Here is a 72,089-nt window from a genome sequence, read left to right as displayed (position 1 = left end):
AAGCACTGTTACTGTGCCCTCAGCCCTGGCTTCTTGCTGTCTCGCCTGGTTGCAGCTCACCTGCTATGTGCCCTGAGCAGGTTGCGAGACCCCCTGCTCAGCCTTGTTCCTCGGAGGTGTGCCTGCTTATGGGTGTATGCATCACACGTGGCCGGCGGAGCCTGCGGAAGTGTGCGCCCGGCACCCTGGTGAGCGGAGGTCCCCACGGCGAGGCCTAACTCGGCCGGACTACAGGTGAAGCCCTGAGTGTATCCCCACTGACCTCAGCCAGGCGGCTGCCACTGTGCCCAGGAGGTAAGCAGCGCACGTGTTGCGAAGTGGCTCTGCGACTGCGCCAAGATGGCGTTGATTCCCGCCATTGAGCCGTTTGTGGTCGGTGGAGCTTCCTCCTCCCTTGCCCCACGATGGAGAGACTGAACCGATCGCCTCCAGATCTACTTCGAAGGGGCGGGCATAGCCCGAGAGCGGCGCAGGGCCTTACTCCTCCACCTTGGAGGCAAAGACATCCATCGCATCTACAAAACGTTGGTGGAGGCTACACCTAAGACCTACGTCACGCTTCTCAATGCCCTGAATGCGCACTTCGAGCCGATGGCGAACAGGGACTATGAACGGTTCATATTTCGCCAGGCCAAGCAGGATGCGGAAGAGTCGCTTGATGCATTCCATGGGCGCCTGAAAGAACTGGCCAGCACGTGCGGATTTCGAGACGAACAGGAGGAGATCCGAGGTCAGATTATACAAGGATGCTACTCGTCCAAACTCAGAGTCAACATTCTTCAGGAGGACGGCAAATCCCTTGCAGACATCCTCACTCTGGGCCGGTCCAAAGAATTGTCGCAAGCCAGGGCGTCGCACATGGAGGCGGCGCTCCACCGCCCTGTCAAGACGGAGCAGGTCAACGCGGTGGACGTGACGAACGTGGTAAGGCCCAAATCCCGCCAAAACGCAGGGAGAAAGCCGCGAGACAGGAGAAAGGGATGCGGGTACTGTGGAGGCACGGCCCATCGCCTGCAAGATTACCCGGCAAGGGGGAAAAGATGCAGTGCATGCGGGTGGATGAATCACTTCGCGGCAGTCTGCCGGTCCACAAAGTCACGAAAGGAGGCAGCCCAGACGGTGGCGGAAGAGCGAGACGGCGAGGACATGGATGATGACGCAGAGGAATACCCGGTCCATTATGTGTTCACGGTAGACCAACCACGACGGAAGAGGCGACGACTTCCAAGGTGCAAAGTCAAGATCCACAACCAGGACGTGAGAGCCACCATAGACACGGGGGTGTCGATCGAGCTCATGGCGGCCAATGTGTATGAGCAACTGAATCCCAGCCCCCCACTAAGCGAAGCAAGAATCAGAGTATTCGCGTATGGGCAGAAAACGCCAATCCCGCTCTTGGGGTGTTTCAAGACGGAGATGAGCCACAAAGACATCAGGATCCCCACCACGGTGTACCTGACCCCTGAGGGAAACGGGATGCTGATCAGTGGGCAGTCAGCGGAAGAGCTGAGGCTGATATCGTTCGCCCTGGTGGTGCAAGAGGAAGAATTGGAGGCCATTTTGGAGGAGTTCGAAGACGTCTTTAAGGGCATCGGATGCCTCAAAGGTAAATAAGTATCCCTTCACATCGACCAGTCGGTCCAACCGGTGGCGCTGAGGCACAGGCGCATTGCATTCCATTTGCGCAAGAAGGTGGAGGACGAGCTAGAGGCGCTGGAGAAGCAAGGGATCATCGAGAAGGTCAGTGGACCCACCCCATGGGTGTCCCCGATCGTAGTGGCAAGAAAACCGAAGCAGCCGGGGCAGGTCCGCATCTGTGTGGACATGCGACTCCCCAACGCCGCGGTGAAGAGGGAGCGTCATCTAACCTCCACCATTGACGACATCCTGGGAGAACTGAACGGTGCCAGATGGTTTTCGAAGATGGATCTTCGGTCCGGATTTCACCAACTGCCGCTGCACCCGGACTCTCGCTACATCACCACCTTCTCAACGCACGTCGGCCTCAGGCAGTACCGACGCCTCAATTTCGGAATCTCAAGCGCCGCGGAGGTGTTCCAAAACGCTATCCGAGAGGTCCTCAGCGGGCTACCCGGGGTCCTGAACGTAAGCGACGATCTCCTGGTGTGCGCCTCGTCGATAGAAGATCACCATCGGAGACTGCGAGGGGTCCTCCAGAGGATCAAAGAATCCGGACTGACCCTACACAGGGAGAAGTGCCAATTCCTAAAGAAGAAGATCAGTTTCTTTGGGTACACATTCTCCGACCAAGGAGTCGCCCCGGACCCGGACAAAGTCAAAGATGTACAGGATGCTCAAGCACCTTCCAACATCTCAGAAATAAGGAGTTTTCTGGGGATGGTGAACTTCTGTGGGCGGTTCGTCAAAGACTTGTCGAACCTCACGAAGCCCCTCAGGGAACTGACAAAATCTACCACCCTGTGGCAATGGGGACCAGAACAGGCACAAGCCTTTAAGGACACCAAGGCGGCATTGTCAGGGGACACCACCCTGTCATACTTTAATCCGGCCCGGTTCACCAATGTCGCAGTGAACGCCAGCCCATATAGTCTTGGGGCGGTGCTTGCGCAGCTGCAGGAGAATGGTGAATGGGCCCCGATAGCCTATGCGAGCCGCTCTTTGACGGACACAGAACAGAGGTACTCGCAGATAGAGCGAGAAGCGATTGCAATCCATTGGGCCTGTCGACATTTTCACGTCTATGTGTACGGTAATCCGTTCACCGTGTCCACGGACCACAAACCCCTCATTCCCCTGTTTCAGGGATCAGCATCAAAGCCCCCGCCGCGGATCGAAAAGTGGATCCTTCAGCTACAGGAGTACGACTACCGAGTGGAGTACAAGCCAGGCTCCTCGAATCCCGCAGACTATCTCTCGAGACATCCCAGAGTAGCCACGAAAGCGGAAGAAGAGGACGCGGAAGATATGGAAGAATATGTCCGGATGGTATCAGAGAGATCCCGGCCATTGCCCATGAGCCTCGAAACAATCGTAGCAGCCACCCAGAGGGACGAATGTCTGCAACTGGCCCTGACGGCTGTCCAGTAAAATGACTGGCGCCCCATCCAGTCCTCCATGGCCAGACGAACGCTGCAAGCCAAGGCCATCCTGGAGTCGCTAATGCGGGTCAAGGATGAACTCTCGGTTGACACCAGCGGGTGTCTTCTTCGGGGCCCGCGACTGGTGATCCCATCCCGTCTGGCCCAGCAAGCGGTGGACCTGGCGCACCGGGGCCATCAAGGCATGGTGAAAACAAAGAGTCGGCTGAGAGCCAAGGTATGGTTCCCGGGGATGGACCCTATGGTGGAGCGAACGGTCCGAACGTGCTCCTGGTGCCAGGCGTCGGGTCAGCCGGATCAGCCCCACCCCGTCATCGCCGAGGAAAACCCACAACGACCATGGGAGAGAGTGAGCGCAGACTTCGGGCACCTCCCAGATGGACGCTATGCCCTGGTGATCATCGACGACTACACAAAGTACCCGGAGGTCGAGGTGGTGGGAAGCCAGACCGCCGCGGAGGTCATCACAAAGTTCGAGAAGACTATCGCCACGCACGGAATATTCGAAGTGGTCAAGACGGACAACGGCCCACCCTTCCAAGGGTAAGAATTTGCGGACTACCTTAAAGAGTGGGGGATCAACCACCGGAAAGTGACCCCGCGCTGGCCTCAGGCCAACGGGGAAGCAGAGAGATTCATGAGGACCCTCAACAAAGTGGTAGGCATTGCGCACGCCGATGGGTCGCCACTCGAGAGGGCTATCTACAGCTTCCTGAAAGAATATCGACAGACGCCTCATCTCACGACAGAGGCAGCCCCTGGACCGGCGAGCATGGGCCGAGTAGTGCGAGACACCATTCCGAATCACCCAAGCTGGATCCCGCCTCAGATTGACGCTGGAAAAGTCCTAGCCAACAGGACCCACTCCAATGAACAGGCCAGTGCCGACCGGGGAGCCCGGACGTCAACCATCCAAGTAAGGGACAGAGTCTATCTCAAGGACAGGTATCCCGGGAGCAAATTTCGGCTCCCCTTTGAACACAAACCCTGGACAGTAGTCCGCCGAACTGGAACTCTGATCACCGCGAGGAGAGGGACCAAGGAGGTCACCAGGAACATATCGTTCTTCAAAAGAGTGCACCCCGGGACCCCAGACCCGCGTCTGTCGGAACGCCAGGGCGACGGGCCAAGTCAGCCGCCAGCGGAGGAAGGCCCGGAAGGGGATCAGGGGTCCACCCCCACCGAATATGAGAATCAACCCAACCAGAGTGCAACGTCGCCACCAGGAACGCCAGGCGGGAGGTCGCCCAGCCCTCAGGTGAGGTCCCCAGGGAGCGCAGCCTCGCAAGGAGTGGTCCCGACAACACCATCAGTGCGGGGACAGCAGTCCGGATACAGCCTGAGAAGAAATCCGGCGCCATCCTCCCAGCTGGCTGATTTCCTAGTGTGACGGACCTGGGACTGGAATTCCAGTGACTGGTAACAGACCTACAGGGTCAAATGTTTATTGTTTGTTTTGATAAAGGTTAGAAGGAATGTAGTGTCCTCCGACGTGGGGTAGCGGTATAGTCTACCCGCGTCGGAGGTGAGGCGCGAGCGCTGACGCATGACGTCAGGCGCTCTCTATAAATAAAGGGGCGTGGCCCGCAAACGGCAGTCGGGACCACGCTGGAACTACACTGTGTGTCCGTGTCTGCTTAATGAGCGCTGCAGCGCGTTAGCCACGAGGTATCAGGCCTAGAGGCCATCACACTGCCCGACTCCTCGCGGTGGCCCACATTCACCTCTAAAAACGAGGTTCTTCTCATGCTGTGTTGTGCCCAGGGTTTCCTTTAAAGAAAGCTCACTGCTCACTGCGGGAGCTCCGCTGTCACTGTAATGTCCTTTAGCTGACGCTCTATTTTAAGCCATTACCACCAGGCGCGCAACACCCATCGTACAGCTAGCTTTCAGCATTGGGGACCTTACTGCAAGTGCTTCCGGGGGAGGAGGCGGGAGAGTGCTTTGGCAGCAGAACATGCGGGTTGCATCCAGCATTGGGGACCTTACTGCAAGTGCTTCCGGGGGAGGAGGCAGGAGAGTGCTTTGGCAGCAGAACATGCGGGTTGCATCTGCTGCCAACTTCTGATGAAGTTCTGGGTTTTCAGAACCAACCCAGCGGTGCCAGGGGACACACCCGAAGACTTCGAGTTCTTCCTGTCTCCTACAGAAACACAGAGGTGCCGATCACGATCCGGTAAAAAATTCCCCCGTGCGACTCGTATCGGGTCTTTTTACCGTACGAATCGTACAAGTGCCGTACGAACTGGCAATCACGATTCGCATGGTAAAAAGTCCATACGAACCGCACTGGGAATCATTCCCCACACGTCCTCGGGTCGGAAAATGTGTCCGACACGTCCTCGGACGATTTACCGTACAAACGTGAAAATCCAAGTCCGACCGAGGAATCACGATCCATCCCGTGCGTCCGAGGTTACAACCGTATGGAAAAAACACCGTCCGCACCGAACTCCTACAGCAACCATGGAGACATGTGCCCGCATACGCGCCCAACACTCCCCCCAGCCCCCGTACGTCCGACACGTACCCCCCGTATATGTATACCCCCACCCGTCTAGGTACACCCCATTACGTTCCAGTCGAACCCCCACCCCAGTACGTGTCATAGCCCCGTCTACCTACACCCCAGTACGTCCCAGTCGTACCCCCACCCCAGTACGTGTCGTACCACCGTCAATGTACACCCCCCACCCCTGTACGTGTCGTACCCTCCGTGTACCTACACCCCAGTACGTTCCAGTCGTACCCCCACCCCAGTATGTGTCGTACCACCGTCAATGTACACCCCCCCACCCCAGTACGTGTCGTACCACCGTCAATGTACACCCCCCACCCCTGGACGTGTCGTACCGCCCGTGTACCTACACCCCAGTACGTTCCAGTCGTACCCCCACCCCTGTAAGTGTCGTACCACCGTCAATGTACACCCCCCCACCCCAGTACGTGTCGTACCACCGTCAATGTACACCCCCCACCCCTGGACGTGTCGTACCACCGTCCATGTACACCCCAGTACGTTCCAGTCGTACCCCCACCCCAGTACGTGTCGTACCACCGTCAATGTACACCCCCCCACCCCAGTACGTGTCGTACCACCGTCAATGTACACCCCCCACCCCTGGACGTGTCGTACCCCCCGTGTACCTACACCCCAGTACGTTCCAGTCGTACCCCCACCCCTGTACGTGTCGTACCACCGTCAATGTACACCCCCCCACCCCAGTACGTGTCGTACCACCGTCAATGTACACCCCCCACCCCTGGACGTGTCGTACCACCGTCCATGTACACCCCCCACCCCTGGACGTGTCGTACCCCCCGTGTACCTACACCCCAGTACGTTCCAGTCGTACCCCCACCCCTGTACGTGTCGTACCACCGTCAATGTACACCCCCCCACCCCAGTACGTGTCGTACCACCGTCAATGTACACCCCCCACCCCTGGACGTGTCGTACCACCGTCCATGTACACCCCAGTACGTTCCAGTCGTACCCCCACCCCAGTACGTGTCGTACCACCGTCAATGTACACCCCCCCACCCCAGTACGTGTCTTACCACCGTCAATGTACACCCCCCACCCCTGGACGTGTCGTACCCCCCTGTACCTACACCCCAGTACGTTCCAGTCGTACCCCCACCCCAGGACGTGTCGTACCACCGTCAATGTACACCCCCCCACCCCAGTACGTGTCGTACCACCGTCTATGTACACCCCCCCACCCCTGGACGTGTCGTACCCCCCTGTACCTACACCCCAGTACGTTCCAGTCGTACCCCCACCCCAGGACGTGCCGTACCACCGTCAATGTACACCCCCCCACCCCAGTACGTGTCGTACCACCGTCAATGTACACCCCCCCACCCCAGTACGTGTCGTACCCCCCGTGTACCTACACCCCAGTACGTTCCAGTCGTACCCCCACCCCAGGACGTGTCGTACCACCGTCAATGTACACCCCCCCACCCCAGTACGTGTCGTACCACCGTCAATGTACACCCCCCACCCCTGTACGTGTCGTACCCCCCGTGTACCTACACCCCAGTACGTTCCAGTCGTACCCCCACCCCAGTACGTTCCAGTCGTACCCCCACCCCAGTACGTTCCTGGCGCACCCCCAACACAACCTCCTAAGTACGGAGCGCACCCCATGCCCCAACATCACAACCGCATGTACGAGTCTTACAAAGCCACACACAAGGACAAAATCGTACAACCAAATGGCCCATGTACACACCGTACACACGCTCAAAACGCACGTACACAACCAGGACAAAATAAAACAACACAAGAATACACCATTCGAAAGGCACACAGCCACTAAACATGGCCAACAACCACTAAAATAACACAATCACTGACCTGCAACTGCCAAAAACAAACAGAGGCCCAATACACCACCACTCCTTATAACACACCCACCCAAAATTCAAAAACTGCCACACCCACCCATGGACCAATAAAAAGGGCCCACACACACAAACCATGAGCCTTTGCAACAGACTCACTGCTGCCAGACACCACAGAACCAGACTACAAGCTACACCACACCTTACACTTGCACACCTTCACACGACCACCCTCACAAACTCCCTCTCATCACATTCACACACACACACAACCATCCACACCCCCCCCCCCAACATCCACACCCCCCCCCACACCCACACCATCCCCACCCACACCCCTCACCATGCCCACTACCAAGAATCCAAAGTTCAGTCACCGAGAGTTGGAGGTCCTTGTTGATCAAATCCTCAGAGTCGAGCCACAGATCTTTGGAACATTGGTCAGAAGCACCAGCCAGGCAGCCAAAACAGCCATGTGGCAGACCATCGTCGATGCTGTGAATGCTGTTGCGGACACCAGGAGGACCAAGCAGGATTGCCAGAACAGGTGGTACGATCTGCGGAGGAGGGTCAGAGCCAAGAGGCAGGAGGAACACGACCAGGCCAACGCCACCGGAGGAGGGCCCTCCCGCAGAGCCGTACAGTACCATCCCTGGGAGGAGAGGGTGATGGCCATACTGCCGGTGGAGGCAGTTGAAGGAGTAGAAGGACTCCGAGACCCGGGTGAGTACACAAACAACGCACCTCACATGGGGGGAACTGCAACCACAACCAAAATTAATAACAGGCACGCAACCACCACAAGCCATCGCATTACTCAACCACACTCCATGAGCAGGCACATGCCACTGCTGCCACCATGCCCCATGCACCCAGCTGGACAATGTCAAGTCACAGGCCACAGAAGACAACAACACATGACACGGTAACCCGGATGGCGGGAGGCTGGGCACCAAGAATCACATAGTGCGACTCCAAAGCAGACAACAATGCCCTCTGCCCATATGGCCTAGGTCACAGCCAGACAAACACTGTGTCCCAACACAGGAATGACTTGCCAGCAAATGGCGGACGCCTTGCATCAACACATGGGGGTGAAGGCACTGTTTTGCACATGACAGCAGCTAATGAACAGCCAACAGTGTGAAAGAGTGGCAGCACACACCACCACAGCAGCAGCGCACAGACACACAGCAGACAAAATGGGTGCCTGGAGATCAGAAACAAACTCACATCAACAGGCCAAGGGCCACTCAAAGATCTGCTAACAGTGTGTGCCCAGGAAGCTGGGCCAAGGTGACAGAGGGTGACACACGGAGGGAGGGAGAGGGGGACACAGAGGGAGGGAGAGGGGGACAGAGAGGGAGGGAGAGGGGGACTGAGAGGGAGGGAGACGGTCAGAGGGAGGAGGCTGACACACGGAGGGAGGGAGAGGGGGACACAGAGGGTGGGAGAGGGGGTCAGGGAGGGAGGGAGAGGGGGACTGAGAGGGAGGGAGACGGACAGAGGGAGGAGGCTGACACACGGAGGGAGGGAGAGGGGGACACAGAGGGTGGGAGAGGGGGACAGGGAGGGAGGGAGAGGGGGACTGAGAGGGAGGGAGACACAGGAAGATGGACACAGGGAGGAGGCTGACACACAGAGGGAGGGAGAGGGGGACAGAGAGGGAGGGAGACACAGGGAGAGCAAATCAGTCCTTTGGTGTGTGTGAATGTCTGCTCGTCAGCAGGTGGACTGCGTGCATGTAGACAAGGGTGGCCAGTGCCAGAACCCCCCCTCTTCATCATGGCAAAACGCAGGGCCATGTTACAACCTGTACACGAGCACAAGGACAGCCACCTGCATCATATAAGTGTGTGGATCCACTCCATGTGCACATGTACAGTGCTACAAGGAAGGCGCAAATGCATAGCTCGGCACACATGCACACTCCACTGCTGACTGCAGTCACACTTGACGCAGCAAGTAAGACTGTGCCACACATAGTGAAAGGGGCCAAATTGGTGCCCAAGGGACACACACATGCACAAGTGCACTGTGAGTGGAATGCAAGACAGATCCTAATTCCAAGAGGAAATGTGCCAACTTTGTAACGGATGAAACATGGATGTTGCATGGATCCAAATTAACATTGTCTCTCTCACACACAGGTCAACGTCGTGCTGCACCCCCCAACACTGGGGGGGAACACTCACAGGACCCGGATCTGCAGGAGACCGATCCCACCGGCAGCGACCACTCTCACCACTCTGCGGACGACCCCGACCGACCTGGCCCCTCTGGTGTCCAACCACCTGCAGCACCTGCGTCAGGTACAACCGTGCCAACCACCACCCCCACTCCTGCCACATCCCAGGAGACACCCAGGATCCCTGCCCCAACACCACAATGCAGCCAGGCTCGCCAGGAGGGACACGGTGTCCCGGGCACCCAGGAGGAGGCAGGCGACAACGCCAATGCCACCCCTCAGGGGTCCCGGAGACCCCATGTGCCCACAAGTGCAGGCCAGACGCAAGTGGGCAGGGGTGGCGGGAGTGGAGGACGGCGGAGGCGCGAGCCTGACCAGTTGGCTGGGGATCCGGTATTTTCCCATGTCCGTAACATCCTGGACTCATACCGGCAGGACACCACGGGCATGGCCCAGGTTGTGTCCGTCCTCGAGGGGATCAAGGTCCAGCAGGCCCAGCAACATGCGGAGCTAATAGCCTGTCTACAGCTACACCAACGGAGGATGGAGGACAGACAGGCTCAGCAAGTGACGGCGTCCCAGGGGATTCACGCTGAACTCCGTCGGATGGCCGACACCATGGCCGACCCTCCCTGTGCCAGAAGGCGGAGAACATCACCACCCACAGGGAGGGATCATGAGGAGGAGGAGGAAACATCCGACGGAGCATCCCAGACGTCGTCACGGCCTGCTGCTGAGGTTCCCCGCAGGAAGCCGGGTCGTCCACGGAAAGGACCGTGAGGGTGGCTGCTACATCACCATCTCCCAGGACACCTGGCCTGGCACCTGGCCCACTGGAGCAACAGCATCACAGCATCAAGAGACATTCTCTGCCACATGGCCCTGCTGGTCACTGGCTGACCAATGTTGACAAAGACTGTGGCATGGACTCTGAGGATTTCCAATGGCAAGGACACCAACTCCCCTACTGAACTTTGGATTCCCTAATCCCGGAAAGGCCCTCACTTTGCCCCCCCCCCCCCACAATAATAAATCACACTATTAAGAGTAGATGCCTGCTGGTAGCATTATTACCTAACATGTGTCTTGTACAGTCTAGACATGCCTGAGTCATCTGTTCACTTCAACCATCCACACCCTGGGGCCTGAGTCTGGCACAGGACACATGGGTCACAGTTTTCTAGGCAAGACAGACATGGAGCACCATACACACCCGTGATGGTCAGAACCAGCTGAGGGGGTGGCCGAACAACCGTGCTGACAGACACATTGAGTACAGCAACAGTCATGCGCAGAGGTCAGGGATCCTGGCCCGTGTCCTGGGGGGCACCCAGGTACGTGTAGACAGGTGGCAGAACCATGTCCTGCAAGCTTGAGTCCGGTGGATGCAGAGAATGGGGTCATGGACAACGTTGGATGCATGGGGATGGCACATGTCACAATACCCACACAGTCATGGACATCATGCACATTACACAGTCTCAGCACACACACACAGCTTGCATCTTGCCACTCGACACATTGACACATAGCCACAATCAGGGAATACCATGCCAGACATGCAGGATGCACCGTGGCAACACACCAGCATTGACTGAGAAGAGGCACCTTGGAGGCATAGGGACACCTTTAATAGTCATGTGTTTGGGATTGCAGAGGCAACTTGAAGTACACATGAACACATCATGTGGAGTAACATGTGGCTCCAACACTGGCACCCCCCTTCTGCAGCACAAATGCGTGATAGCCATGGAACTGGCACACAAGTGTCGGATAACAGCTAAATACCCACAGCTGCTCACGGAGAGACTGCCATACACCATACATCCGCTGATGTGGGAATCCCACGCCATGTCAAGACAATGTTAACCGTATGTGTCCGAGGGCAGTGTCACACACATTGATGCCTTCATCACAATTCACTATCCCATCACTGATGACTGACAACCAGGCAGCCCATCTATTCAGGTGTACCCAGCTGCATGTCGTGTCCCATGGGGATGCCACATGTCTGCAGAGGAACCAAACCCCGACCGGGGCAGTGTGAACACATCGTGAACAACTGCCACACCCAATACACCCCAGATGCATCCCTTACCCCATGGAGACTTCCAAACGTGTCCGTGCCTATAACGCTGAGTCAGCCCACGATGCCATGTCCATGAGGAATAGCAGTGCCACAACAATGCAACCAGAAGACGGCATGCGCAGGTACCTGGGGAAGAGAGACACACAAGAAGTCAGCCACAAAAAGCACAGCCACTTGCATGTGCATTGACTCGACACATGTGTGGATGACAACATGCTAGGTCACAATTATGAGTGTGGAAATACTACCATCACTGCCACCATCACTCCAGTGACACACCCACACACACCTCTGACTCACGTGCCATACATGCAGGTGGAGACACGCATCACAACACATGCCACACGGGGACCAAGGCGTGCACACTCAGACACTGGTACTCACCACTAAGCAAAGAAGTCGCGTATGAGCCGAGTCCGGATGTCCTCTTGCGGCTCCACATCCTCCACATCACTAGCCCCATTGCCAAGCCCTTCGTCCTCCACGGGTGGATGGTCCTCGTCATGTTGATTCAGGATGAGTGGCACAGCTCTTTCAACTGCCATGTTGTGCAGCATGCAGCAGACCATGAAGATCTTGCAGACCTTCGCCGGGGCATATGGGAGTGCGCCGCCGGTCTTGTGGAGGCACCTGAATCGGCTCTTCAGCATGCCAAACGTCCTCTCTATCACTCGCCTTGTCCGGCCATGGGCGGTGTTGTAGCGGAGCTGGGCCGGCGTGATGGGGTTGCGGAGAGGTGTCAGCAGCCAAGGCATGTTGGGATAGCCAGCGTCCCCTAAATGGAAAGCACATGGATATCGTTAGAACTGGCGAAGCGGTAGTGCTGCTCGGCCAAACAGAATACAGGACAGACAGACTGTACCCACCAACAACACATGCCCGTTCGTTGCGCAGCTGCATCATCATATCAGGCATCCCGCTACGCCTCATGATGTAGGCATCGTGTGCTGATCCTGGAAAACGAGCACAGACATGTGAAATCACCATGTTGGACAGACACACCACAAGGGCATTGATGGAGTGGTAGTGCTTCCGATTGCGGTACGCCACCTCCCGTGCGTGTGGTGGTACCAAACCTACATGTGTCCCATCTATGGACCCAATGACATGGGGCATCCCTCCCAGGGCATAGAAACCACGCTTGACCTCAGTCATCTGTTCAGGGGTTGGGAACTTGATGAAGTCATCCAGGTGAATCAACATGGCCTCCAAGAAATCATGCAGCACACCGCTAAACATGCTCTGGGACATGCCACCAACATGAGCTATGGTATATTGGAAGGTACCCGTGGCAAGGAAATGTAGGGCAGCCATTACCTTCAGCTGGGGTGTCAGTGCCGTAGGATACCTGTGCTGCGGTTGCAGGTGTGGTGCCAGTCTCGCCGTCAGCTCCAGAATCAACGGTTGGGTGAAGCGGTAGAGCCGGATCGTGTCATTCTCCTGCATGGTGGCCAAGTCTGGAATTCTTCGGGCAACAGGAGGCGCTCTGCAGTAATTTGGAAGTGACAAGGAAGAGTGAGTGCACTACGAGAACAACTCATGTCTACTGAGCACATGTAAATCTGGCAATACACACATGCCACATAGGGAGTCAGGCATGTGCTACATGCCCAGGACACGTATGGATGCAAGGTGACACTCCTTCCAAGACCCAGCTACACACGGTGATTGAGAACCTCCCCATGCCACGCCATGAAAATAGCTGTGTCCCAGTGCAAGTGCACTGCCCGACGCAAGACAGGAGTGACATACACCCACACATTAGCAGAAGTGTGATGCCGATTGCAGAGACTGGCAGCGGAACACTTGAGCCACAGGTCACATGACATTACACTAGTCCAGCCCACACACCTTGCCATGAAGGTGCACATGTCATGACTCCCCACACATTCCTTGTGAGTTTGCTGACATGGCCTTGTCACGCTACTCCGTGTCCCTTGCATACATGTGCACCTCACATCCGATAACACATGTGGCATGGTGTTGGGAACAGTGTGCAATGACAATCTACACACAGCCACATGTTGGTTGCTGCAACGGCTGCAGCTTTTGAGGGTGCTACAACATCAACCCGATGTAAATCCCGGACACATATATGGCATAGTCACATTGTGCACTGTGGGTAGTGATGAGTCATGTGTCATGACCCCTGTACCGGGCATAATGGGACACTTCCGTGTGTTGGTGTCCGTGCCATGCCAGTGACGCTCACCCCAAGTGCGCAGTCCCACATGCACACATGTCAAAGGAGTCAAGGGCATGCCTGGCACACATTGCACCCTCACACAGTACACATGTACACATCTCATCATACATCTGGTGCCTTCTCCACTCAGGAGGCATGTTCCACATCACAGCCTGTGTCACCTGTGCCCCACACATGTGGTAATGCACAGACGATGCCTTGATGTCCATTCCTGGACAAGTATGTCCATCCATGGACAAGTATGTCCGCCCTATTCCTACATGTGTGTCGCCTATCACCACAGTGATGTGTAAAATCCGCCGTACTGCTGCTGAGAGGGCCTGTGCATGTTCCCAAATCACTGTGGGAGTGCTGCCGTATGTGTACCCATCGTGATGGCGAGCGTAGATGCGAGTGTACGGTCCGTACCACTACGAGTACGCATACGCGTGCAGACCCATAGTGATAGAGAGCGTAGATGCGAGTGTTCGGTCCGTACCACTACGGGTACGCATACGCGTGCAGACCCATAGTGATAGAGAGCGTAGATGCGAGTGTACGGCCCTATCACTATGGGTCTGCACGCGTATACGTACCCGTAGTGGTACGGACCGTACACTCGCATCTACGCTCTCTATCACTATGGGTCTGCACGCGTATGCGTACCCGTAGTGGTACGGACCGTACACTCGCATCTACGCTCACTATCACTACGAGTACGCATACGCGTGCCGACCCATAGTGATAGTGAGCGTAGATGCGAGTGTACGGTCCGTACCACTACGGGTACGCATACGCGTGCAGACCCATAGTGATAGAGAGCGTAGATGCGAGTGTTCGGTCCGTACCACTACGGGTACGCATACGCGTGCAGACCCATAGTGATAGAGAGCGTAGATGCGAGTGTACGGTCCATACCACTACGGGTACGCATACGCGTGCAGACCCATAGTGATAGAGAGCGTAGATGCGAGTGTACGGTCCGTACCACTACGGGTACGCATACGCGTGCAGACCAAAAGTGATGGAGAGCGTAGGCATGCATGTACGGGCCGTTGCCATGCATTTGGGGTTCCCTAGGGCCCCCACACGCACCGTACCTGTGTGTGATGCTCCAAATTACATAGGGGACAAGAATTAAGGCCTACATGCATGCTGGTTGTCATGGAGACCAAGTTCAAAATTCGAAATTGTTCTGGAAGGTGCACAGCAGAAGTCAGTTGGGATTTGTCTACTTTGTTGCAATGTGTTTGTGGGGCTGACATCATGCAGGAGAATGAAACCGATCGAGAACCCACAGACTGCTAGGTTTGAAGGGATTGGTGGAAACATAGGATGCAAATGTGAGTGACCAATCTCTCTGTACTCCTGTGCATGAGACTGGGCAGAAGGGCACATATAAGGCAGCCAGGTCCCATGAGGGAGCACTTGCCTGCACATCTTTGCATTCGTCGACCCAGCTGCTGCTACTGATTCCCTGGAACCATGTCAAGGGCTGTGGAGAGGACACAGCCATTCACCCTGGAGGAGAACATGGCTCTGCTGGATGTGATCCTCCCACAGTACTCCATGCTGTATGGGCGACCAGGTTATCAGGTGAGTGCATAGGCCACTGCCACAGACTGTCCCTATGTGGTGACTGTGACTTCTGCCATTGCGTCCAGGTGTAACACACATGCCATGTACTGTCGGGGGGGTCCCAGGGGGGGGGTGCCTGATGTCTCCCAGCAGTGCCCTGAGACAGGAGGGGTGGGTGCAGAGTCCTCCCAGCAGTGCCCTGACACAGGAGGGGTGGGTGCAGAGTCCTCCCAGCAGTGCCCTGAGACAGGAGGGGTGGGTGCAGAGTCCTCCCAGCAGTGCCCTGAGACAGGAGTGGTGGGTGCGGAGTCCTCCCAGCAGTGCCCTGAGACAGGAGGGGTGGGTGCAGAGTCCTCCCAGCAGTGCCCTGACACAGGAGGGGTGGGTGCAGAGTCCTCCCAGCAGTGCCCTGAGACAGGAGGGGTGGGTGTGGAGTCCTCCCAGCAGTGCCCTGACACAGGAGGGGTGGGTGCGGAGTCCTCCCAACAGTGCCCTGAGACAGGAGGGGTGGGTGTGATGCACAGTGTGAGCCTTGATCATTGATTGTGACATTGCCATCATTCCACCTGTGTACCCACTGTGGCACGTAGTGCTTTTTCCCTCGCCAGGGGATGATGTCCCTATGACAAAGGTGCAATGCGTTGGCTGCATGACATGCCTTGTTGTTACCAGCTAATTTGTACCCATATGTCTCTCTGTGACATGTGGCTGGTGTATTGATGTGGTGTCACTTGTTCCTCCTCACAGGTAGGCGCCACTGCCAAGGAGCAGATCTGGCTGACCGCCGTCAGTGCCGTGAGGGGTGTGGATGGTCGGAGGCGGCGCCTGGCCCAGGTGAGGAAACGCTGGCAGGATATCCGGTGCTGGACGCGGAGGATTGCACGGCTCCTGCTGGGGGACTCACCTGAGAGCCACAAGAACCGCGGCCGCCGCCGTCTGAGCCACCTCCACAGGCGTGTGCTGCCGGTGGTCTTTCCAGACCTTGAGAGGCGCTTACAGGCGATACAGCAGCCGGAAGGGGGTAGGTACATGTGTGTTTGTTGTGTGTCACCGGCATTTGTAAGGGCACAGTAGCATGAATCCACTGGCAGGGTTTAAAGGTGCTGTGCAGATCCTGTTTGCCCCAGTATAGCGCTGTGCCCCTGCCACCCTTCCCCTCCTTGCAATGTGTTCCCTGGTCTGTGTGTAGTCACTCCTTCACAGGGTAATGTAGGCTGGCGCTTTGTCCACGGGAACAATGTCTGTAGCATCATGTGTGGGGGTGGTGTGTAACAGGTTGTGGGACCTTGCCTGTGCACTGTCAAGTTCACTGCATGTGGGTTCCATGTCAGTTGGCACTGATGCTGACTCCAGACATGGGAGTTGGTCTCTCATGTGTCATGCCTTACAGCGCGCATGTCCTATGTAGTGGCCTGTGACATGATGTGCATGAGTGTGCGATACACATAGTGCAGGGATGGTGACGTGTGTTGCAGTCATTACCATTCAGTAGCATGTAGTTGCGTGCCCACTACTGTCCCCTGGGGCACCTTTGCCTCAGTGGTGTATGTGTCATCATAAACGTGGCCACTGTCAGTGTCTACAGCGTAAGTTGTGCTCTGTGCCATTGTCCCCTGTCACCATGTATATAGACGTGCTAATTTGTACAGGTGTCCACTGTGCAGCCTGACCTGATTGTCCTTCTTCATACTCACAGTTGCCAGTGCCTGTGTGTCTTGTTATACTCATCTGAGGATGGGCACTGGTACCTCATTATTTGTACAGGCGCACCTTGGCTGTTTGGCGTCCAATCTTGCTTTTTGCCTGCCCCTGTGTGTATCACCCAGACCATGAGATGTTGGTGCCACCTGTGTCTCCACAATTTGCCTCGTGTAGGGTCTTGTTGGGGCGGGCAATGCCTATGTGTTAAATCCTGATTACCACTTGCTGGGTCTGGGCAGTGTGTGATGTGCCTGGACACACACGCAATGTGCAGTGACCGAGTCATGTTGTGCATGTTTTCAGCATTACCTATGCAGCATGTGTCTCAAGTTCATGGATATGGTCCCTGGTCATCCCTATTTTCGCCAACGCTGTGTGGTGCAGATGCAGTGCTGGATTGTCCCCAGGGCCTGGGTGCTATGTCAGACTCCTTTTCCTGTGTTTAGCTATTGTCTCATGCTCTCCATGGTATTTCAGTGGCATGGTGGATCAACCAACTGTGTGTTTCATGCCCTACATCGGTACCCTGTTCAGTAGATGTTAGGGATCTTCCTTTTCAGGCCATGCAATGTTACCTATGTAGATTGGACTCATGTGACAGATGTGTACAGGTGTCTGAATAATTTCTGTCTCTCCACCCTGCCCACAGCATCGTCGGGGGACACAGAGGGAGACATGGACACAGACCAGGCGGAGGGACCGAGCACCAGTGCCAGCCGTGACATCGGGTCTGGCACATCGAGTGGGACAGAGGCGGAGGAGAGTGTGGCCGAGGACCTGTCGACTGGCACATCAGACTACGAAGCTGACAGGTCCGGGGACGATGTCTCCGAGTGGGCGGAGGCTGCACCAGCAGCTGACAGCGGAACAACACCTCGCACCGCCCCCTCAGTTTCCACCAGCCGCCTCCCACTTGCTCGTGTCCCTTCCCAGCGTGCCCGGTCACAGCATGTCTCCTTCCTGCCAGGCACCGCACCCCCTGCCCCTGTCTCCACTGCTGCCGCCAATGCTGAGTCTGTGGACATCCAGCGGCAACTGCAGGTTGGTCAGGCTGCGATCCTTAATGTCCTCCATGCCCACGGCAAAACCCTCACCAACATCGAGGCTTTCTTGGAGGGCATTCATTCATCGCAGGCTGACCAACGCAACTTGCTGAGGTCCATCGACTCCACACTGACTGCAGCAGTGGGTCTCCTGCAGCGCGACCTCCCCCCACCTACCCCTGCCCCATCCACACTTCCCACTCCCATGCCTGTCACACGTACACCCAGACGTCGGCATGCACCCACATCAACGGACACGGGCACCACACCAGCAGGGAAGGTCCACCGCACTCCTCCTGACACGCACACACAGGGTGAGGTAGGCACACCCACTGGGTCGGGGGGCAAACGTGTGACACGCAGCCATAGTGGGAGTCCGCATTCCACCCAGTCCACTCCCTCCAAATCCCCTCCCCTCAGCTCTCCTGGCCACATCTCCCCCAAGGACTCCTTCATGGCCGCTCTGTCCCTGAGCCCCACAGTTACACCACCACGCAAGCGGTCAAGGAGGTCCCCGGTCAGGGTGGTTGAGTCTCCCCCCCTGTCTCCACCCTCCCCCGGTGGCGCTGCGACCCATCCCTCTGACCCCCCCCCCTCCTTGGGGCCTGAGGTCCCTTCGGGTGCAGGGGACTCCCTGGAGGACCTTGCAAAGGTGTGTAGTGCCATCCTGGCCTCCGCCTTTGGCACTGACCCACCCCCTGTGGTGGAGTCCTCCATCCCTGCACCCACAACGCCGCCCCTTTGCCCTGATGTCCCTGCGGTGCCTGTTGCTCCCCCCCCCCTGATGCCCTCACCAGTGTGGAAGACGATGCCATTTGACTGTGCAGGCAAGGTAGGGGACACGCATCCCACTGTGTCCCCCATCCAGCTGAGAATCATTGACTGCCCTATGGGCTTTGTGAAGATTGAACTGCCTGCGATCCACGGACATTGTGCTCCTGCTGAATAAAGCTTAATTTTGTTTTCATTATCACACTACTGCTATGCTGGTATTGGTGTTGGTGGGGCTGCTACATGGTTTTGGGTGGTGTGTAAGGGTTTGGGTGTGTGGGATATGTAGTAGTGTACTGCTCATTGGTGGGACCCTGTGATCTGTGTGCCATCACAAGGTGTTGGCTAACTTTCTTTGTTCATGTAGGCAGTTACTGCATGGTGCACTTGTCCAAGGGTGTATTCCTTCCTCTGTGTACCCAGCTTTCTTCCCTGCAGGGTGTTCCCAATGTTTAGCGCAGAGCTGTGTCTACATGAGCTGTGTGTGTGACGGAGCCCTTCTACTTTGGCCATGCATGCAGGGCCATGTCTCCACCTGCGACAATCGTGGCATCCTTGGTGATCACTGTACTTGTGTGTGGAGTCTGTTGACATGAGTTCATGGGGACATGTTCCCTTGTAGCCAGTATGCATGTGGATAATTCTGGCCTCACACACATGTGTCACACCCCTCCAGTCTCAGGGCACTGCTGGGAGTGATAGGCCCCCACCCCTCCTGTCTCAGGGCACTGCTGGGAGGACTCTGCACCCACCCCTCCTGTGTCAGGGCACTGCTGGGAGTGATAGGCACCCACCCCTCCTGTGTCTGGGCACTGCTGGGAGGACTCTGCACCCACCCCTCCTGTCTCAGGGCACTGCTGGGAGGACTCTGCACCCACCCCTCCTGTGTCTGGGCACTGCTGGGAGTGATAGGCACCCACCCCTCCTGTGTCAGGGCACTGCTGGGAGGACTCTGCACCCACCCCTCCTGTGTCAGGGCACTGCTGGGAGGACTCCACACCCACCCCTCCTGTGTCTGGGCACTGCTGGGAGGACTCTGCACCCACCCCTCCTGTCTCAGGGCACTGCTGGGAGGACTCTGCACCCACCCCTCCTGTGTCTGGGCACTGCTGGGGGGACTCCACACCCACCCCTCCTGTCTCAGGGCACTGCTGGGAGTGATAGGCACCCACCCCTCCTGTGTCAGGGCACTGCTGGGAGGACTCTGCACCCACCCCTCCTGTGTCAGGGCACTGCTGGGAGGACTCCACACCCACCCCTCCTGTGTCTGGGCACTGCTGGGAGGACTCTGCACCCACCCCTCCTGTCTCAGGGCACTGCTGGGAGGACTCTGCACCCACCCCTCCTGTGTCTGGGCACTGCTGGGAGGACTCTGCACCCACCCCTCCTGTCTCAGGGCACTGCTGGGAGGACTCTGCACCCACCCCTCCTGTGTCTGGGCACTGCTGGGGGGACTCCACACCCACCCCTCCTGTCTCAGGGCACTGCTGGGAGTGATAGGCACCCACCCCTCCTGTGTCTGGGCACTGCTGGGAGGACTCTGCACCCACCCCTCCTGTCTCAGGGCACTGCTGGGTGGACTCTGCACACACACCTCCGATTTCTGGATATGTGCGCTTGGCACATACACGGTGGGGGTACGCACAATGCATTCGAGGTGAGGGTACGAGTCTACTGACACTGGTGTGGTGGGGGTACGCTCCGTACGTCCGCGGGTGTGGGTACGGGTCGTACTTACACTGTTGGGCAGGGGGGTACGCTCCTTGCATTCGCGGGTGGGGGTACGGGTCGTACTTACACTGTTGGGCTGGGGGTACGCTCCGTACGTCCGCGGGTGGGGGTACGGGTCGTTCTTACACTGTTGGCATGGGGGGTACGCTCCGTACGTCCGCGGGTGTGGGTACGGGTCGTACTTACACTGTTGGGCAGGGGGGTACGCTCCTTGCATTCGCGGGTGGGGGTACGGGTCGTACTTACACTGTTGGGCTGGGGGTACGCTCCGTACGTCCGCGGGTGGGGGTACGGGTCGTTCTTACACTGTTGGCATGGGGGGTACACTCCGTACGTCCGCGGGTGTGGGTACGGGTCGTACTTACACTGTTGGGCAGGGGGGTACGCTCCTTGCATTCGCGGGTGGGGGTACGGGTCGTACTTACACTGTTGGGCTGGGGGTACGCTCCGTACGTCCGCGGGTGGGGGTACGGGTCGTTCTTACACTGTTGGCATGGGGGGTACGCTCCGTACGTCCGCGGGTGGGGGTACGGGTCGTACTTGCACTGTTGGGGTGGGGGGTACGCTCCTTGCATTCGTGGGTGGGGGTTCGAGTCGTACTTACACTGTTGGCATGGGGGGTACGCTCCATGCATACGCGGGTGGGGGTACGGGTCGTACTTACACTGTTGGCATGGGGGGTACGCTCCGTACGTCCGCGGGTGGGGGTACGGGTCGTACTTACACTGTTGGGGTGGGGGGTACGCTCCTTGCATTCGTGGGTGGGGGTTCGAGTCGTACTTACACTGTTGGCATGGGGGGTACGCTCCATGCATACGCGGGTGGGGGTACGGGTCGTACTTACACTGTTGGCATGGGGGGTACGCTCCTTGCATTCGTGGGTGGGGGTACGGGTCGTACTTACACTGTTGGCATGGGGGGTACGCTCCATGCATACGCGGGTGGGGGTACGGGTCGTACTTACACTGTTGGCATGGGGGGTACGCTCCGTACGTCCGCGGGTGGGGGTACGGGTCGTACTTGCACTGTTGGGCACGGGGGTCCGCTCCTTGCATTTGCGGGTGGGGGTACGGGTCGTACTTGCACTGTTGGCATGGGGGGTACGCTCTGTACGTCCGCGGGTGGGGGTACGGGTCGTTCTTACACTGTTGGCATGGGGGGTACGCTCCTTGCATACGCGGGTGGGGGTACAGGTCGTACTTGCACTGTTGGGCTGGGGGTTACACTCCTTGCATTTGCGGGTGGGGGTTCGAGTCGTACTTACACTGTTGGCATGGGGGGTACGCTCCATGCATACGCGGGTGGGGGTACGGGTCGTACTTACACTGTTGGCATGGGGGGTACGCTGCATGCATACGCGGGTGGGGGTACGGGTCGTACTTACACTGTTGGGGTGGGGGGTACGCTCCTTGCATACGTGGTGGGGGTAGGGTCCATACATATCCGTCCCCACGCTATGTGATGTTTGTGCGGCCCGTACCCAGGCCTTTGCCACGTGGGTGCGATCCGTCCCGCCATTGTTGGGGTGACGTGTGTGGGCGTGGTCCGACTCGTACCCACGCTCTTCAGGCGTGGGTACGGGACGTACCTGTCTGGTTGTGTTGCCGGTTCGCGTGGTGACGGACTTCCGTTGTGGCGGTCGCTGGCTTATCAGGACACGCCCCCACCCCCTCGTGGTGACCAGGGCATGGGAGTCAGGTATGTCCAGGCCATGTGTGGTGTGTGACTCATGTGGTTGTTTTGTGGCCTGCCCTGGTCGTGCCACCCCCACCCCACCCCACTTTCCCCCCTCCCTTAGTTATTCTGACCTTCTGCGGCGTCTGCGTCGTAACCTGTAGAGGAGGTGTACTGCTATGAGGGCAGGGATGACTCGTAGGTTCGGGTCCATGTCTGTCCGTCGCGTACTGGTCCTCCTTGTTCGCGGCGTCGTCTGTCCGTCGCGTACTGGTGGTCCTTGTTCGCGTCGTCCTGATTTCCCGGCAGTTTTTGGCTGCCGCAAAATATTCACCGTGCGGGGTGACGTCGGTGCGAATCGTGATTCCTGGGTCGTGAATGGCTGGCTGCGTGCGTCCCGACGTCAGGTCGGCGCTTTCCCGGATCGCATTGGTAGGTGTTTTTTGTTCGGTTGGGCTTTTTTACGAATCGTACGGTAATGGTGTACCCGTGCGAATCGTAATTCATTGTTTGTAAAATTTGACGACCGGGTACGCGTCGGGCGGAGATTATGCTCCGTCCGACGGTTCGTACCCAGTTTTTGCCGGATCGTGATCGGCACCAGAGTCTTCTAGGTGAAGTCAAAGATCGTATTTATTGGCTGCAGACCAATCACAGGTATCCGAGAAGTACAGCACGGTGTATGTTCTCAGGAGACTGCTCCCAACCAAAAAAACAGTCTTTTCTTAAATACAGAATATTACGCTCGGGGCAACACCGCCCCTATTTTACAAGTGGTCGTTCACATATTTTCGCTTCAAAGAAAGAGCAAAGTCATGATGATAATCCCACATTTCAGCTCGGTCAGCCCATAATTATTTACCCAGCGAAGCTCAGAACCCTCATCAGATATCAGCAGACCCCGATAAACACGGGCACCTCCTCCTCGTAAAACAAGCCATAAAGTAGGAAACAGAGTCAGATGTGAAAGAGATTAGTCAGGGTTCGTGTGGGATGCACGACTTTATAATGTGTCGGGCCCTGATGCTAATCCCATTTGGCCGCAGTAAAAGGAACCGGCCGGGCAGGACTGACCTCGGGCAGCGGAGTCAGTTTGCACAGGTCACAAAGAAGTCACGGAAAGATTGCGTGTCCTTTAGGCCTAGGCATGGCCTTAATGCGCAGCCTATATGAGGGCAACCACAAAATGGTTACCGTTTTAAAATGGAACCCGAGGGTTTAATATGTAGTATTGCATACACGGTGAGTTCATCGGGATAACGTGCCAAAAACACTCATACGTACCGCATTAGTCACTTGCGGTCCGCTGATACCAAAATCAGCATGGTAGGACCGTGCTACCAACATGGTTCCGAAATTTACAGTACCACAGACCCTCCTTTTGCCCTTACATAGGCAATAACTATACTCATACTAATCTGAGTCCTGGTCCATATTCATAAAGTCATGAAGATGTTGCTGTAGCATCATCCTATTGCTTAGCTCGTCCCTTGATATAGGGTTCCTTACACATGATGTAACACAGAGGCTACACATTACAGGAGCACACTGTATACATAGACAGAACAGGAAAAGAATGGCTAAGATCGTCCCAGTGACTATTAGAATTTTCCATCCCCAAGCTGATATCAGTCCCCAGAAACAGCCCATCATCGACCAGTCTCCTTTATCCACACAAATGGATTCGGAAATTTTTGCAGTTTGGAAATGGCCTGATAGACTGTCGGAGCGTTATCTGGTATGAAAATACAGCAGCTTGATTGGATAACCTTACATACCCCACCACGGTCTGCAAGTATTACATCTAGAACCATACGGTTCTGCAACGTCATGAGGCGATCTGCTTGGAGCTCAGCTGTCAAGTTACCAAGGGCACCAGCCGTTACATTAACAGTGGATTCAACTACACGAGTCAGTTGTCTCAGGTTCCTACTATTGACCATCGGTCCCCAAAACGGCAGGAAACCCAGGAAGAAATCTCCCGCTTCCTGACCGGCAGTATCCTCCTTACTAACAACGCCTCTCACAACTCTGGTCTTGTGATAATCAGAGGCGGCAGTAAATCTCGGCGGTAGCAAATTTGCAACATAGCACGTGCCCGAGAAATCAGGGGGCAACCATGTATATGCTTGGTCATTACAAACAAAGTATGTACCCTTGGCAGCCAAAAACGCAGGGGAAAACTGTGATGTAAAAATGTACGTTTCAGCACAGTCACTCTTCCCTAATTGAGCTCTTGGATTCTGACCATTACCTTGTAAACAGAACCGACCTATGTGGGGTACGACCCAAATCGGAGATGAACTTTTACGCTGTTTCTCGCCCAGACTAATGCTATACCCCGTCGCGTTCCAACCCACATAAGCTCGCAACTCATCCTTGGGAATAGATGAATATGCATCGATATCTCTACTCATATCAGCAACTCCTCTCATCAAGGCTTTATTGTTCGTGCTAGGTCTATTGGAACGCGGTGGTCGTGGGGAATAGGTCTCAAGTGCAAAAAGAAACATAGTCTGGAATGCCCATGATGACCCATTATAGCTAAACGGCAGCACTAGATACGGGATACCCTTATCGATGGTATGCGGCATCAAACCACACACCCAGCAATTTGTTGTGTTCATAACTAGTTGGTGCTGGTGCAGGAGTTGAATAAACGAATTGTTTACGAACTCAGAACGTCTAGCTTGTTCGTGTTCAGGCAGAGGGTGGAAAGAGTGTGAGGGAACAGTAGGAGGAGGTATGCATAGTGGGTGCAAACGGCACTTGAAAAGACAATAATACATAACCTACAGAAAACATCATCATGCTAAATAGTACAAACAGACATAATATTACAAAACGTTTGCTATTCATTACTTTACATATTCTGCTCTTAAAATTTATTTCCTCAGCGGGTCTCTCCATCTCGAAAAACTCCATCCTCTAATCGTGCTGTTCGCGGCGGATGAGTGTCTTCTGCTAAGGAGTACACCTGTCAGTCCAGGGAACGCCCTAGACCAACCAGACCGTTGACCTAACATCACCGGCTTGTACCCCAAAGTCTTGGCACCGCGACCCTGCAGCTGAACCCGGATGGCGGTTCGAAAAAGCAAAAATAAGAAAGTTTCTCAGATGGAAGAGAGAGCTGCACTTCTCAAAAAATATCAAAAAAGAATTTTTATTTGTCCATAGTTCTCGGCCTCAAATTGTAACGGCTTCTTGTAGGTACTGTTTGGTCTTGAAACAAGAGTTCAGGCTCTGTAGTGTTCAATCGAATTGACGGTGGCACAGCTTCTTGCAAGATGTCATCGCTTTCCTTCTCAGAAAGCGTTCCTTTTACTCGTGCATCGCTAAACGGCAGAAAACGAGGCACAGTCTCGGTCTCTGAGTCAGCGATCCCTTTCTGGACCCACTGGTCGTAAGGCAAAGGCAAAGGGACCCTCTTGTAGTGAACGCCGTGTATCCAGTTCTTTTTCCCTTTTACTCAAACAGCCGATCTCGTTGAAAGAAGGACAAGATGGGGGCCGGTCCAACGGGGCTCATCATTCTTTGTCCTCTTGAAGTTTTTGACCAGCACCCATGATCCAGGATTGATAGGATGTCCTGGAGCTTCAGAGACCTGAGGCAGAGTATCATGCACCTGTTGGTGTAAAACACGCAATTTAGCCGTCAATTCATACAAATAATCAAGCAGTACTGGATGTTCGATCTCACTGAATTTTGTAGGCCTTGGCACTCCCCATATATTGGCCGGGTGGCCAAACACGATTTCATAGGGACTAAGTCCCACTCGTGAATGCACAGTCATTCTTGTTGATAGGAGTGCTAAGGGCAGAGCATCAGGCCATTTAAGACCGGAACTTGCTTGAATCTTAGCCAACTTGAGTTTCAAAGTGCCATTGTAACATTCTACTAGTCCAGCTGATTGGGGGTGATTTGCAGCATGGAATTTCTGCTTAATACCTAGTCCCTCACATACATTCTTCATCACTCAACCCACAAATTCACTCCCATTATCACTCCATACCATTCTCGGCATTCCAAACCTAGGGAAAAATTCCTTGACAAGGGCTTTAGCTGTGGATAAGGCAGTATTGTCTTTTAGGGGGTAGGCTTCTATCCACCTTGAAAAAGCGCGGACAACAACAAGTACATATTTCAAATTGTTGCACCTTTCCATGTGGATGAAATCTAGCTGCAAAACCTCAAACGGAGACGTTGGAGGTGCAAAATGACCAGCTGGAGTTGGGGTTCCCCTCCCAGGATTGTATTTCAAACATACCATGCAATTATTGACCACATTCTCTGCACACTTGGGAATTCCAGCATTCTGCCATACTGGAGCTAACAACTTACAAATCCCTTTCACACTGATATGCGCCATTCCATGTGCCATCGTGACCACTGGAAGCACATATGCATCAGGTAACAACCATCGCCGGTGTTCTGACAAATCAATCCAACAACCATTTTCATCCAATTTACCCTTACTTTCTTTCCACATACTCGATTCTTTCTCTGTGGCTTCAGCTTGAAGGGACTTCACACTCTCTATCGTGTCTTCACACATTCCAACATCACCAACCCATCTTGCAGGGCCTGCAACATACATTCGAGTTGTAACATCTTTTGCTGTTTCTTTCGCAACTTCGTCAGCAAATGCATTACCACGACCAACATCATCGGTAACTTTCTTGTGTGCACTGCATTTCACAATCGCAACTTGTAATGGCAAGGTCAACGACTCAAGGAGATCATTCACCAACTGACCATTCTGAATCTTAGTTCCATGCGAAGTCAGGAACCCACGTTCTTTCCACAAGCACCCAAAACTATGGGCCACGCCAAAGGCATACTGACTGTCAGTATATATGTTCACTTTCATTCCTTTCGACAACACGCATGCTCTTGTAAGGGCAATTCATTCTGCTGCTTGAGCCGAATTATGTGGTATACGTGCAGTTTCAACAATCGTGTGCAAAGTCGTGATAGCATATGCAGCAGTCGTTTCACCATTCGGAAGCTTGAAGCACGAGCCATCCACCCATAAGGTACCATCACACTCAACCAAGGCAGTATCTTTAAGATCCACTCTCCCTTTTGTTTCTTCTTCTGTTCTGAACAGACAATCATGTTGTTCAATCTCATCTGTGTCTGCTGAAATCGGCAATAAAGTAGCTGGATTCAACGTGTTGCACCTCTTTATGTGCACATGACTCGCTAATAGTGTTAACTCATAGCCTGACAATCGAGCATTAGTTAAGTGCTGTGTCTTGGTCCTGTTTAATAACGTGTCCACTGCGTGTGGAACCATCACAATCAACGTGTTGTTCATTACTAACCCAGCAGACTGTCGAATAGAAACAGCTGCTGCCGCTGTGCCTCTCAAACAACTTGGCAACGCCTTGGCTACCGGATCCAAAATTGACGAAAAATACGCGCACGGATGCTGTTTGTCTCCAAAAGACTGTGTCAGCACTGACAATGCACAACCTTCTTTCTCGTGAACATACAACGTAAAGAGCTTACTGTAGTCGGGGGTACCCAACACAGGAGCTGAACATCATGCATTACGCAATTCCGAAAAACTTTTCTGACACTCTTCAGACCACGGGATGGGATTCGGGGTATCTTTACATGTTAATGCTATCAAAGGTTTTGCCAGCATAGAAAAACTCGGGATCCACTGCCTACAGTATGAAGTAATACCCAAGAAAGCACGCACTTCTCTCTGTGTTCTTGGCACGCTCAATTGTGCAATGGCCTGAATTCTTTCTGGGGTCAGTTTCCTTCCCTCTTTCGATAAGAGATGGCCTAAGTAGGTCACTTCTTGTCGACAATATTGCAGTTTTGAGAGAGACACCTTGTGATGAAAAGTAGACAAATGACGCAACAACGACAATGTAGCTTCTTTACAAATCTCCTCATTATCCGCGGCGATTAGTAAATCGTCAACATACTGAATAAGGGTCGCACCACTAGGTAGAACAATTGTATCAAGCTGCGCTTTTAAAGCCTGACTGTATATTGATGGACTTTCACAGTAGCCCTGTGGAGCGCGTTTAAAACGGAAGCTTCGACCTCCTAGACTAAAACCAAAAATATCCCTGCTCTCCTCTGCAATCGGGATGCTAAAGAAAGCATTCTTTAAATCGATCACTGAGAACCAAGCAGCGGAAGCTGGAATCATAGTTAACAAGGCAGTTATATCAGGGACAAACGGAAACTGTGGCACAACTATCTTATTGACCTCTCTAAGATCGATCACAAATCTGTAAACAGGTGGCTGAGAAGGGTCAGTACGTTTTAAAACAGGCAGAACCGGACTATTGCATACGTTGCCTCTTGTCTCTTCAATTACATCCTTTTCAATCAAGTCATAGATGATCGCTAACAACGCATTCTCACCTTCATTAGAGATCTTGTACTGGGGAATGCATGGCAATTTAACATTGGCTTTCAAAGTGACCACATATGGTGGTATTTCCAAAAGGCCCACATCATTAAGACCAGAAGCCCAAAGGACATCCGGAAGAGACGACAATTCAGCTGGCAGTTTGTTCTTTGACAAATACATTGGAGAAATCACTTCCCTACCCAGTGTAAGTTGTACTCCCGAGGGGGAACAATATAATGTTGCATGTAATCTCTTTAACAAATCCAATCCTAACAGGTTTTCACCACATCCTGTCGTTAGGATAAGGGGTGCTTTCAGCTCACAAGGTCCAACAGAAAGGGGCATAGGACTAGAGATCGGGTTCCTAACCGGGGCGCCAGAAAAACCTACTGAAACATTCATTTCGCCAGACAAAGGCGCGCCAGGGAGTTTTGAGTGCATAATAGAACTCTTTGCAGCACCAGTATCCAATAGAAAAGGCTCTGATACACCCGCTGTAGTCACCTTGACATACGGTCCACTCTGGTCCACTGGCACTGAAACAACTCCCTCTCTCTGTCTATGGCTGTCCTAGTAATCATTACCTTCCGCATTTTCATCTTCCGCATAATAGTCATCGTTATAGTACTGAGCTGTCCTACCAGTTGCATTGGCTTGCTGATCAAAACTATTCATCGTATTTTGAGGCGGAAGAGGACGCGCGTTCTGGGGAACATTCCCACGCCCTCTACCTCTAGGAGCTTGCTGACCACCTCTACCTCTCGTGCCATAAGCATTATTCGTATGCTGCAACAATATAGGACAACTATACTTAAAATGACCTTCTTCTTTACAATACGAACATTGATTGGGACCTACAGGAACACGCGGTTGGGAATATTCGAACCTTTGCATGTTTCTTTGAAACTGCTGAGGTTGCTGATAGTTACTCTGACTACCGCGTGGTGGGTAGGCCTGTTGTAACAGAACTTTCGTTTTTAATTCTTTTGTTTTCTTGTCTGCTTTATCTTTCTCATCTTTATCCCTATTTTCGTAATACTGTGCAGTAGCCAGTATTTGTGCTGAAGAGGAAACAGCCCAAGAACTCTCAGAATCTTTCAATTTCTTACACAACTCGGGAAGCAAATTATGCACAAATGTATCAACAAATAATCGTTGACCACCTTCCGTACTCATATCTTGTCCACTATGGTCGATAAAAGTCTCTTCAAACCTGGTGAAGAAATCGGACACTGACTCATCTTTCTTCTGCTTGCATGCCGATAATTTATCCCAATTCACACGCATCGCGGGCATTAAAGTTTTCATATAATTAATTATTCTACCAGGGAGTTCTGCTACCGCGGGCTCAGGCTTGGCACCACCAACTTGTCTAGTGTCTGCAGCAATGATATTAGCCCATGTGTCACCTAGTTCTGCAGCATGATCTGCATTACGAATCAATCCCCACAAAGGCTGCGGAACAACATTCCCGAACAACATATCAATGTCAGCTAAATTCATGACACACGATTCTGCGGTCTGTGATAACTCCTTATAATATCCTGCAGGGTTTTTACGGGGGTCAGGCAATGTCTGCTTAAGCGCTATTACTTCAGCTTGCTTCCATGGCACGTGTACCCAAACACGCTGAAAATGTGGCTGAACAGGTGGGTTAGCATTCAAATCACCAGGTCTCCAAACTGGAGGAACCTCACGCATCGGATATTGGCGCGCTTTTCCCTTTTTCCCTACAGGGAACTCCTGTTCGAACAACGACTGATGACAATCCCCATTCCTGAAGGACAACAATGTCGTAACTGCTCTATCAACATCGGGGCCCACAATCGTGCCTTTCTCAAAATCGAACCGTACATGACACAACTCCTGCGGGCTTGAGTCTAGACCATGATCTTCCAATTCCTCACAGAGGAATTCACACATTTTCTCGAAAACGTATCTCTGTTTTGGTGCTTCCCATTGATGAAAAACATTTACAACAGATTCCACATCATATCTTGAAGGATAAACAATCCATTTATGTGCCATGCGGTCTAATACTTCTTTCTCTTCAGAACCAGGCAGCTGACTACGCAACTGCTTACGTTGTGAACCAGGGGTCGTACTAGATGACCCGAAGAGAGGCGATATAAAACTAGTGACCGCACTAGCTATTCGTTGTCGTGTAGAAGGTGAAGTTGAGACAAGAACAGGGGGAAAGACAGAGGGAAGAAAAACGGGTGAGGAGACAGGTACAGGGATCGTATCAGGAAGAGCGCCGAGAGAGGCAGCTGATGTACTAGTTAGAGTCGCAGGAAGCGCAGAAGAGATAGGTAGCGAAACCGGCGGCCCTTGAGGGCTGCGCCGTAGGGATAGGAGCCGGCTGAGGAGGAGCTGGCGGCTGCGGGAAGGCTTGCGGCAAATTAACTAGAGGCTGTGCATTTAAGGGTTGCGGAGGTGCTGTAGCACTCTGCGCATACGGGGGTGGTGAACTCAGCAAATGTGACATTAGGGGATCTTTCTCCTTTTCTTTTGACACATCTTGCTGAAGGGGCGGCAAGACTTGGTAACATTTATCAATCACTAGTTTACGTTGCCTGCGCAGCTGCTCATTCATTTGTTCTTCTTCATTATCTTTAAACTGTAAAGCTGCTTGCATTATCGACATACCTTTCTCTCTTTTATTTTTCTTCGCTAATTTGATTTCTTTCTGTTTGGCTTCCTTTCGCCATAGGCGGAAAGAATCAAACATCGCCGGCCGGGCTTTCTTTTTAAATAATTTAACCTCTAGATTATCCAAAATCTCTGTGTCGAAACTACCATATTGGGGCCATTTTAAATCACTATCTTTCCTGGTGTATCGGATCCATACTTCATTGTACGTAATGGGGCCCACGCCATGTTTTACATAAAGCTCATAAGTTGGAGTTCCAATTGGAGGAACCGGACACGAATCCTCTAATCGGGAGTCCTTATTACAACCCAGACAAAACAAATTTCCAAATATACTAGAACCAGGCATCTTCGCTCACTAGTCTAGTTTCAAACTTCAAAGGATTATCGAATACGATAATCTCGTGAATACACGAGTCCTTCGGCTTTGGCACTTGCAAGTTCCAAATCAAAGCGATCCCAAAGGGATACCAAACTAAGAACCAAACTAAGGACTGGGAGACGCTCCACTTATACTTAACTGAGGTATCAATGACGTCACCAGAAGACTCGTTAAATCGTTTCGCTCTACCAAATCATCACGGGTCCAAAACAGGGCGATAGTCAGGGCAGCAGTCCTTCGTAGCCGTCGGGACGCGGAGAATCTCGCAGTAAAGACTTTCGGACCACGTCGACATGCAGGGGTCGATGAAGTGGCGGCCTTCCTCCAGAATTTTCACACAAAGCTCCTCACGAACCTCTGGCTTGGACCGGTACCGCTGAAATCTCCTCACGTTGGGCGCCAACTGAAGTACTGGGTTTTCAGAACCAACCCAGCGGTGCCAGGGGACACACCCGAAGACTTCGAGTTCTTCCTGTTTCAGACTACAGAAACACAGAGTCTTCTAGGTGAAGTCAAAGATCGTATTTATTGGCTGCAGACCAATCACAGGTATCCGAGAAGTACAGCACGGTGTATGTTCTCAGGAGACTGCTCCCAACCAAAAAAACTGTCTTTTCTTAAATACAGAATATTACGCTCGGGGCAACACCGCCCCTATTTTACAAGTGGTCGTTCACATATTTTCGCTTCAAAGAAAGAGCAAAGTCATGATGATAATCCCACATTTCAGCTCGGTCAGCCCATAATTATTTACCCAGCGAAGCTCAGAACCCTCATCAGATATCAGCAGACCCCAATAAACACGGGCACCTCCTCCTCGTAAAACAAGCCATAAAGTAGGAAACAGAGTCAGATGTGAAAGAGATTAGTCAGGGTTCGTGTGGGATGCACGACTTTATGATGTGTTGGGCCCTGATGCTAATCCCATTTGGCCACAGTAAAAGGAACCGGCCGGGCAGGACTGACCTCGGGCAGCGGAGTCAGTTTGCACAGGTCACAAAGAAGTCACGGAAAGATTGCGTGTCCTTTAGGCCTAGGCATGGCCTTAATGCGCAGCCTATGTGAGGGCAACCACAAAATGGTTACCGTTTTAAAATGGAACCCGAGGGTTTAATATGTAGTATTGCATACACGGTGAGTTCATCGGGGAAACGTGACAAAAACACTCATACGTACCGCATTAGTCATTTGCGGTCCGCTGATACCAAAATCGGCATGGTAGGACCATGCTACCAACATGGTTCCGAAATTTACAGTACCACATTGATACCTATAAGCAAAATAAGTTGTGAACGCCGAAAGCTATGGCAGATTATATCAAGAGCCTGAATTTAGTAGATTTGTGGCAAGAGAAATAGCCGGACAAGCTGCAATATTCATGTTTTTCTGAAAGGCATAAGTCCGCCACACAATTAGATTACTTTCTTTCCTCTTGTGATTTGAAGCTATGCAGTTATACACATGTCCTCATTAGTTTTTTAGGTCTCGTCTAGGCAGCGCTTGTGCTCTCTCTTAGAGACATGCTGTGTTCAGGATACGGGCTTGAAGCCCCCTCCATCTTTTCTAAGCCCCTCCCATCGTTTCTATTGTCACCTCTTCCTGTCCTTGGGCTTTTCATTTGTAAAATAGCTTACTAGTCCCTCCTTTTCAAATTTTGTAACCTCCCATACGTACTGGCCCTGTTACATGGGCTTTTATGCTGCATGTTATTTTAATCCTTGTAAGGATTATTTCTTTCTTTAGCTGTCCTTGAGCAATGCTGGCACTCAGCCTTTATTTATTTATAAACTGTGCTCGTATGATTTCTTTTCTTGACTTGCCTCAAAAACACACCCCTTCCACCTCTGTCAAAGAATCGAGCAGCGCTCACTGTGCACTTTTATTTATATATTTATTGGTGGCGCCTGTATGCTTATTTTTCTTGCCTTGCCTCAAAAGCAGCATGCGCCAACCTCCAACACAGCATCAAGCAGCATTTGCTGTGCGCCTTTATTTATTTATTAATGGCTCCTGTATGATTTTTTTTCTTGACTTGCCTGTAAAGCACACCCCTCCCACCTCTGAAACAACATTGTGCAGCTCTCGCAGTGCACCTTTATTTATTTATGTATTAACAACACCTGTATGCTTTTTTTCTTGCCTTGCCTAAAAATTAGATCCCTCTCACCTACGACACAGTGTCGAGCAGCGCTCACCCTGCACCTTTATTTATTTATTAACTGCGCACATATGCCTTTTTTGGTTTTGCCTTGCCTCAAAAGCACACCCCTCCCTCTTCCGACACAGCATGGTCGCGCACAGCGCCGCTTTCACTTTTTATTAGTCTGCTTGCAGTGTTCTTTGTAGAATTTTTTACACAAAGAAAAGGGATCAAAGCTTAGATGTCTGCACTAGTCCTAACGTCCCACAAATGAAAATCTCAGGTGCAAAAGGCTTAGGACACAATCCCCTAGGTCCTAATTTAGAGAGACAAGAAATCTTGTGCACTCTACAACAATATTGACAAAATAGACCTGCACTCTTGTAATAGTAATTAAATTAACATCCAAATCATGTTTTGCAGTACACAAACAATTCTCACTACATAGTCAATTTTCCCAAATGAAAGTAGTTGATCCAATCTTGTAATTGTTAAAAGTTATTCTTTATTCAGATTCTTTAAAATAGTTCAGAACAGCCACAGCCAACGCGTTTCGTCCTCAATCGGACTTCTTCAGGGCTGAAAATTTACACAAATAAACACTATTTACAACATTGAATTCAAACAGTTAAAATATGTACAAATCAAATTTAAAATCATCTCTAAGAAAAATCTTCTATATCAATCAAATACATTTGGGAAAAAACGTATTTTTATATTGCAAAAAATCGCTCAAAACATAGTTCCAAATTTATAACACTGCCAAGGAGCCAGACAAAACAAATATCCGAATTATAAATCGATTGAGGACGAAACGCGTTGGCTGTGGCTGTTCTGAACTATTTTAAAGAATCTGAATAAAGAATAACTTACAAGATTGGATCAACTACTTTCATTTGGGAAAATTGACTATGTAGTGAGAATTGTTTGTGTACTGCAAAACATGATTTGGATGTTAACTTAATTCCTATTACAAGAGTGCAGGGCTATTTTGTCCGTATGTGTGGAATTTCCTCGAAAGCAGACCACCCACACCTCAGCGCGCCTTTATTTATTTATTAACAGCCCGCTTTTACTAAACATTTGCATGTAAATAGCTTTACCTGTTTCGTTACTGCAGTGCAAAAAAAGTAAGTTAAAAACATTAACTTTTACAATGCCAATAGCTCAAACTTTCACAAATGCGAGACCTATTGCATTGCAAAGGCTTGTCTGATCACTCTTTGGTAGAGATCGAAGTGTCAGGGATTAAGGTAGAAAGGCCTGGTGGGAGATGGTCTTTCAGTAAAGTAAAAATGGAAGATGAAGAATGGCGTAAAGAGATACAAAGTGAGATAGTACAATATTTTGAGGCAAATACAAACACGGCCAGGGTTGAAACTATATGGGACGCATTTAAACCAACTATTTGCGGCTGCATAATGTCTGGAGGAATCTCGGTGAGGAAATGCCTATCAGAATGTAGGACAAGGTTAGAAGCAGAGCTTTACCAGCCGAATATGGAATATTTATGAACTAGAACCTTCGTTAATAAGCTGCCGCTCAGACAGACTAGACTATGTATGCAAAACTATTATTATGAGCAAGGGTACATCACCAACGACTCATATCTTCAGAAGATTTAAGAAAAAAGGAAACCTTTAGCCCGGCATGCCTGCGAGCATCAAGGACAGAATAACTTCAATTTTCAATTAGCAGACTAAAACACGCATTGTAGATCTTGTTCAAATTCAGGAAAATGTCCTAAAACATTATGAAACTATGTATAGCGCACAAGAGAAGGTAGATGTGTCCAAACTTAGGGGTTTCTAAACACTGCTTCCCATTCCAAAGCTATGATTAAGAGAAGCACAAGCTTTGTCCTGAGGAAATCGAGGAGGTACTGCAATCAGTAACCAATGGGAAGGCCTCTGGTGAAGATGGCTTACCTGCTGAGTTTTATAAGAAATTTGCACCTGTTTTAAATTTAGAGATATTGAGACTCCACAATCATATCATGGGAGGGAATCACTCAGAATATCGAAGGTCAGAATATCGACCTACAGAAATATCGAAGCAAGAATATCGAAGTCAAGTATATCGACATCCTATCTACATTATGGTAAGTACAAAAACATCGAGAAAAAAAACTATCGATGTCAAAAATATTGTTGTTAATAATATTGTTTGTATTTAAGTTAAAAAAAAAGTTAAATAAAGTAAATAATACATATAATTAAGATAAACATAGTTACATTTTTTTTAAATGTTTAAAAATTATATATAATATATATATAAAGTAAAAATAAATTAAACATATACATATAATATATAATATATACCTACTAATAATTTTTAATAATTATTTTAATAACATACATTTTTTAAAGTATCATATATATATTATAAATGCATCTATACACATTAAACAATAATATAAACACAAATTAAATAAATATACATAACAAATTAAAAAATATATACTTTTTTTACACTTTTTGAATATTAATTATATACTACATTAACTTAAAAAATATAAAAAATATTACATAGCAGAGGTAATAAAATTACAATTTCAACTCAAAACAGTGCAACAGTAGCGAAAATGTTGGATAGCGTAGGGGTAAAAATTACTATTCCCACCCCAGTGAGTGCAACATTAGGGAAAGTGTTGGATAGCGTAAGGGTAAAAATCACTTTTCCCACTCCAGTGAGTGCAACAGTAGGGAAAGTGTTGGATAGCGTAGGGTTTAAAATTACTTTTCCCACTCCAGAGATTGCAACAGTAGGGAAAGTGTTGGATAGCATAGGGGTAAAACTTATTATTCCCACCACATTGAGTGCAACAGTAGGGAAAGTGTTGGATAGCGTAGGGATTAAAATTACTATTCCCACTCCAGAGAGTGCAACAGTAGGGAAAGTGTTGGATAGCGTAGGGGTTAAAATTACTTTTCCCACTCCAGAGAGTGCAACAGTAGGGAAAGTGTTGGATAGCGTAGGGGTAAAAATTACTATTCCCACCCCAGTGAGTGCAACAGTAGGGAAAGTGTTGGATAGCGTAGGGGTTAAAATTACTATTCCCACTCCAGAGAGTGCAAGAGTCGGGAATGTGTTGGATAGTGGAGGGGTAAAAATCACTATTCCCACTCCAGTGAGTGCAACAGTAGGGAAAGTGTTGGATAGCGTAGAGGTTAAAATTACTATTCCCACTCCAGAGAGTGCAACAGTAGGGAAAGTGTTGGATAGCGTAGGGGTAAAAATTACTATCCCCACCCCAGTGAGTGCAACAGTAGGGAAAATGTTGGATAGCGTAGGGGTTAAAATTACTATTCCCACTCCAGAGAGTGCAACAGTAGGGAAAGTGTTGGATAGTGGAGGGATAAAAATTACTATTCCCACTCCAGTGAGTGCAACAGTAGGGAAAGTGTTGGATAGCGTAGGGGGAAAAATGACTATTCTCACTCCAGGGAGTGCAACAGTAGTGAAAGTGTTGGATAACGTAGGGGTAAAAACGACTATTCCCACTCCAGTGAGTGCAACAGTAGGGAAAGTGTTGGATAGCGTAGGGCTAAAATTACTATCCCCACCCCAGTGAGTGCAACAGTAGGGAAAATGTTGGATAGCGTAGAGGTTAAAATTACTATACCCACTCCAGAGAGTGCAACAGTAGGGAAAGTGTTGGATAGTGGAGGGATAAAAATTACTATTCCCACTCCAGTGAGTGCAACAGTAGGGAAAGTGTTGGATAGCGTAGGGGGAAAAATGACTATTCTCACTCCAGGGAGTGCAACAGTAGTGAAAGTGTTGGATAACGTAGGGGTAAAAACACCTATTCCCACTCCAGTGAGTGCAACAGTAGGGAAAGTGTTGGATAGCTTAAGGGTTCAATTAACATACTTATTCATTAAATATTTTTTTTAAATAAATAACATATTACAAATTAATTAACTAAGAAATTAATAAGTACTAATAAAATTAAATTAATAATTACTTAAATAAAATTAAATGACTTCCCACCCTATTCCTCCATAAACACACAACCCGCTACACATAAAAAAGAACACAATTAATTTAATTTTCAATTCATCTATTTATAAAAATTAATGACCAATTAATAATAAATTAACAATAAATTAATTAATAATAAAAACAAATAAACATTAATAATAAATTAATTATAATAAATATAATTATAAATTAATTAATAAAAATTAACTACCAATTAATAATCAATTAACAATAAATTAATTATCGATAACAATAAATAAAACAATCTTAATTAATTGATAATAATTAAATTACTTCCCACCATATTCCCCTATAAACCCACAACCCGCTACACATAAAAATTAACATAACTATTTTAATTATCAATTAATCAATTAATACAAATTAATTACCTATTAATGATTAATTAACAATACATTAATAATCAATAACAATAAATACAAACATATTAATTAATTGACTATATTTAAATTACTTCCCACCCTATTCCCCTATAAACCCACAACCTGCTCTAAAACTAAAATACAAAACTTACTTTAAAAATGTACTAATTTCTAAAGATTTAATACATATATCTAAAAATAATAAAAATACATTACAAAAAATGATAAACATACTTATGAAATACATACTAAAATACATAACACTAATATAAATATCGATATTATTAACAACGAAATTTTTGCTAACTAAATGACTTACTTTGATATTACTAACTTCGATATAGAAAAAAAAATATTGCTTACCTTAAGGTCGATATTCTGGTCAACGATATGGCATAATTTTGCACCCTGGAATAGTGGTCAGTTTAAAAAAATAAATAAATAGGAGCCAGGAAAAGTTTGATTTTTTTTAAGGAAATGGAGGGAATCTTTTCTGCCTTTACACAGGCCAACAAAATGCCTAGATTGACATTAGGCACAGTATTTTAAGCCAGTAAAAGAAGGCGGCCTTGTTCTGCCAGATTTAAGAGAATGTTATTTTGCAAACTTTGCACAAAGGTCTTGTAGGTATTTTAAATTCCCAGGAATGAAATGAACAGGTAATTTCTTTTTAAACTTGATATTTCAGGAATATGAGACTGATGATTTTTTACGCCATACAAGATCACCTAAAAAGTTTAGCTATAAGACTCTGCAGAGTTTCTTAAAACGTAAAAGCTAACATTTAAACACTACAATAACCAGATTATTAGTGGAGTTACTTATTTGACAGATGTTCGCAGTGGGGATTGGCACCTATTAAATAAGAACATGGGGGTCTATTAGGATGGCGGTCGGTGGCACCACCACGGTGCTGGCGGTGTGGAAAAATGAATTTTTCCGCCTGCGAGCAGCGGTTCTCACGGCCGCCATATTAGTATGGCCAAACATAGCACATTTCCTGTCCGCCGCGATGCGCACCGCCATCAAAGTGCACCCGCCACCGCGGTGGTGGGAGCCAATGGAGACTCACCGCCGTGCGGAATTATGTCTGCCCCGCTGCACAAATTAGGATGCCCCAAACAAGCAGATGCACTGCAGCGGAGAAACGGCCCAACCAGAGACGGCAGAAGCTCGACAGCGGAGCGCGAATCCGAAGTCCCGGTCCCTTCCACCCGGTCCCGACCGCCATGGATCCAGCTCTACACGTTTTTCCGGTGCTGTACCTGCTACATCACCAGCAACTCATGGACCGCTGCGGACGCCGCCGCAGGCATGCAACACAAACACAACACACAACACATGGGCTGACACAGGGTCCAAATCCACATCAGTGCACCCACACATGACCCACCTGCCACCAAGTCACCCCTCCGTATCTTGGACACACATTTTCTGCGACCATGCAGCAATGTCCCGGTCACGTCATCACAGCGGTGAACACAAGGGAATACATGCTCACAATGCAGAAGGCAGGGCCAGTGCCAGGCATGGGCAGGGAACATAGACCACAGGGCCACACCTCCACCCACCATACACTAGCACACCCCCTGAAGGCACATGCCATGTGCCCCTCCTGTGCACCACCATGCACAACAAAAAGACAGGTGAATCTACATCCTGCACCACACAACAAACAACCAGGGAGACAGCCACTGCAGGAGTGGCTGCATAGGAACACACAGCACAGTAGCACAGGGCCAGGGAAACACACACACCACAACAACACCACACTCAGGGCACGAACAATGAGTACAAGCACCAAATGAACACTTACAAAGGAACAAACATCCAACTGGACACACAGCCTGCCAAGTCACACATACATTCCCCATATTGACACACAGACACATACACACACCACATGCCAACAGCAATGGAACACATCAAATAGGAAAGCCAAAGTGGGGTGCACACAAATGGAAGGCCATGGAGACAAACAACAAGAATGTGTACATCACATCAAGACAAGGAACAGAGAACAACACCCTCAGACCATCAAAGCACACATGGCTGGTACAGTTAGTGAAGTCAAACCACAGACAGCACAGTGCAACAACACAGGGAAACAGCAAGGCAAACCACGTATAGGCACAAGGATGAAAGGAAGGTCCTGAAGTCAAACTGTGAACAGCCACACATCTATAGAACTACTTCACAGGAGTACACCAGCAGCACAACACACAGGGCCCATTGACACACTCCATGACTGCCAAACACCAGTAGGAATCTACACACATACCCCCTTAAACCAGCAGCACACAACACCAGTGCCAAACACACTGAAGGGTGGCAATACTTGCCAAGCAATACACAGAAAAACAATCACATACCATGGGGGTAGCCACAAACATCACACACACACAGGGATGCCAGAACAAATGTCTGCAGAAAAACAACAGACAAACACATAACCCAATAGAAACACACACAGAACCACAACAAGAACAGACATGCCCTGTGTAGCTAAACTGTGAAAAGGCAATGGGAGCACAGACACAACAGGAGTGCACAACCTCATCACTCAGGAACAATGCACAACATACCACAACACAGACAAGAAGTGCACCATCACAGAACAACACGGTCACATCAAACAAACAACAGACGCACAGGCTAAAAAATCACATAGCAAACACAGCAGGACATCAGGGGATGCATACCAGCCAATGACAAGGCAACATACACACACAGAACTGCATGCACAACTACCAGTCTGTGCACACCAAGCATACCAGCCCCACACAGACATCAACCCACACAACACCAATCAGCACAGCACAAAGACAACAGCACACCCAGGAAGTGAAGCAATACCACAGCCAACACACAGACATCCAACACAACACCAACAGATGCACAAGTCTGGGACAGAAAGGTGGAAACAACTTGACCAGAGGACTGTGCAGCACACACAGTTGAACTGCATATGAGCAACCATGACTGTCAAACAGCCCAAGAACATCACATACAACCCATTGGGGAAATGCCCTGAGTGACACATTGCTCCTGGCCAAAGAACTGCTCCACAAAGCAGAGTGTCTCAAATGAAGTGATGGGGAGGCAGACACACATGTAAACCAAGGGGACAGCTGACATCAAAGTGAAGTGTACTGCATGTCAGTAGGGGACATGGCAGGAGTGTACCATACACAAATAGAGGTAGTGCAGACTCACAATGGGTAGACATCTGAAGCACGATAGGGGATGGTATGACAACACACACAACATGCCGTACTGGAGGCAAAAAGGCACCATGTGACAGCAATGCATGAGAAAACACAACCACAATGGTAGTGTGGAGCAGCAGGTCTGCACAGTCTCCACAAACAGTATCAAGACACATGGATGATCAACAAAACACAACACTGACTTGCCAGTCACACACTTTGCATACTCACAAGTGACAAAAACAACAAGTAGGAGTCAGCCAGAACTGCAAGGACACACCAACACACTGCACAGTGCACAACATACAACTCACACATGTGCATACAACCACATCCACAGGGCTGAACAATTAAAACAAAAGGCATACAACTCCTGGGTGACACATGTGTGTAGTTGACAATGCAGGGGCATGCACACATCAACACTCCCGACAAACCCACCCCTTTCACACTGCACACTTCTTGACCATCCAAGAGCACACATGGAAAGGAAGCCATGGGACTAGGATGACTGGCCATCACAAGATGACCACACACATACACCACTGGGCACACATAAAGGAAGAATACACATACATGATGACCCTGGCCAGCCTGCCTGCAATACTGTGGATAGAATAACACTCTGTGCTGGCAGTGCCCCCTAACCTGACATGTGTACAATATAGCCAACATGAACATATCAAGAAAATGACAATTTTTTTTCCATTTAAAATTGAAATCATTGCCCCCACAAGTATCTGGGTCAGGAAGAACTGAAGTCCCTGTCACCCCTGTAAAAAATAGAGTAAGTGAGCCAAGACATTGGCTATGTTGAAGTGGCACACAGACCACGTGGCACAGTAAACCATATACACACAGCAAAATAACTTTATTCAGTAAGGACACTGACAAAACAGACAACATGAGCAACTGTCTTTATTCACATATTGCACAGATAGGCACCATGAGAAGAGAAGAGCAAGGCACAAAATGCAGAGCATGTCCATGAGAAGCTGCACAGGCATGGGCAAAACAGCAGTGAACAACAAGGCCAGTGGGCAGGGCAAAGTGCAGAGTATGTCCATGAGAAGCTGCACAGGCAAGGGCAAAATAGCAGTGAACAATAAGGCCAGTGGGCAGGGCAAAGTGCAGAGTATGTTCATGAGAAGCTGCACAGGCAAGGGCAAAACAGCAAGGCCAGTGGCCAGTCCAGGGTGCAGAGTATGTCCATGAGAAGCTGCGCAGGCAAGGACAAAAAAACAGTGAACAACAAGGCCAGTGGGCAGGGCAAAGTGCAGAGTATGTCCATAAGAAGCTGCACAGGCAAGGGCAAAACAGCAAGGCCAGAGGACAGTCCAGGGTGCAGAGTATGTCCATGAGAAGCTGCACAGGCAAGGACAAAATAGCAAGGCCAGTGGCCAGTCCAGGGTGCAGAGTATGTCCATGAGAAGCTGCATAGGCAAGGGCAAAACAGCAAGGCCAGTGGCCAGTCCAGGGTGCAGAGTATGTCCATGAGAAGCTGCACAGGCAAGGGCAAAACAGCAAGGCCAGTGGCCAGTCCAGGGTGCATAGTTTGTCCATGAGAAGCTGCACAGCGAATACTTGAACACAGCAAGGAGCCATAAGGCCAGTGGTAAAAACGAAGTGCAGGGTATGTCTAGGAGAGGCTGCACAGGGAATGTGTGTGACTGTACCTTTCCATGGTCAGCAACACAATCAGGGGGTAACAATGTGCAGTACAGGCCCACCTGTGTGAGAGACAGGTGTGTGAGGGTGACTACCACTCAGACTTGGCTGTCAGGTGGACTGGGAGCTGGCTGTGTCTTAGGGACTGTCGGGGCACTTGACCGGGGAGAGAGCGGACCAGCTGAGGTAGAGCTATCAGTGGCTTGGCATGCCGGAGGGCTGCTTGGACCAGGTGCTGTAGTGTCATGAGGAGTTGGAGTCATGCAGATGGGAGACACGGTGTGGCTGGGAGATTGTGGAGGGGTGCCCTTCCACTTCTTGGGGATCCTAAATGGCTTCCCTGCATTGGTATCTATTGGAAGTGGTGTGGACACAACAGGAACACTCACCACCAAAGCTGCATCAGGTGCAGACGCTGGCAGCCCCTCTGGTGATGTGCTGGATCCAGTGGAACGCTTTGCCTGGCTTCGCCTTTGCCCCCCCTTCCCTTGTTTACTAGGTGTTACCCCTACAGTGCCCTCCTTCCCCTGCTTCACTGGGCTTGGAATGGGAGTCGAGGTGGTGGGTGAATCTGCCTTGGAGCCCTTCCTAGGTGTACCCTTGGCATGCACCACCATCTTGGTGGGCACAGAAACTGTATGCTTCTCTTTGCGAGATGCTTTAGGGGCAGGAGAGTCCCTGGATGGGGATGCCTATGAGGCATGTGTGCCTGAGGTCTGCTTCTTTGCATTTTGGCCCCTGGTGTCACCTGACGGGCTTATCTCTCTGTGCTCTGGGGTGGCTTTGGTCTTCTGTGGGGATGATGTCTGTGCCCGGGACCGCTTGGGTTGCTGCTGCTGTGTGCTCTGTGTGCTGTATCGTGACTTTGATGTATGTGGACCATGGTCACTATCGTCAGACGTGGCCAATGTCAGGGGGGTGGACAAAGGGACCGGAGCTGGACTGTGAGTATGTGCCTGTTGAAGGGCAGATGTCACTGTGGAGGACAAAGCCTGGACAGTCCGGTGCAGCCCACCCACGTCTGAATGTATGCCCTCCATGAAAGCAACCACCTGTGCCAATTTTTTGTCGTGGTCAATGAAGACATTGAGGAGAGCTGTCTGGCCTACACACAGCTGGCACAACAGGTCCACAGACTCAGCACTGATGGCAGCAGGGGGGACAGGGGCAGCGGACCCAGGGGTGAAGGACACTCTTCACCTCTTACTGAGGCGGACACGGGCAGCACCAGAGGAAGTGGCTGGAAGGGTGACATATCTGGATGGAACAGGAGTGGATAACACAGACACAGACTACAACATGACATTCCGCAATGGCCATGAGCCCATGACACCCACCATGTTGTCCTTTGGGGACCAAAGACTGGTGTACATTGTTGTCAGATGTCTAGGCCTCCCAAATCTGAGTGCATGCAATGGACGCATTGATGAAGGCACACTCAGATCGGGCACACTGCCGTTCCCTCCCATGGGACTCCCCAGACTATCCCAATGCAGACGATACCTGAAGACCACGAGTCAGAATGCAATGGGAATGCACAGCATTCCAATTACCTTTGTAAGTATAGGTAGGGCAAGTGCATAACACCGGCACCCAGCCCAGCAGCCACTTACATGGCACTGCATCACACTACCAACATCACATAGGCAAGCGCTGGCACAGGCTCTGTACACATGCAGCCACTCCCAGCCAAAGTCACCCTCTCCGAATGCTCACCCGTGGCTTGCTGCTGATGCTCCTTCAAACGTGCATCCAGCTCAGGCTGTGTCACCGCCAAGATGCGGCCCATTTGTGGTGTCATGCTGTGCCGTGCCAAACGCCCTGTGCGAGGAAGCAGCCCCAATTTCATCTCCGCCACGTTCTTTGCCAGCCGCCTGATGCCGTCCCACCTCTTGTGGCAGTGGGTGCGCCATCGGTTTCAGACACCCAGAGCTCGCACCTTGGCCGCAATGGCCCTCCACACTGCCTTATGCTGGTGTACCTTGAGCTGCAAGCATGGGAGACAAGAGGGGTAAATGGTCAGTGAAACAGTGTTATGTTCCTACATCTCTCAGTACAGCAGCAAGATAAAAACTCATCACAAACCCAAAGATATGTCTAACACAGACAAGAATACATCTCACATGGTACATCTGCATGGGAAAAGCTGATGTAAATGCATGCAGGTGTGAGGGGGAACATAGTCCCTGTACATCTCACACACATCCAGGATGCCAGCACTGAAACACCCTATGTAGCCTGCCAACATCTCCAGTCCATTTTTAGGTTGAGCTACACAGACATCACATATCAACCTGTGTTTGGGGGTAGACTCACTGTGTCCAAGACTGCGCAGCCCTCAATGTCCCTGCCCTGTGAATAGATAGCTGTGTCATGGATGTCACATTGAGGGACATGATCGCACATATTAAAAATCTGCATCACAAGGCCGGTCGTGTGCAATCTACAGTGCTGCGATGGCTCATAGCTGGAGTGCAATGAGAAAAGACTGATGTAATACTCTGTAACTGAAGTGATGTGTCCTTGTCTTTGTGGGCGGGGACTGTGCAGGCCAGCTGGGCTCACCCTGAGAGCACACACAGCCATTGAGCCAAGCAATCACTGTCCTGACTCCTGCATGAACAACTTTCTGTGTCACTGTATAGGCTGACAACACAACACAGGTCACTCATACATACATGTGCAGGCAGGGAAACCTGTGGCATTGGGTTCACACACCTTCCCCCTGGAGACAGCACCTTATGCAGTACATGACACAACCCCACACTCTCAGGCACATACTGCATCAGTCCAACTACATGTTTGCCCCCCCCTACCTTCCCCCCCCACTGTTGAGGACTTACCACGAGATTTGGGGCACTATATAGCCTTGGGTACTGTGTGAGCACCTCGTCCACCAGCACCTCCAGCTCCTCGCTCGTGAAGGGACTGGCACAGATCTTCTTTGCCCTTGCCATCACTGTGGACATGAGACAACAGCGGCAGAATTAGGTGGTGAGGGGTCTCTGGCAGCAGTCCCTGGAGGCAGCAGCAGGTGGGGGGGTTCTGGCAGCAGTCCCTGGAGGCAGCAGCAGGTGGGGGGTCTCTGGCAGCAGTCCCTGGAGGCAGCAGCAGGTGAGGGGTCTCTGGCAGCAGTCTCTGGAGGCAGCAGCAGGTGAGGGGTATCTGGCAGCAGGCTCTGGGAGCAGTGGAAATGTGAGGCTCCCTCCCACACATATATAGCCCACTGGGGTCATTTCAAAGGTGCCAAGCTGCAGCAATTGGTGGTCCAGGTCTGCCTCTTTCAAATGCATCCAATGACCGCCTCCGCGGTGGTGGAGCAGGCCTACCGCTGTGGTGGAGCACACCTACCGCGATTTTCAAGATTGCATCATGCCATCGCAATCAAGGTTCCCATTGGCTGTAAGGGCATGCTCCATGGCGGTGACACACCGCAGGGGTCTGGTGTGCGCTACCGCGATTTTGGCGGCAGAGCATTCCAACCACCATTTGGGCATGTCTCCATGCCTATCACTACCGCACTTGTGTAAATGGGGGTGCTGGTAACACACCGCTGGGGCCAGGCGGTAGCTACCGCGATATGAGTGCCATACATTGACATGAGGCACCGCGATTTGGGAGGCAGAGCATGCCAACCACCATTAGGGCATGTCTCCATGCCTATCACTACCGCACTTGTGTGAATGGGGGGTGCTGGTGACACACCGCTGGGGCCAGGCGGTAGCTACCGGGATTTGTGTGCCATACAATGGCAATGGCCATCTGGCAAACACAGTGCACAGTTCCCACATGGTCAATGGCACATCATTGTGCACACAATGCCAATGTTCCATTTACTCCACTGGTGACTACACATGCCATGTTTGTGTATGTGATTTCGTTGATTGGCCTGTACTCCCTCACATGTCACTTATGATATTGATGGTCGTGTACGCAGGACAGTGTTGTTCTGGACTGTACAATGTGTACACATGTCAATGTGTTGAGGTGCAGTGACAATCACTGCAATGTTCGTCTCAATTAATGATGTTATTTTTTGCATGTCCTCTTATGTCTGATTATGCACACAATCGTCATTTCTGCTCCGACTGTGGTCATTGTGTTGTGGATGTGTGCCAGGTTCAAATGACACATGAAGGTGTGTCAAGTACAGCAGGTAGGTATGAGACAGTGGGGTTGATTTGTTACACATATGCTGGATGCTATACTCCCAGGCGTGCCCATGTGAAATGTGGCCATATCCCTATCTGCATTCACATTGACCGAGGTGGTGTTAGAGGTACTTGTTTTGTGTACGTTGACAGGTGTTCCATTTGTGTAGCTGAAGGTGTCCCTACATGTAAGCTGGTCTATAACTCAATTTTGATGACAGTCATTGTTGGCATTGTGTCATCCAGAACGTGAGATGCTGTGCCCATCTCATGATGTATTGTATTGACATGTGTCCACTCTCATCTCAACTAGGAGGAGACCAAATCTGCTTCTTTATTTGACAGTGCTGGAGGACATGGAGGATGTTGCGATCATCCGGAAATTCTGTCTGGATAGAGCCACCCTATAAACCCTTTGTGATATGTTGGAGCCCCACCTGCAGCCTCGCAGGACATATCCAACAGCTTTCACCCCAACTTATAAGGTGATGGCGGCCCTGCATGTTTTTGCCACAGGATCGTACCAGCACACGGTGGCCAGCGCAGGTGGGATGTCACACCCGATGTTGAGCATGGTGATGCGTGATGTTCTGTCCGGCATGATGGTATACAAGGACAGATATATCCATTTCCCCAGGGGTCCTGAATTGGCAGCTGTGAAGGGAGATTTCTATCCCCTTGGACAAATCCCCCATGTTGTTGGTGCCATTGATTGCACCCATGTCGGGCTTGTGCACGTGAGCACATTTACAGGAATCGTAAACATTACACTCCATAAATGTGCAAGTGGTGTGCCTGGCAGATATGATCATCTCCCACATGTGTGCCAAATTCCCAGGGTCAGCCCATGACTCCTACATCCTGCGGAACAGGATTGTGCCCCAGCTGATGGCTAATCTGCTTCCCGAGCGTGCATGGATAGTGGGTGAGTATGCCTAGTCGTATGGCGTGCTGGGTGTGTGACCTGCTGCCCTCTGCCTCAGCGACATTGCAATGTCTCTTTGTGTTTGTCATACCTAGGTGACTCTGCATATCCCAACCGTCCCTGGTTGCTGAGCCCACTGCGGAATTCGAGTACCCCGGCTGAAGTCCGCTACAATGATGCCCATGGGAGTATACGTCGTGTGGTGGAGCGTACTTTTTGTCTGCTTAAGTCACATTTCCGCTGCCTGGACAAGACCGGAGGTGCACTGGCGTACTCACCCGGGAAGGTGTGTCAGATTGCAGTGGCATGCTGCATGCTCCACAACCTAGCCATTCGCAAGAAGATTCCCCTGCTCCTGGATGATGATGAGGAACCAAGGCCCCCTCCTGCAAACCAATCCGTGTCCAGTGATGAGGACAGTGGAGAGGAGGAAGGTGTTGACCTGCGTGAACAGCTCATCTCCAGCTACTTCACTTGAAGGTGGGTGACAATGTACAACATACCCATTGTCTCATGATGTTGCTGTTGTCGTGAAGGTGTATGTGAGAATTGTAACAGCAGCCAGTTGTAGACTCAGTGGTAGTTGGCAATGTTTCTGGGACAGGTCATTTAGGTATATCTACAGGATGTGTATGTTGACACTTGTTGCCCATTGTGACTTGTGCATGTTGGATTATCTTGATGGTAGGTGTTGTGTGATGTCTGTGATGCCACACCCAGACTAGTGAATGTTGTTCTGTTGTGTTTTCCTAGGTGCCTTCAACTTCTCCTTGCCTACATACAGTCCATACTCCTGGTTCATTGTGATCATGTTGAAGACTGTACATCCTGCAATAAGGACGGAGCAGACACAACAACATGTGTGTAAGGATTTTTTTATTTACAATGGTGACATGTGAGGGGGGTGTACATTTACATTGAGGTGGTGGTGGAGCAGTGAGTTGACAGTTATGGCAAATGAGATAATCGAGTAGTCACCACATTGATGTGGTGACCCAGTCCAACAGACAGATGCCATTCATAAGGCAGTGTGGGGAAGGACAGTTCAAAAAGTCAATGCAGTGGTGAAGAGGGTTGTCATCAGGGCTGGATCCGTGACTGGCGTTTGGCAGGTGCTTTGCCTCCAGATACTCCCAGGGTTTCTTAGGACGGCCCCTTCGTCGCTTGGCAGGAGGGGGCCTGCTGCAGGGGCAGTGGGGTCTGAGGACTCACCCCTCTCTGTGGGTGCAGGGGAGGATGGTGAACTGTCATCCTGCGGCCCACCAGAGGGGTTGGAGGTGTTGGTTGTGGCACAGGCCTGTCCCTCAGTACCGCCACTTGCTGGCCCAAGAGGTCCACAATTTGTCCCATGCGGGTGTCAATGGACCTCATCAGCAGGATGAGCTCGCGTAACTGTTCGTCTGACCGGCCGGTTCATCCCTGGGCCTGTTCATATGCCCCAAGGACTCTGGTGATGTGGTCCAGAGATTGGGTCCCAGCCTCTTGGTGTCTGTGGGTGACCCTGCCCCTCCCACCTACCCTGCTGCCACGGACCTGTTGCCTCACCACTGTGGGCACCCACATCCTCTCCCTGCCCTCCTCAGTCGGTGGTGTGGGGTGGTCATCCTCTGGGACAGGGAGGGTGTTGCAGGCAGCACTGGAGGTGGTGGTGGTAGTGGTGGTGGTGGCAGTGGACGCACAGGCCGTAACAGCAGGGGTCTGCAGCAGATGTGGTGGGGGGACGATGGGGTCCTGGGACCTGTTGCTCCCTGGCACAACAGATGGGCCGGCTTAGAACTCATCATCCAGAGAATCCCGGGAATCAACATCCGATAGTCCATGTACCGGGGGGGAGACTGGCTCTGCAGGTTGCTGGTGTTGTCCTCTGCAGTGGGTTCTTGGTCACCTGTGGGTCAGATGGGAAATGGTAATTGTGGTGCACCCCGCAAGCTTTGTGTTAGCTGTGTGTCATTCACTGTTTGTACACTACACAGTTGACTGATCATCATATTGTTTCCTATGTGCACTACTGTGCCTACTGACATGATGCAGTGGTACATGCATTACTTGTCCATGGTGTGAGGTGTCAATACATACCATGCGCCACATGCATAATTTATTATTACAGGGACCTGTTGACATCTAGGGACTGGCACAACATGTTATTTCATTGAGGACTCTTTGTTGATTTGTCTGACCTGGCAGACGTCACATCTGGCCATGGACTGGCCATTGTCATCTCCTGCATATCTTTGTCCTGTCATGTGCATATCTTGATATGTACCACCAAACAAGCTTTCTTATCTTTCGAATGGTCCTTGGCACTGCACATGTCAATAGGTGCTGTGCATGATTGTGCCCAGACATTCTTCTACATGTGCATTGGTGTGTCACACTTTGGTAGCTGTGACAGTTTCCTTCGCTTACCTGTGTGCACACTGGGCATGGCAATGGGGTCGGTGTGCATATTTGTGCAATGAGAGGGCTGGTGTTGTCATATGGCACCATTTCTTTTGTGACGAATGGGTGGGTGCACGTACTGGCTACTTACCTGTTATGTGCTCACATCTGGTTTTGTTATGTGATACAACTGGGTGTGCGTGGTGGAGGCTTACATCCTGCTCAGTGGTGTCACAAGACAGAATAATATGTCTACCTACCTGTTAGTTTGTTTGAGGTGGGCCATTAGATGCCACATGCATCTGGGTGGTATGGAGAGCTCCATCTTGCTGTACTGGGGGACAAGGGTGCATGGTGGGAGTAGTGGTACAGGCCTCCCACCCACAAACACCCTCACTGTGAAGATGGCTACCTACCTGTAAGTTTGTTTGGTGTACTGCAATGGCTTCCAACTGCTTCTGGGTGGGGGAGTGCTCCATCCTGCTCAGGTGTGGGCCAGGGGGCATGGTCGGAGTAGCGGTACAGGCCTCCCACCCCCAGACACCCTCCCAGGGAAGATGGCTACCTATCTGTAAGTTTGTTTGGTGTACTGCAATGGCTTCCAACTGCTTCTGGGTGGGGGAGTGCTCCATCCTGCTGAGGTGTGGGACAGGGGGCATGGTGGGAGTTGCAGTGCTAGCCTCCAACCCCCAAACACCCTCCCAGGGAAGATGGCTACCTACCTGTAAATTTGTTTGGTGTACTGCAATGGCTTCCAACTGCTTCTGGGTGGGGGAATGCTCCATCCTGCTGAGGTGTGGGACAGGGGGCATGGTGGGAGTTGTAGTGCTGGCCTCCCACCCCCAAACACCCTACTAGGGAAGATGGCTACCTACCTGTTAGGTGGAGGTGAACAATGCAATGGATGCCACATGCTTCTGGGTGGGAGTGAGTGCTCCATCCTGCTGAGGTGTGGGACAGGGGGCATGGTGGGAGTAGTGGTACAGGCCTCCCACCCCCAGACAACCTCCCAGTGAAGATGGCTACCTACCTGTAAGTTTGTTTGGTGTACAGCAATGGCTTCCAACTGCTTCTAGGTGGGGGAATGCTCCATCCTGCTGAGGTGTGGGACAGGGGGCATGGTGGGAGTTGTAGTGCTGGCCTCCAACCCCCAAACACCCTCCCAGGGAAGATGGCTACCTATCTGTTAGGTGGAGGTGAACAATGCTATGGATGCCACATGCTTCTGGGTGGGAGTGAGTGCTCCATCCTGCTGAGGTGTGGGACATGGGGCATGGTGGGAGTAGTGGTACAGGCCTCTCACCCCCAGCCACCCTCCCAGGGAAGATGGCTACCTACCTGTAAGCTTGTTTGGTGTACTGCAATGGCTTCCAACTGCTTCTGGGTGGGGGAATGCTCCATCCTGCTGAGGTGTGGGACAGGGGGCATGGTGGGAGTTTTAGTGCTGGCCTCCCACCCCCAAACACCCTTCCAGGGAAGATGGCTACCTACCTGTTAGGTGGAGGTGAACAATGCAATGGATGCCACATGCTTCTGGGTGGGAGTGAGTGCTCCATCCTGCTGAGGTGTGGGACAGGGGGCATGGTGGGAGTAGTGGTGCAGGCCTTACACCCACAAACACCCTCCCAAGGAAGATGGCTATCTACCTGTAAGTTTCCTGTGGGTTGTGTAATGGCTGACACATGCTTCTGGGTGGGGTGGGGGAAGAGATCCATCTTGTTGATGCTGTGGGACAAGTGGGCCCAGTGGGAGTTGTAGTGCTGGCTGCCTGTACACATGCCCCCATGGTAATGTTGCTTGCTGCGTTTGGGGTGAATGGGAGTGAGTGAATGTTGGACCTGTGAGACATGTTTATGTGAGTGTGTGGTGCAGATGAATGGAATTTGTCCTAGGTGGTGTAGCTTTGTAGTTGTGCAAGACAGTACATGGCAGTGTGGTGGTAGTCATTTTTTCGTACTTACCAGCCTCCACTCTCCCGGGTACTCCTGTGAGACTCTCTGGATGCAGTATGGCATGCACCTTGTCCTCCCATGGTGTGAATGGTTTTGGTGGAATGGGAGGGCCACCGCCAGTCCTCTCAGCCAGCTCATGGTTTTTGCTTCTCCTCTCTTTGACAATCCTCCTCAGATCATGCCACTGCTTCATGATCTCCTTTTTGGATCGCGGGGTGGTCCCTACTGCATTGACCCTTTCGACTATCCTTGCCCACATTTGTGTCCTTGTGGCTAATGGTGTCTGTTGGACCAGGCTACCAATCAGTTGTGGTTCCACTCTGACTATCTCATTTACCATGACTGTCAACTCACTCTCTGTGAATTTGGGCATTTTATGTGTGTTGACATGGTGTGTGGTGTGCAAGGTGGTTGTGGGTGCAGGGGTGGGAGTGCTGGGTGTGGTGGTGATGGTGGTGGTGGTAGTGATGTGTGTGTGCTGTATTCTTTTGCCTCTCCTCTCTGATCCGGTGAATGCCCTTCTCTTCTGGGGTGTTGCAAAGTATTGTGGTCCGGGAAGGGGCTGGTTTTATACTCAGCTATGTGGGTGTGTCCAAATGGGGGAGTGCTGTCAGGTGTGTTGCGTGGGTTGTCCTGGGATTTGTATTTTTCTTTTTGCCATGTGGTTGTGTCATTGGGGTGTGTTTTGTGTTTTTGGGGGACATGGCTAATTTGCTGTGTGCACTTTTTGGCCTTATTGTGGGTTTTTTAATTTGTCCGCCATGTTTCTTCATGGATCGTCCACAGTGGTGGCTATGCTGCAGCTCTTCCGCTGGCTCTCCCATTCATCCCTGTGTGTGACCGTGGCGGTCGGAAACAGCGGAAAGTAGCACAGGACCATCGGGGATATCCTAATTTCTCATGCGGTGTCCCCGCTATACTTGTGGCAGGTTGGTGTTTTTCCGCTGCGAATCCGACCGCCGCTGACGGATTTTGTCCATCTCCGCCCACTACGGGGGTTTTTTCTTGGCCCCGTTCCGCCGCGGTCGGTGTTTTTTGGCGGATGATCCTAATTTGGCCGCCGGTTTCAAGAAAGGCAATCCATGAAAGACATCTGATTACTGTTTAAAAGCTTTCCTACACCTCGAGGCAAAAGCATATACTCGAATTTTACTAAAACACTTGCAGCCTAGGTAACAGATAATGTGCTGCTCCCTTCTTCCGAACAAGATTTCGTGGAGGAGCAGTCACCACTGACAACATCATCGCACTAGCTGGCCTCAGTCAGCAAGTTGCTCAACATAAACAACTTCCACTCTTCTGCTGCTTCATAGATCACACCGCAGCCTTTGCTAAAGTTGATAGACCTGCTCTGTGGAGGAAGCTAGCACCCTTCCAAGGGCCATATCCTCTCTGTACTCTGCAACGTGGGTTCGGGTAAGAACTTGCCCAAACACACTCACCCCCAAAATTCCCACTTTTGCGGGTTTGAAGCAAGGCTGTGTACTGGCGGCCCTACTTTTCAATTTATACACCACAGATTTGGGGAAGACTTTAGCATATAGTAGCCTTGCTTTCCCCCGCTTGGATCTTAGACAGCTTCACATACTTCAGTATGCGGCCGATATTGTTATTATGGACCACACAAAAGTGGGCCTCCAGCGAGCACTGACCAGCCTCCAGGCATACAACGAGAAAAATTATCTCACAATTAACCCAAATAAGTCCAAAATAGTAGTATTTGGCAGCTACAAGAACAAGAATACATTGTCATGTACTTTGGGACCTCAGACCATCACTTCGGCATCCAAATACAACCATCTGGGGTGTGGTTTACTGAATCCGCTCAACCTTTCACCCATAAAAGGCGCACTGAAAAAGAAATCATTAGCAATCATGAATGGTCTGTCCGGGCTTAACAATAAATTAAATAGCCCTTCTGCCTAGCGTATAATCAAAGTTACTCAAGTCTCCCTTCTCCCAGCATTACAGTACGGACACCAAGCATTCCCTGGAGCCTGTTTGGAATACCTGGAATATGCCCAGTGTGTTAGATACAAAAAAACCTTCCAATTGCCGAAATACCTCCTGAGATAAAGACTTAGACTGGAACTTGGCTTGGTGAAACAACATCTAAGCATTGAAGCAGACTTCCTGGAATTCTATATTCATATACTAAAAACACCAGAGAACTTCCTTAAGGCCTGTTTCAGAGCTATTTTTGAGGAACCAGGATTACCTTGGAGCAAACAACTACAGAGAGCAGTAGCAATTTTTGCAATAAAACTGAGAAGCACTTGCACTGGAGTCCATTTTCTACATGACATGGAAAAAGACCATCAATAAACAAGTATGACTGAGTCCTCAGAGTTGTTGCGCTTTTTAAACGGTTGGTACTGGGTTGCAAGAGCCCAGCCTTAGTTATTAGTTGCCCTTAATGGCAGAACACAGAGAGAGATTATGTACATGCATCTGCTTGACCTACCAATAACAGATTTCAATCCTGCATGGGCCAACCTGGACAATGGAGGTCCCTGCAGGTTATGCAACTATAAACAAGAATTGTTGTTACACCACTTGTGCTGTTGTCCTGCCATGATAGAGGAAAGGAGAGCTCCACTCAGGCCAATATTTCTGAGACGGGAAGTTCGTACCTGCATAGAGGCATCGTCAGTATGTTTCTCACAATCTGACGTTACCATTCTGGCACCTTGTGGGAGATTTGTAAAAAGACTTAGAGACACCATACACCCCTGTACAGTACCCTGCAATGCCGGCACAAAGTCCAGAAACATATAACGGACTACTACACAAAGTAAACGGGAACTAAACAACCCTGCTTTTTGTGCCCGCTACTTCAGGAAAAGGATCAAGCAAGTCAATAGCACCTGTCATGCCCGTGCACAAACTTGCTTGCTGCACTTCCTGTTAATCTAACGGAAGGCCCTTCTTATCCATCCAGACCTATCTCTTAAGCATAGCAACTATCATCAATTAAGATCTCAAAGATTTAGTTACTTTCAACACACTTTAAACAATTTTTTAAGACAGATCACCCCCCCAAAAAAATCAATCCCCAAATGTTTCCTGGAATCATCAATGACAGTTCACACTAGTACTTTACACTGCCAGTACTATGTTTTGAAAGGCAATAATAATCCACACAACTTATTACTTCCAAATTAAATTTTATACACATTTGTTAAAGTGATTTGATTTGGAGAGCACACTTAGGGACAAACTGTATCTACACATTAGGAAGTGTTAACTTGCTGTTTTTAAAGCTTTTATCTCCTTTGTAATGGTTTTAACTAACTGATACAAATAAAGAATTGATTGATTGATTGATTGATTGATTGATTGATTGATTGATTGATGCTTGATGATTATACGAACTCTTATAATAAAAATATTTATATAAAAAATAAAAGAAGCCCTACTATATTCCACTGGATACCACAGGTACGAAACAAAACCGGCTGTAATTATAAAGTCCTTGTCTGCATATATCAACATTTTAGCACAAGAATCTATCAGAAACCTTTTTTATTAGTTCAAGGTGGTTCTTCTTCAAAAATAAACTGGCAACACTTTGTCAAATTATAGACTTCCACATGTGAATCTTCCTCTGAAGATACTGTTGCCAAATAAGTCAATTTAGGAGATGTGTACTTTCAAATTGGCACTCTCACTCTTGTTCTTTTGGCTGCAAGTAGTTCACTTTCAATTATATGAGGTATAGTTCCATTGTCTCTGGATATTTTCTGATTATCTCTAGCATTTGATATTTCTGATTCAGTCTTTTGTTTCTTCTCACATGTTCAGAGCAATTGACCTTGTTTTCCTGTTACACATTCTAATTTTCAGATTAATTTGTGACTACTGCTGAATCTTGTTCCTTTCCACTTCCAACTTCATTTGTGCTCTCATCTATATCAGCAGCTTGTCTCATGGTAAACAATGTTCCCTTGGGGCCTCTTGAGACCAACATTTTCAGCTTCACTTCTTTTACGAACTGAAGTCTCTCTCTCTTGACCTTCTTATTGTTCCTTATCATGATTTTCTTTTCTTCTTGATTTTTGCTTTCTTCACCCCACCCTGGATCTTCAGAATCTTCACCCCTTTCTAGATCAAAAGCAGTGAATTCGAGCTTTCCACTGTGAAAGAGGGAAAGAATGGTTGCTTTCAACACTTCTTTAATTGCAGTTTTCACTCTCTTCATGTGAGCTGCATAAATCCACTATGGAATACCAGCACAGTGCTCAGCAGTGTTAGCCACAGGGATCCCTCTGTAGGGGCCTTCCCACCTTGGCTCTAAACAGTTTTTATGAATGTGCTTATTCATCAACACCCAGTCTCCAAGCTGGAATGCATGGCACAAGACGTCTTCTGCCGATGGTGTTACCAAACTCAACTGATGAGAGACAGATGGCACAACATCAACCAGACTACTGCAGTAATCCAATACAATGTCATCACTTATTGACCCAAGTACAGCTGAGGGAATACTAGGGATTCTCTTAGCCCTCACATTGAGCGTTATGTGTGGTGAATGGTCATTCTTTCCATTTAGAGTGCTTCTAATGCTCATCAACACAAGTGGAAGTGCATCAGGCCGCTTCAAGGACAAAGAGGCAAACACCACAGCCACCTTGGATTTTATAGTGCATTTCATTCATTCACCCACTCCTGAAGCTTCCGTTCTGTAACTGTAATGGAACTTCTGTTGAATTTGCAAAGCTGTGCACAACTCTTTAAGGGCCTCATTTTTTTAATGGGTGAGTAATAGTTTGGCTACTGTAATGCTGTTGGATTTCCTAGTTGGATAGCCCTCCACCCATTTAGAGACTAAACAGACTATTACTAAGATATTGTTAAGACCATTGTGAACAGGTATCTCAACATAATCTGGCTGTGTTCCGGTGACTGGTCCCTCTGACTTCCCAATATGACTAAAAGTCACCAATGTTTACTTTCCTGAGTTAATCTTTTGGCAAGTAATTCATCTCTGACATAAATTGTCTGTTACAGACTTGAAGTAAAGATTGTATCAATATTTCTTTAAATTCCTCACAATTGTGTCTCGGCTTACATGTGTTGGGCTATGAAGCAACCTAGCCATTGATGGCAACATGGATTAGGGAGAACATGTTTATTGTTGAATGTTATCCAGACATAATTAAACTCTTTCTGACAACCAGTCGTTTCCCATTTTTTTGCACTTCTTTATTGAGTGTCAAAAAAGCATAAAACATGTACTGCTCCATATGCACAGGTGAAACAGTATATATTGTCTCAAGATATTATATCAACAGGGGAGGGGAAAGAAAGAAGATAAGGCGAAGAAAGAGAAGATAGAAAACATTTCCCAGTAGAAAGAGCTCGTAAAGTGATAATCAAAGTCAAAGCTTGTAACCCCGTAATCCCACCAGCAAATATAACAACAGTGACAGTAACAAATCGTCAAATATAGTAAACATGTCAAACAACACAGTTAACGTTCCCTTAAGGCTTCCCTCTGGGTTTGCATCTATTGAGGCCGTCCATGTGGAATCTAGCCTGAACAGTCCGAGATAGTCTTCTAATGCTCTATTGGGAGTGGGTTCCCTCGAACAGTGGACCAATGGGTGATGTTAAGCCCAATGTACCTGAGCCTAGATAGTCATTATAATCAAAATGGTATCATACTATAACCCAGTGCCTAGGTTCGGTCGCCAGTATATACAAATGAAAAAAGGTACCCCATTGTTCCTAAAATTTTATGTAATTGATCATTGAATATAAATGATATCTTCATATGAGCCATGTGTGCATGTCTGACAACCATGCTTGTTAAGAAGGCATTGTGAGGGTTTTCCAGTGGGAAAGAATCCCTACCTTTTGCCACTGCCAAAGCTGTCTATAGCCATCTATAGGCATGGTAGCGCATAGGTAGCAGCTTTGAGGTCTCATGGAATAGTGCTATTTGGCTTCTCATTGGTGTCAGTATTCACAGTTCGGTTTGGAGTAAATCCCAAATCAAGGAGTAAATCCCAAATCAAGTGGCAATAATGAGAAAGGGTCTGGCATTACCAGAGAATATGTACAATATCACAATATATAGCCAGGCTTATCCAGCATTTAGAGTCCTGGATCATATGTGCCCTATGGAGCCTAGCTGGCAATTAGTGTCACCTGTGAAGGATCTTAAAATAGCCACATTTCAGCCTAGCTTCCAATAGTGTTTTAGTCACAAGTTTCCAGAATCACAAACCACTCATCATCTTGGATGGAAAGACCTAGTCTATTTTCCCACCATTGGTTTAGGCTATGTATTGCCGGCTTTGAGAAAAGAATGTCTGTCAGTGTGGTGTACATGGTTCCTGTAAAATTCTTCAATGTAGTGATATATTGGAGTAGAGGTTCAGCCTCCAAGTGGTAAGGGGATGTATGTATGCAGGTTCACAAGCAGTGAATGATTTGGAGATGTTTCCAGCGGTGTGTGGGTGGCAGTCCGTCAGTAGACGTAAATGAGGTAAAGGGTAGGAAGGTGCCCTCTTGAAACAGATCCTCGATAAAAAGTATACCTGTGTCTCTCCACTCAGACCATTCAGTTTCCACCCCACCAATGGTGATGTTCCTATTCTTCCAAATGGGTGCATGTAGGTGAAGGGTGTGGGGAGATATGAGCAGGTGGGGCGTACGGTCCCATGCATAGCAGAAAGCGCATAAAACAGGATTGTCAGTAGGGCCAGTTTGGGCTAGGTTGGAGTGGTAGATCACCTTTTGATTGTAAAATGTGTTTTTCCAGATGGACCCACGCGGTTGTGTCTCTGCGGGTCTTCAGCAGATATACGGTGAGTGGGGTGGCAGTTGGGAAGCTAACTAGTACAATTCCATATGAGGAAGGCGGAGGCCTCCCATGGGAGTTTTGGCATATAGTATGGAAGCTTTATGGCGTGATCAATGTATATTCCAAAGTCCCCGATGCGATAGTCTATCTCCCACAATAAAGCTTGAGGAATCCTTAAAGGTAGCATTTCAAAAATATAATTAAACCTTGGTATCATGTCCATTTTAATAATCTTCACTCTACCCCATAAGGACAATTGGAGCTTGGACCATATAGCAAATTTCACAGTGACTTTGTCAATGATGGAGGGGAGATTGTCTCTGATCTTTCTATAGAGGCCCATGTTCAAATATAAGGCAAGATATTTGAGGTGACTGAGTTGCATGTAAATGGAGATACTTTAGTGGTGATAGGTATAAAGGACATATCCAGGCCCATGGCAGACATTACCATGAATAAATACGACCAATCAACATGGATGAATGCCATTTGGACACCAAGAGAGATGAGGATCTTCTCATCTCTATCCTGACAAACCTGACATAGTATATGTGATAATATTTGCCGATGATTCGCCCACTCTGTACAAACTCCACCTGAGAGGGGTGGATCAAGGAGTGAATGCAGGATGGCAGTCGTGTGGCCAGAATCTTATCTAGGATCTTCATATTCACATTGTCAAGGGATACTGGCCTGTAATTGTTACAGTGTAGGGGATTGTGACCGGGTTTCGGTATTAGGGAAATTCTGGCTCTGTTGGATTCTGGTAAAGGGACGGTAGTAGCAGTATTTCCTGAAAAAGTTAGCCCAGCAATGTTGCTATTAGGGGCTTGAATATTTTGTAAAATTCTGTCAGTGGTCCATTCTCCTGCTCCGTCTCTGTCAACACGGAATCAATAGCTTTTGCAATCTCCTCTTCACTATCCTCACCCCCCAAGGTGTCCAGCCTGGTCCCTTGTATATGTAGGCAAGTGAAGATGAGTGTCATGCATGTCTGGGGAATATAGGCGCTCATAAAAAGTTTGTGAATTCCTGTAAAATGTCATGTGGGCCCTTGAGGATGGCGTTGTGGCATTTCAGATGTCCTGAACAACACACCGGATTGGGCCTATTTCAGTTGGGCCCCAAGTGTTCTGCCAGCTTTCTCCCCCCTTTTAAGCCTAAGGAGCACTGACTCGGCCTGTGTAGTATAATGAGAGTTCAAGTTGTAATGCGCTTTAAGGAGTTACCAAAGAAGCGTAGTGTATGGGGTTTCATTATACTTCTTCATCAGGTGATGTATGAGAATCAGCAGTTTATGGCAGTCTTCGTCTTGGCAACTCTTGAAAGCTGCAGAGTCTTGCCTCATGCTGTCCCTAAGGCATGCCTTCCCTGCAGCCCACAATTCATGCACTGAGTAGACCGATCCCTCATATTCCTCAATGTATTGATATAAGTAGGAGATCAAACATTGTTTGCCCTCTGGGCTCCTATATTTAGAGATGTTCATGTGCCAGATTGGTGCAGATGGTTACAGAATACTAAGATCTAAGTCCAGAGTCACCAGGTAATTATCAGACATGCTTTCTTAGGTTATAAAGGTCTTTACCAGATTGCAAGAAAGGCCAGCCGACATAAGAAAATAGTCAATACAGCAATGAATACCATGAACACAGGACATCAAAGTGTAATCTCATCATTGTGGATTTGTGGATTTGCCAGAGTTTCACTAATGCATGATTATGAAGAATGTCTGACAATGTGAGTCTATCCCTTGGCTGTCTAGTGTTGGGATTTCCAGAATTGTCAAAGGAAGAGTCAAGTGGCACATTTCAATCCCCTCCTATCACAGGCTTGGTCCTACGAAAGAAGTGAATGAGTGTGGATAAAGTAGTGAGGAGATCTGATTTATCCCCAGCCGGCGCATAAAGTGCCATACCTTATGTTGCGCAAAACATTTTTACTCTGTGGGTCCTGTCAGGTACAAGTGTGCATGAGACAAGATATTTATGAATAGGAATGGCAACTCCACCCTTCCTGTGGCTCACGGGGGTAGATGAAGGTGGAAGGGTAATCCGTGTTCTGCTACCATGTATCTCCGCGCCCACCCAGTCCCTCCGGAATTTGTCATGCTCGATTTCTGTCAAATGAGTTTATTGAACGAATGCTATGTTGGGTTGGTGGGATTTGAGAAAGCGAAGTATTTTCTTCTGTTTAATAAAGTGTGTCAGGCCGTACACATTAAGTAGGGGGTGCGGTGAAGCATACACTGGGGACCTACGGCTAGGGCATGAACAGAGCAAGAGAAGACCTGACTAGATATGTAAATAGGGTGAAATGAGATGTGACACTGTTGTCAAAACAGTGACAATAAGGGCATGAAGGAACTCAATGAAGCCCCACAGTGAGAGGGTGGGGTGTGGGTTCAGAGGTGCCCTTCTCAGGTGGGAGGGGGGAAATTAATTTACCTGTAGAACTGGAATGAAGCTATGATCGCCTACCTCAGCTGTGGGCCCTGGTCATAATGGTAACAATGTTATGGTCTAATCTCACTAGAAGACCGTCTGAGACTCATTACGCACATCCACCCCCCTGGGAGGGATGTGGTTTTTAGGGTAACAAACAACAAGTATGTGAGATCATTTTATGTCATATGCAAAACAGTGTAGAGGTGGATATATTACAACTGCAGAAGTACTATGGCATCCAGTAGTCCACAGGTCCTAAATAGTGGGTCATTGGATGGCACCAATCATGCAGTGAGGAATGGTAGACAGTGGTGGGATAGTCCAGCCAAAGCCATTGTCCAGAAGAGCAAGTGGGCAGGGTGGCTGGGTGGTTGGGTTTTGAGACAGGCGAGGGTCAATGTTAAAATTTCATTGGCGATCTAGACTTGTCTCTCAGGGGGCAATGTCCCTTTTGTTTGGTATTTCCCTCCTACCAAGGACCAGCATTGGGTGACTCTTTCGAGCCTCTGGCATTCGTCCATATCATTGGGAGTTCATCCGCTGCAGTGAGGAGTGTAGATGCATCTCGAGTATCCATGTCGGAGGTGTCTAGGGCATCCAGAAATTTCTCCAGGTCTTCTGGTTCCTCATATTCTTTTGTTCTTCCCTCTCTGCAGTTATTAACATCACAGCCATTTCTAAGAGACTGTAGCATAAATCTTGTTTCCATAGACAGGGCGGGCGCACCAGAAACTGTTTCTGTTTATGGCTAGTATCATAAAAAATTCAGCTGAAAGAAATATGGAATGGTTTTTAAACTGGTAGGAATTATGCTTCCATGCCGTCATCATGATCTGTCATACCTACTGATGTCATAATAGCTACGTTAAGATAGGTTGTGTGCCTGGGATATGGAGCGGGCATAAACTTGTGGGCCATTGTATCTCCCGTAGTGGGTCGAATGTCTGTTCCAGAAGATGTGGTAATAAAGTACCAAGCAACTCCACCATATTTTCACCCTTAAGTTTTTCAGGGATTCGTGTGAGGCAAATATTATCTCTCCTGCTACGGTCCTCCAGGTCTGCCATCTTACTTTTCAGAGCCAAATCTCTGAAGGTCATACATCCAATCCATCAAGTCGAGATTTTGTGTCTTTCACTTTGGCCTCCGTAGTATCCAATTGGTGGTAAAAAGAGGCAATATTAGGTCTGAAGGATTGTATCTCTGACTGTGTTTTTGATACCGTATTATTTATGGAGCCCATTGAAACCTTGATGTCCAACACTTCTCACAGTAAAGTGGCCAGAATAGAAGGAGAAAGCCCTGCCAGGTCACCTGCCATGGTGTCAGATGTCGTTTAGGCAGGGGACTTAGAATGAGATATCACTTCTGAAAAAAGGAGATAACGGGTTGTCTTTGACTTAGACATGAGCAAGCAGAAAGCATCAGGTATTTTAGAGGTAAGTAACAACTAGGAGCAACCAATCCTCTGTCAAATTCAGTAGAAATGTCTGACTCAATGTTCCTCTCTTTAATGGAAACCAGTTGGTGCAGCTGGTTCCACAGGCCAGGGGTAAGTTCATTGCCTAAGCACCACTTGGGGCGTCTGGTGCTCTCAAGATGGCTGGTGCATGAGAAGTTGATCCTGTCACTTGTCACCGGACAAGTGAAAGTTTTTTAGTAATGTGCCTTATCATCATTTGAGATAGTGAGGAGGAATCGATATGCACTGATCAAAGATGGCCACCATACTCATTGTGTATGCAGTCCTCTTACTATGACTGTAATCAGAAACTCAAATGTCCTCAAGAGCCAGCTATCACTAGGAGGGCTGTGCTATTGGATAGATGGGCTTGTGGAACGGTGGTCAGATGATGGCGTAGGGCAGTGGATGGAGTTGAATGCTGGGCGGCAGCTGAAAAAAACTGCACAGTGATGTCCTGAAAAGATGGCTGGATAGTGGCCGGGTAAGGCCTGCAAAGTTACTGTTTCTCCTCACTCAAGTTTTGTAGAGCAGGCCTCTGGCACACTGAATGGTAGGTGCAGGAACTGTGAGCCACCTAGGAAGCTTAGCTCTTCTGCTCAGCATGCAAAAGTAGTATAGAACCACTGCAAGCAATATCTCTGTGTCTCTCGGCCTGCTCTCCAAACCTCGCATTGAAGGTGCAGTCATCTGTGAACCCGGGTGGAGGTCACTTTTTCTCCAATGCAAGGGGTCCACTACCTGTGTCAGGATGTGTAACCAGCTGGATTGCCAAGGATTTATGGCAGATGGGCTGCCAAGGTCATGAAAGAGGACGGCGCAGGCCTGGTTGGCTGGGGAGATCCATTGAGATTCCGTCATGTTCCTCAGCACCCGGATCCACCCCAGGTACCTTTTTTTGAAAGTATCTAAGCTCACGCAATGCCATCTGTACAGGATTCAACAAAAATAATTCATTGCTAGGTTCATCAATCTCAGTTTCAGTTTTACATTGTTCTTGTATTATTACATTGATTGTCACAGTTTCAAGAGTGTAGTGATTGGTGATTGCCCATAGTGATCCTGTCATCACCACTCTTATGAGCAGTACACTTTACAACTTATACTTTTTAAGGTTTCTGCAAAGCGTCTGACAAATTCAAAATGTATGCCCCATTTCTTATAGAGCTACCAGAAGATGTCATAAAACCTCTTTGTGACCAAAACTGCCCAAACTCATTCGCCGAACCAAAACCATACTGGTGTCTGTGTTGATTATCACACTTACTTCATTTGGCAGACAGCATGCTCTTATAAGGACAGTCAGTTCTGCTACTTATGCTGACATTACATGACACAGTATGATGGGTGAATTTCTGAAATCGAACAGAAAGCATATGCCACTATTAATATTTTGTGATGGTCTCTCAGTAGATAACCCTCACAAACAGTGTTAAATCAGCCACTTTAAGTAGAGTTTGTTTTTTGTCTGATCTTGATTTGGTACATAATACGGTCACATCTATACAGTCATGGTCACAACCCTCATCATCCTAATCTTTGTTTGAAATCAGCAGCAGTGTTGCATGATTCAAAGTATTGCACTTCCTGATTGAAATGTTGTCAGCTGCCAATACTGTTTGTTCGTATTTTGTCAGGCAGCAGTTTGTCATGTGCTGAGCTCTTGTACGTGTCAGCAAAATCTCAACTGAATGAGAGACTAACACAATAAGTGTATAAGCCATTAAAATCCCATTATTCTGTTCAATTGCAAGGCACAATTGGAAGGCACACCACTGCTACATCAGACTTCAAACAACCAGGAAGAGCTGTGACTACTGGATTTAATGTAACAGAGAAGTATGCCACAGGTATATGGCTTCCCAATGCTTCTATGTCAACATAGAGACAGACCCTTCAGGATTTCGCAATTTGCAAAACGATAGCAAAATCAACAGTTTTGTAAAAAGCCAGCGCTTTTTACAAAACTGCCCATGATATTCCCAAATTTAACCCCCCCAAAAAATCCCCCCAGGCCCCCTGCGTGACCCATGGGCCCAAACTTGATAAAAGTTAATCCACCCTGGTCCCCCTGCCTATTGGGCAACTGAGTCATGCAAAAACAACAGTTGATGGACATAATGCAGAACAATGTCATACATTCACCCCAGTACAGAGATCTGGGCCTAAATCCATCATTTATTTGCTCACCATGCCATTCCAGTTTGAACCCAGCCATATGCAAATCAGTCTTGACCCTGTGCCTCATGGGAACAGTCCAGCCCGAACTGCCAAGCCAGGTCCTCCATGGATTGGAAACAAGCATCCTAAGACCGGTTTCGGGGTTTCACCCCTCTTCAGCCAGGATATCTTGATTCCAGTGGCATGGAGAGCATGGGACTCACGTCTGAGCTTACCCGTCCCACTCGGGGTGAAAAATGCAAAAACAAGAGTTGATGGACAGAATGCAGAACAATGTCATACATTCACCCCAGTACAGAGATCTGGGCCTAAATCCATCGTTTATTTGCTCACCATGCCATTCCAGTTTGAACCCATCCATATGCAAATCAGTCTTGACCCTGTGCCTCATGGGAATAGTCCAGCCCGAACTGCCAAGCCAGGTCCTCCCTGGACTGGAAACAAGCATCCTAGGACCGGTTTCGGGGTTTCACCCCTCTTCAGCCAGGATATTTTGATTCCAGTGGCATGGAGAGCACGGGAATCACGTCTGAGCATACCCGTCCCACTCGGGGTGACAAATGCAAAAACAACAGTTGATGGACAGAATGCAAAACAATGTCATACATTCACCCCAGAATGTTTTGATTTGTTCTGCATTCCGTCCATCAATTGTGTGTCTTTTGCTTTCTCGCCCTGAGTGCGCAAGGTATGCTCAGACGTGAGTCCTGAGCTCACTGTGCCACTGGAATCAAGCTATCCTGGCTGAAGAGGGGTGAAACCCCGAAACCGGTCCTAGGATGCTTGTTTCCGGTCCAGGGAGGACCTGGCTTGGCAGTTCGGGCTGGACTGTTCCCATGAGGCATAGGGTCAAGACTGATTTGCATATAGCCAGGTCTAAACTGGGGTGGCATGGTGAGCAAAAGAATGATGGATTTAACCCAGATCTCTTGACTGGGGGTGAATGTTTTGATTTGTTCTGCATTCCGTACATCAATTGTGTGTCTTTTGCTATTGGGCAACTGAGGGCATTCGTTTTTAACACATTTTGGGCCCGCAGCCCACAGAGCATGCTGCGGGCCCAGTGGGCATTTATCTTTAGCAACTTTCAGGCTCGGCAATAAGGGTGGGCTATGAACTCCGCTCTACCGGCAGAGTTCACTGAGTTTTGTCATTCCACTTCGAGTGTGGAGTTAGGCAAAAAATACTCCGTGTACCACAGGCGGAGCGGGGTTTACCAGCGTGCCAAATCAATCCTGTCCTCTGTCCCCTGGGCTCCGGGTTCTTCAGTGCAACCGGGGTTTCACACCCTCTTTCTGCTGGTACCAGCTGTTGTCACATTCAGCCTGTCCTCTTCCCTCCACTCATTAACATGCTCAGTGCTCACCTTCTGTGATGCCTCTCTTCATTGGTCTCCAGCTTTCGTCTTAGAAGCACCCATTCTCATGGGTGGTTCTCGGCCCCTGCCACTCATGCCAATCTGCAGGTTGCTGAGACTTTACATTGACATGCAGAAGGAAGGCGGCAGCATTGATGAGTAAAGTACCTCGCCTAGAATGGAGAAGCACAGGCAGGGAGCCGCTCTTCGAGTGCCAAGCATACTCACCCCCAAAGTATGTTTTTTTTTCCAGAGTATTATATAACCTTAAGATGGGTGGGTCGGGCCAAACTTGCAATGGACAGCAAAGAGCTGACAATGACACACTTTATATACAGCTTTATCTTTTACAAGCAATCTATCCCACCCCAACCCAGCCATTAAACAAAGCTGCCCAGTGTGCCCCGATGTGTTGAGGCGGACAGACGAGGAGCATGTTCTATGGTACATTGTAAGACTATTTCTTTCTACCTGTTGTATTGTGATGCCATCATGCCGAGCAGGCTGTGGTTGCTTTATTATTATTATTATATACCCCTTTTCCAGTGCATTCCCTGCTCATGTGCTGACTGCTGAAATGGGGCGGGGAGTGTGTTAATCGTGCTGGAAGCAGGTCGCAGAAGACTCTGGAGCATATTACCAAGGGCCGGCGATACAATTATCGCCGCTTTAGCATCCGTTTATCGGGCGCAAGCGGTGATAATTATGTTGCATTATTTACAAGGACATGCTAGCGCATGTTTCCTTGACTTAGCTCCCGTTTTTCACACGCCTCGCATCGATAATGAAATGCAATGTAGGCGTGGCTGTGAAAACAACATGGGAAAATATCGCGAAGGCAGCTTCGCGATCTGAACAACGAGGTGCAGCGATAATTTAAAGCGAGCTAACTCTGCCCTAACTCAGGAATTTAACGACTGTTAAATTCCCGACTAAGGCATACCTAACATGGGAGGTGGATTGTGGAGCTAAGGCCACAGGGCATATCATCAAGGTTATCGCCTTTTTCCATGGAACATCGCTGGAAAACCAGCTATGTTCCATGGAAATCCCTGCTATCGCTGGAATATTTATCGCCATAGTGCTAAGCGTTGATAATATAGCGCTAGCTTGACGATATATTCCAGCGATAGCTGACGATAATTTAAAGCGCGCTAAGCGTGCTCAGCGATAATTATCGCTGGGGCTTGATAATATGCCCCTCTGAGTCAGTGCATTCACCACGACACGGGTAGTCAGCTGATTGCAGGCACGTGCTGGGAAGGCAGCTGTGCATCAAGTACGACTGGCTCTCAAGTGATGATAGCTGCTACCTTTTTTGCACTTGTATATGTCTGAAAAGGCTGTATTAGCTAAAGATCAATCTAGCGTGCTGCATGCAGTAGAGGCATTTGTTCTGGTAACCGTTGTTTTAATTTTTGTTAGTTGTGGATAAAAGAGAGCTATTGGTATGTCCTATAAAAGTGGTTTTGCCCTCCTTATTCAGAAATATGGATGTCTTGTGCTCGCAAAAAGGGTTGATGGGGGTGGACGTGACTGGTGCCCTGAAAGTGACACACGAGAAAAAAATCATATTTTTACAAACCGAACACTTTAATATACAGAGCAGCATTTGATGCTTGTGAGGGCAATACATGGCACCCCCTACTGGTTAGGATGGGTACATAGCTTTGCTTTCCCATAGAGCCCATGGTGGCTGTGAATGACTTTGTGCTGCTTGCGGAGAGCTGAGGAGCGAGGGGTGAGTGTGGGGGATGTTGGGGTGAGGAAGGAGGGAGTCATCATAGAACCCTGATATTTTCTGGCATGAAGGGGCCTCTTTTTAGTGTTGCATTTTACCACCATTGAATGTACTCCTCTGGATCTGGTTTCACGCCAACTGAGTTGTTGCCTGTTTTCTTTTATTAAACTGCATTTTGGGAGGACAAGTATCATTGGAAATAATTGGCTGAAGAGCGAAGTATAATTTATCCTAGAACGCCACAGTGTGGCACTTTCCACTAAGTCATTTAGCGATATAGAATTAGGGGTGGCCGAGCAATACTCTGCCCGCTTGTGGAACTTCACAGAATTCCATGGAGTTTTTTTGTAACTCTGCAGAATTTTGCAAAGTGAAACTCAGTGAGTTCCGCCCAGGCCTACTCAGCCATGTGTCCATGGGTGGCGGGCCCTAATCATTAAAATAAATAATGCTACCAGTGTCCGCCACATGCCTCAGAGGCAGCGGGCCCAAAACTTGATAAAAACCAATGCCCCCCCCCAGGCAGCTGACCCAGGGGCCATTATTTTTTATCACGTTTTGGGCCTGCCAGCCAAGGGCCCATAGCGGGCCCAAGGACATTTATTTTTTCAAATGATTAGGGCCCTCGCTACAGCCCCTAACCATATGGAAAAATAAATGCCCTATGGGCCCGACTTGTGCCCTATGGGTGGCGGGCCCAACATTTTATGAAAATGAATACCTCCCAGGCCCACCGGCCACGGGGTGCTAGGGTGCATTCAATTTGATCAAGGTTTGGGTCCAAACCCACGGGGCATATGGCGGGCCCTATGGGCATTAATTGTCTTAAATGATTAGAGCCCACTGCCCATGAGGCATACGGTGGGCCCTGTGTACATTATTTTTATTTTTTTAAATGATTAGGGCCCATGAGACACACAGCTGATCTTGGGGCATTATTTTTTTTAAATGACTACGGCCCAGTGGGCACGCAGGGCGGACTAGCGGCAATATTTTGTTATTAGGGCCCGCCCCCCAATGGGCATGCGGCAGGCCCTGGGGGCATTTGAAAAAAATAATTATGGCCCGCCACCCATGGGGCACGCGCCGGGCCCTCGGGCATTTCTTTCAATCAAAATAGCACAATAAAGTGCTGTAAAAATGCTGCAAACGTTGCATATTTGTGCTGCAAAATGTGCAAATTTGTGCCGCAAAAGTTGCTAGTCCATACCACAATATCCTGGGGGGTCTGTATAGAGCACATACCCTTCTCTTTTGTGATAGTACAGGTAAAAGTCCTTCTAATAAGTTGGCATTTGTGGAGCGGGTGTGCTACAGAGATGGTCTCTGGGCTGGAGGAAGGTAGTTATGCATTCAACATCAAATGGGGCCAGATCCTCCTTGTCTCTGTGAATAAGTCTTATTAGAGGCTTTCCAATCAGGGCAATCTTTTGAATCCGCTGTCTACAGTAGCAAACGATTCCAAGAGACATCCTCACTTCCCTCTGGCAAGTCGGAGGATTCATTCTCAGAATTGCAGAAACACATTCTTTGGAGACTTTCCATGTTCCTTTCTCAATGCGGGTCCCAGGTAAATAACTTCTTTCATACGCTGTCAGCAAGATGGTTCAAGAGCGCAATTGTGCCGCCTTGCAATCTTCTTTTGTTTTGAGGCAACCATAAGGTTATCAATATTCTCTAACAGCCCTGAGTTAGAGGCCAGCTGCAGATTTTCCAAATCTTTCTATTAGATCAAACTAAAGATTAAAGGACTTTTTGTAGATTCTTGTAGGATTCAACACCAAACAAGGACATTCACAAGGAATCTGAAGCAAAAGTATACTGGCTACCCTCATGAAGAGGAATAAAAAAGAATGCTTGGATAATTGTGCCATTCTGAATCTGCAGGGATTTAAAATAAAAAAACAACAGGATTTGTCACCATAGGACAACACAAATGTACAATTTTATTTATTGTTTGCAGCTCCTGGCCCACTCTCAATTTGCCACTTTGCTTCTTTAGGCCTCTTACAGAACTTCTTTAGAATGCCCTGCTCTATCATCTTTTCTGTCACAGGCTTCATTCCCGTTCTGCTTCCCATGTAAGCCTGTATTGTGGAGTACAAGAGTAGACTGCATCTGTTTTTACTGTAATCTTCACTGGCTCTGCATTTTTGATAATCCCAATTTCTTTACCTGTGAAATCTCATACCTCTTCTTTCACTGTATGCTTTGAATCAAGCAGCTCATCTTCTATTGTAAGAACTGGGAACAACTGAACTTTTCACTTTTATGGTTTTATTTTAAACTCTATGTTTTCATCTTAAGTTTGAAATGTGACACCATCCAACGTAAAGCAAATCCACACAATTCATCCTGCAAAGCAAATTTCTACGTAGCAAACTAATAGGCCTTGAATCACACAATTGCTGATCATTTTTAATTTCCATAGGAAATTTTGCTGAAACCCAATTAGTTCTCCGCTTATTTGAGTTTTATACAACTTGTAATTCTTTTCCTGAAAGAGGTAGGTTTGGGGCCTTCATGGAATGTACCTTGGAGTGGATAGCATCGGTATCAATAAAGAATGCTACTGGGTGGCTATTCACCTCATCATCTACATATAGGGCACCACTAGGTCTGCAACAAGCATGCAAGCCTTCTCCACCCTTAGCCACCGTCATAGTGAATTTATCAAATTGCGTGAAAACTGAGGTACTTCTCTATTGATAATTAGAGGGTTTTGCAGTAAACCTGAATTCTTCTGAAAGTGAGTCATTTTATTTCTCATATTTTGCTGCATCAGTGGAGGTACAGGCACCTTCATATGGAATGGACCCTGATTTAATCCATTGTGCATAAAGACTGTTGGGCTGGGGCATTTGACTGAGTCATTTGATTTGTATTCTGCTGCATCTGAGGAACAAAACCATTATCAAATTGATCTGGATTTGATCTGCATTCCCATTTCCAATGGTCAGTCTTCCTCCAATAGAAATAAATACGTAGTATTGTATCAGCTTTCATTTTGGATGCGAAACCGCTGCTTTCTTCTGTGGGGTCTTTGAGTCCACAAAATATTCTATAGCTCTGCATATGCCTCTCATAACATGCATGCACTGACTCTTTTGAATCTTGAGTAGCTTTCATGATCTATGACTAGTTCACCTCTTTCTCTGGGACCTTTAGTTTCAAATATGCAATCACTTGTCCATGACCAAAGCAGTGTTATGGGCAGGAATCCTCAGAGGTTCTTCGGTTGGCCAAGTAATGGCTGTTTACATTCTGCCCATAAAACATTCGGAATCACAGTTTCAAATAATGTCTTCAAATCAACCCAAAGCCCCTTTGAGATTGTCACTAATCTATCAAGTTCCATATACCTTTTTTCTGGTTTCTCTCTAAACTTTGAAAACTTGGTTGCTAATACAAGGACATCAGATCTCTGTCTGCCAAGGAACATGCTGACAACTACCTCCATGTAATTCTTCCAAGTGATATCAAGCCA

Source organism: Triturus cristatus, chromosome 1_2, assembly GCF_964204655.1.
Source record: "Triturus cristatus chromosome 1_2, aTriCri1.1, whole genome shotgun sequence".
Taxonomy (NCBI): Eukaryota; Metazoa; Chordata; class Amphibia; order Caudata; family Salamandridae; genus Triturus; species Triturus cristatus.
This window is presented reverse-complemented; position numbering follows the sequence as displayed.